This window comes from Dioscorea cayenensis, chromosome 8, assembly GCF_009730915.1.
Source record: "Dioscorea cayenensis subsp. rotundata cultivar TDr96_F1 chromosome 8, TDr96_F1_v2_PseudoChromosome.rev07_lg8_w22 25.fasta, whole genome shotgun sequence".
Taxonomy (NCBI): domain Eukaryota; kingdom Viridiplantae; phylum Streptophyta; class Magnoliopsida; order Dioscoreales; family Dioscoreaceae; genus Dioscorea; species Dioscorea cayenensis.
This window is the reverse complement of record NC_052478.1, coordinates 3,548,573-3,608,779: the sequence shown is the minus strand read 5'-3', so window position 1 is coordinate 3,608,779 and position 60,207 is coordinate 3,548,573. Positions and strand designations below refer to the sequence as shown.

General features: G+C 32.9%; 3 protein-coding genes and 1 pseudogene across 5 annotated transcripts; 3 read left to right on the top strand and 1 right to left on the bottom strand.

Annotated features, from left to right (window-relative positions):
* The first annotated feature begins 7,497 nt into the window (after positions 1-7,497).
* Positions 7,498-10,459, top strand: LOC120267569 (VAN3-binding protein-like). The gene is given in 9 exon segments (XM_039275248.1): positions 7,498-7,912; positions 7,914-7,979; positions 8,080-8,202; positions 8,866-9,280; positions 9,365-9,646; positions 9,733-9,782; positions 9,870-9,927; positions 10,005-10,045; positions 10,047-10,459. Coding segments are annotated over 9 exon segments (1,401 nt in total). The 5' UTR covers positions 7,498-7,714; the 3' UTR covers positions 10,215-10,459.
* Positions 10,460-15,025: 4,566 nt separating this feature from the next.
* LOC120266926 (dymeclin) lies at positions 15,026-27,948 on the top strand. Its single transcript, XM_039274580.1, has 18 exons — positions 15,026-15,410; positions 16,963-17,202; positions 17,663-17,726; positions 17,854-17,983; positions 18,080-18,224; positions 18,968-19,222; positions 19,297-19,381; positions 20,369-20,471; positions 20,766-20,891; positions 20,967-21,080; positions 21,447-21,565; positions 21,671-21,758; positions 21,873-21,965; positions 22,061-22,150; positions 22,252-22,371; positions 22,483-22,574; positions 26,372-26,426; positions 27,741-27,948. Exons 1-18 carry the CDS (start codon positions 15,224-15,226, stop codon positions 27,768-27,770), a joined length of 2,136 nt encoding a protein of 711 aa, XP_039130514.1. The 5' UTR covers positions 15,026-15,223; the 3' UTR covers positions 27,771-27,948.
* Positions 27,949-28,505: 557 nt separating this feature from the next.
* On the bottom strand, positions 28,506-31,104 carry LOC120267896 (annotated as a pseudogene).
* A 10,999-nt stretch (positions 31,105-42,103) lies between these two features.
* On the top strand, positions 42,104-46,657 carry LOC120267672 (putative disease resistance RPP13-like protein 1). Of its 3 annotated transcripts, XM_039275346.1 has the most exons (4): positions 42,104-42,715; positions 42,860-45,551; positions 45,758-45,803; positions 46,422-46,657. In XM_039275346.1, exons 1-2 carry the CDS (start codon positions 42,214-42,216, stop codon positions 44,614-44,616), a joined length of 2,259 nt encoding a protein of 752 aa, XP_039131280.1. In that variant the 5' UTR covers positions 42,104-42,213; the 3' UTR covers positions 44,617-45,551; positions 45,758-45,803; positions 46,422-46,657. The 3 variants fall into 3 exon arrangements, with proteins under 3 accessions (XP_039131280.1, XP_039131281.1, XP_039131282.1); XM_039275347.1 differs by lacking the exon at positions 45,758-45,803; XM_039275348.1 differs by lacking the exons at positions 45,758-45,803; positions 46,422-46,657 and having other exon boundaries at positions 42,860-43,525; positions 43,603-43,691.
* Positions 46,658-60,207: the final 13,550 nt, after the last annotated feature.

The window sequence follows — 60,207 nt, the reverse complement described above, 5'->3', positions numbered from 1 at the left end:
TTGATCGGACAAGCCTTCAAGTCCCTAAGGATCCCAATCATAATAGAGCAGATTTTTATGAATGTTTGTTTCACATTTGATGGACTTTTGTTTATTTTATATCCATAGCTTTTTCTTTACACACTGAGGTAGCGTTTGGATGGCGGAACGCAGCTAGAAATGTGAATGAAAACTTTAGAGAAGAGAATATGAATGAAAACTTTAGGGAGAGGGCTAGGAATAAAAACTTTGTTTGGTAGCTCCCTAAAGAAGGATTTAGGAATAGTCTCACTGTGGTAGCTCCCTACTAATATTTACATTTCTTCACAATTGCTTTGTTTGTATATTGTCCGAAGGACTTCAAATTGTGCTTTGCTAGCATAGCTATGTTTTCCAGACTGGTCTTCTTTGAATTTGGTGCAGCTTCAAAGGACTGATTATAACAATCTTATTCCTAAATAATATAACCACCTTCCTTAATTCTACAATAATATATCCTAAGAATCATAAAATCCTCAAGATGTTGGCTTATGCACAAATTTGGCCAAGTGAAAGGGCTGGGCTTGCCACTGTACTATATATCACATATTTTTGGGCTTTTTTATATGCCTGTATACCTTGGCTTAACCTAAAGGGTTTGTTCTGCTTAGGCTTTGTTTTTGTCTCTCCACAGACCCCCTTGTGTATATATATATTAATTAAATAATATATATATTTAATAATATTAATAAAAACCTGTTATTAATTAAATAAATGGTGCCCCTTTCTTTTAATTGTTCAATGATCAATATCAATTATATATAGAATAAAAAATGTTGAGAGCCTATATAAATCTATTAAAAAATTGATAAATTACATTAATTAACATATATATATACACACAATTTTTTTTTTTTTTTTATGTATAGACTACACTTTTTGTTTATTAATATCATGTCTATTATGTAAAATATTTGTTTCAATGATGACTCGAGATCGAATCCCAAAACTCATGCAAAATAAGTGTACATATAATATAAAATATTAACTCTCCGTATATGTATGTTACTATGTTAGTCATTATTGGTAATTTTTAAATATTAATATCCTTTGTGTAGTGGCATGCATGACCCACATCAAAATGACTCATTGCTAAGATTTTTCCATATTTGTAACAGCTATTTTTCATAAATGAATCTCAAATAAAAAGCTCTAAAGCAGTGCAGAATCAATAAGAGCTCATCTAATTTGTGAAGTTTAAATTTAATTTTTTATACGTATAAGAATGTTCATGTGCTACTACCATAAGCAACTTGGTTCTTTTTAAAAAGTCACTGTCTGAATAGAAATAAAACTGTTTTGATATGAGAGTTGCACACTGTTGAATACATGTGTATCTAGCTGTATAAACATTCAAAACAACATGACTTCAAAAGAAAATTAAATAGTATACACATGCTACAGTGAAATCACAAGTATCAATAAAGTATAGTCCCTGGAGATACAATGAAAACTGAGACAGTGGTTGTTGTGAGTTTGTGTGAACGTATGAAACCATAAAAGCTACATATTGATCACAATCATAATGATCACTGGCATCTCATTCGGGTCCTTTGCATAGCTTTTGCTTTATTGGATTTTGTGACTACTTAGACCATGCATCAGGTCTACAGTGATCAGTGCCACTGTTTTTTAGCAGTCTCTTTTTCTCTTTTTGATCTTTTCTTCTTCTTTTTTCTCTCTCTTCTCCCATTTCTGAATGACTACGTGCCATTGGTATAACCAAGTCTGTATCTATATATATATATATTATAAATCTTTTTTTTTCTTCTTTAGCTAGGGACATCATAATCTGAGGTTGCTATACTTTAATTTAAAGTGAAGAAGGTGTGTTAGAGTTCCTTTAGCTCCTTTCATGCATTTCTGAGTAAAAAAATTAATATAGCTGCAATTTGGAGACAATGCTCACATATCATTTTGCTGCATACATGTATAGAGAGAGTCAGTTTGATAAAATAAGATAAGCATATATATATAGTTAAAAAAAATGTGTATAGTTGAGAATTGAATATCCGATCATACACCATTACTGATGATGAGGGATTTAAACTGTAAATCTAAATTTATAATTAGAAAACTGTATTCACCATTGCATCTTGTGATTTTAAATTTGTTCCAAAGCTCATATATTATTTTGGTATGCACATATATATAAAAAGTTTGACAAATATAGTCAAAAACCTCCACACAGCTGAGAATTGAATATCTAATTATGCATAATCACTGATGAAAGATATACTCTTAATTTACGCTTTATAATTAGAGATTCATTACTCTGTTACGTTGGGTGTGAGTTAAATTTGAATAATAAAATTCTCATAATAACACTTCTTGCAATAGGGTCATTGTACACTCAAGTACCATCATATATATATATATATATATAAGTTGGTTTATTTGTGCGGATTGTTTTAAAATCCCAAGGTGGTGGAGTGATTGGGGAGCAAAAGCTTGAAAGGGTGAACTGCTGGTCATAGAAAAAATTTGACGAGTAGTGAAGTTAAGGGGGACAAAGGGATTTGGGTGATGTCCTTTTCCTTTATTCTCTCTTCTGTGACTCCTCTGGTTTTGTATACCACCTCTGAGCCTCTCTCTTTGCTTTCATTTGTATGCATTTGTCTGTTCTTGTTGCTTTTTAATTTTTATGTTGAAATAATTATAATTATTAATGTCTAATTAATTATTAACAAGGAATGTAAGTGCCTAAACAAATAATTAAAACTCTCAGAAAGTCAAGATAAAAAAAAGAATGGCTGGAAGAAGGATATAGAGTTCACAAGTTTATCATTATTGTTTTTTTTATTTATTTTATTCTGATGTTTGTTAAACTGCTTTTCATTTTGATAATTCTAACTTTTGCCATCACATACAGAAGCATCATCAATCAGCTTTTAATAACTGAATTACAGATGGCAAATATCCAGTAATAAATATATAGCAAAATGAATAAAAAGAAGTGTCTAGATCTAATATTATACTTGAAATTAAGGTTGTATATATTCCACATAATAATGTTCTTCAAAATAGATAATTTGATACAGTGTTTTTAAATATGAAAACAAAGCTTTTATAGATAAATTACGGTATATATATATTGAAAAAGGTTAGTTAATCTCTTTACGATAAAGTTGTGATTCATAAATTTAAAAGAGGCACAATGAAAAAAAAAAAGCTCTCATAATATTCAACTTTTTGCATGTAGTTAATTTAAAACAGAGCAAATTATCAGTTTTCATTTTTGTTTTATAACTTTTCACTTTTTTTTCAGTCCCATAAACTCTATATTTTAATCTTTTAACTCACTGTTTAAGGTCTGCATGAAAAGCTTAATTTCTAAGGTAATACTTCAAATTTATGCTTCATAAACCCATACGACTAGAATCAAAATAGTAGCTTGATTAAACAGTATTCCTGATATCATTCTTAATTCCACATTAATCACTCTTAATTACTACTTAACTTTAGCTTCTCTACAGAGTCTTCAACTAACAACGAATGATTGTATTATTAATTATAAATATGTATATGTACAAGTGACTAACTGTTTGGGAAAATGAATGACTGTTTGAAAGTGATATTTTTATTTGTTATGATGCAAATAAACACTATATATAACACCATATAATACAAATCTATGTGACCAAAATTCCTAGACAACCATAAAAATAAAAAAAAAATAAAAAAATAAAAATGGATGAAAAATTAATGGAAAGAAAACCCCACTAAGCAAACCCCAACACTCAAATAACCAATAGCATAAAGTGAAGGTGAGAACCAACTCATGATCCAACGACACCTCACTTGGTTCCACCAGCTTAAGAGTACCACCTGATTTGCAGCATTTGTGCTTTATTGGGATCTTCATTTATTCCCCCCTGTCATGCCTTCAATCCACCCAATTTTGCTGCCCAACTAACCAATATATATATATATATATATATTATGCTCATGTTATTATTATATATGGTTCATCTTTAATTTATTACCATTTATAGTAACAAGTTTACATATATATATCTACCACTGTCTTTATTACTATTGATGGGTGAACCATCACTTGGATCATGTTAGAATGGAGTAGAACTAGAATCTATGTGGACCATTCTTCATTCAATGGGGTTGGCAAGCTTTTCTAAGTACTAGTAAGTATGATCTTGATAATAAATAATTTTTCAATTAAAATTATTATTCAAATTATTTTGACTTATTATTATTATGATTATTATTATTTATTCTCTGTAGTGTCAGTGTGTGTGGGCAGCTTTTTTTAAGAGGCGGAAGAGATGATGTCTTAAGCACGCTCCCAAACATAATTTCCAACCAGGTCCACATCTAAATCGGAATATTAAGAGACCAAGGCCTGATATGCCAAAAAGAGAAACAGGAGGGGCTGATTAGAAAATATCAAATTATGAACAAATAATTTTGTTAAAATTTGGGGGCTAAGAATAAAAATAAATAAATTGTTCAAAGAGAAAGACTATGTCGGCTCAGACCGGGATTGTGGACCCCAACAGGTGACACCATCAATGCTGCCACTCTCTCATTCCACGTGGCCCATGTGGGCCCTGTGCCCGTACAATGGACCCTCGCTTCCCCATACTTCCTCTTTATTTATTTATTTATTTTATTTTTTTCTACTCTCACTTTATTATTATTATTATTATTATTTTATTTTATTTTTTAAAAATATGTTGGGATGCCAATCTGATCATTTATTATTATTATTATTATTATTTTATTTTTGAACTATTATTATTATTATATTAAATTTATATTTTCATATAAATTAATTCTATCTATATATAATAATCATAAACAATGATTTAAAAAATATATATATATCCTAAATAATATAAATTAAACAAAGCTAGAATGAATTAGAATAACCAAATTAAACATCGAGTGGTTGTGAATTCGAGTTATTGAAATCATAAGCTAGTATACATATATGATTTAAGTTTTATTGTTGTTGTCCTAGCTTTGAATGTGATGAAACTTTTTTATAAAATAAATAAATTACTAATACATAAAAAATATAATAAATAATAAATAATTCAATAGTACTACTAAGCAAAATATGAATCATAATCCGCATAAAATAAATTAATATAGAGTGGTAAGTAGGTAACATAAATCATTAAAAACAAATACAATACAATAAAAAGTGAAAAAACGCATGCCCTAAATGCAAGGAGGACTTTCTCTAAAAATAAAAAATTTTAAAAGGAGTGAAATATAAGTCACTCAAAATTTTTTTTAATAATAATATAGATAAACTACTTCATATTTCTACTAAACTTCCATCACATATTATGAAGGTATTGGACTTTTAATTTACTATATAGGAGTCAAATATTTTATATTTTTATGTTTAAGTTATTGTTGTGATGATTGAGTCACTCAAGTTAACTGGTTTACAACTTTTTTTGTTTTTAAGAAAACCAAAGATATCTCCATTAAAGAAATTATGATATAATATAGGAGTATATATTTATATATATAATATATATTATCATCTCATTGAACGAGGCAAAAAGCTTGACTTTCCACACAAATTATATCCATGAATTCCGCCTGCACATGGTAAAGGTTTATTACCTCGAGGTAAATAGCTAAAAGCAAGTTAAAAACAATAAAATAGAATATACGCTATCATTACATCATTTAATAAAGAAATAAATCCATCAGAGAAAACAATACGGACAATATACTCTATCATTTCATCATTTAGTGGGTCTTCAGTTTTGATCCACCGTAAAAAAAAATATTAATATAAAATTTCTACTGTTTAAAAGCAAAACATTAGATTAGATGCATCGGTGATAACGAATCTTTAATTATTGATATAAAATTTTAATATAAATCTTATATCGTCTAAGAATGCACCGCTGGATATTAAATTCTTGATTATACATATATTTTTTTGATTGTATATATTATTGTGGTATTTATTAAAAAAAACTATTGTATTGCATGAATGATATTTTAATTAATATTTTAATTAAAATGTGTGATTTACTTGAGTTAAGATTATAAAATTAAATTAATCATAAAGAGAAAACCAAAGAAAAGGAAAAGACAAAGAGAAGAATTCCTTTTTCACCTTTAGTCCCCACATTTAAATTTGTAAATTTGTATGGAATGTGGAAACAAAAGACTGTCACTGGATTCACAGCAAGAGAATAAACAAGAAACAGAATAAGTTAGAAAGAATCTAAAGATTGAACAATAAAAAATGGTCCCATAAATTAATAGATGTGATTCTCTCATCCTTTGCCACTTCCCAAACTGAGCACTTTGATAGCTCTTGTTTGTAGAGCAATGAGAACTCCAGCATATATTAATTGGAATATTGGTCTTGAAGAGAGATCTTTCATTCCATTCACTTAAAAACAAAATAGATGAAATATATATATAATTTATGTTTTTCTTGGGGAACCAATTTAGTTTATCAATGTAGAGACATCATCATCATGGATTTGCTGTGGGAATTGAGGTAAACATTCATGTTCAAAGTATGAGTGTGTTCTGTGGCCTATATGTTAACAAACTTTACAAATAGTTTAAAGTATAAATTTGATATGTTTGACACTAAGAGCAAAAGCTTTTATCATTTCTCATTAATTTTAAATGGTATTTTTTTATCATTGAGCTGGGATTACTTTTTAATTTCATTAGTATTTTTCCCGCCTTCGCATCCGACTTTTTAAAATTTTTTTTTAAGAGTTTTGAGACAATATCATATATAAAATAATATAATTAAACAACTATTATCATAAAAACTATTTTATACCTTGGATTTCAAAGATTTATGAACATTTATTACCTAAATAATTAAGTGTAATTAATATTTTTAATTACTAATATTATAAGTTATATAAATAAAAACTTAAATATTATTAAAAAAATTTAAAATTATTTTTTAAAATACTTTTGAAGTAGATTATACATCTACTTTAATAGTATGTATAGATTAATATAATTTTTTTGCTAATTTAAATTAAAAAAATATTTGAATAGTTTAACTAAAAAAAAAACTTTTACAACAATTAAAATGCATGAGCAAACAACCGTACCATCACCAATAATCAATGGCTAGACCCACCAACAAAACTAGCCTCCAATCCACCCAATCTTTCACCAAGCCAAAGTTCACATCTAAAAAATACAAAGTTTAACTCCATGGTCCCACCAAACCAAAACACAATGGACTAAACGCAATAGCCACGTTGGAAAACGCAACCTAATCCCAGCCACAACCCATGCACTACCAATTTACCAGCCACTTTCAATCAAATATCCCACAAAGCAAAACAAACCATCTTTCCTTATTTCTTTCTTCTTTCCTCTTCCTTCCTCTCTTTATCACTGCTTTCCCAACAACACCCTCTTACTTTCCAACTACAAAGAAGGGTATTTCAGTACTTTACTCTTCCCACTCTCTCTCAAAAAACACTATCAAATTTATTACAGAGAGAGAGAGAGAGAGAGAGACCAGGGAGACAATGTTCACAGGTTTCTCAGAGTGCAGGTCTTATCAAACACATCTTTACCACTCTCTCTCTCTCTTCACTTCTGACATTCTAAACTCTTCCTATAAAACACCTACAACAACTACACTTCTCTCCTCCCAAACCTCAGTAAACAAACACACAAAACACTCTCACTCTTCTCTGTTTTTTATTTATAATTCATGGAAGAACAAGCAGAACACTGCTCCGACGTGCTCCGGCCACCGGAGATCCCACGTGACCCAATGGAGTTCCTCTCTCGTTCATGGAGTGTCTCTGCTCTTGAGGTCTCTAAAGCTTTAAACTCTCAACTACCTTCTTCAACCATGTCCATCCCTGAGGACCCTTGTGCTGAAGTTGAAGAGTTGCAGGTTTCTGGCAACTCCTTTCACTTTTGCTTCTTCTGCCACCTCTCAACTTGTTCTTGAACGTATCATGTCCCAATCAGTAAGACCCACTCATTCATTCATTTGTACATATGTGATCTTTGTATGGTTTTTTAATGAGAGTACTTAAAAGAGAGTAATTTGTAATGATCTGTTAACAGGAAGTGTCACCATTGACATCAGGGAGGCTCTCACACAGCAGTGGACCACTCAATGGTGGCCAGAACAGTGGTTCCCTTACCGACAGTCCTCCAGTCTCACCTTCAGACATGGACGACGTTAAGGTGTTTTATTATATGTGTGTGTGTGTGTTTTTTTTTAAATATATATATTTTTAAAGATAATTTAGGTTATTTATTTATTTATTTTTGTTTATAAATTATAATAATTGTTGGAATAAAATATAGGAAAGAAATAGATGCTTTCTTTATCTTCTCCCAATAAAACACCTGACAATTTATTTCTCTCTTTCTCTCTCTCTCACACACACACAGAGACAGCGTGATAAATAAAGCTGTGTTTGTGTTTTCAGGACTTTCCGATAATACCCCTAATTGATTTTTATTACCAAAGTATCCCCGGAACTTGTGTACTGGGATGAGGCTTGATTTTGTCTCCTGTAGTTTAGCCTCAGTCAAAGTCAAAGATCTTCTGGATATAATCTAAAGGACGGGGGTATTCTGGGTACAAAATGAGAAGTAGTAGGTGTATTTCGGGAATGAGTTTTGTTTTGTATTATATTTTGTCCACTTGCTCTGTTTCTCTGTGTGTGTGTGTGTGATCTTGTCCTTTGTGGGAAATATTTAGAAGAAGAAGAAGCTTTGATTCCTCGAAAACACAGCGGTTTCTGTTGCGCTGTCACTTGATATGACTGTTTTAGCCCTGGGGGCAAAGTCGTCTTTTTAGCCTCTCTCTCTCTCACGCGTGATGCGTGTTCCGTCGTGCAGTTTTGCAGGGGGAGCATCAACGCCGGGTTGGTGCCGGCGACGAAACCGCCGTACCGCGCCGGCGGAGGGAAGACAGTTGGCCGGTGGCTCAAGGACCGGCGCGAGAAGAAGAAGGAAGAGATGAGAGCCCATAATGCGCAGCTCCACGCCGCCGTCTCGGTCGCCGGTGTGGCTGCCGCCGTGGCAGCCATCGCTGCGGCGACAGCCGCAGCCACGTCGGCGTCCGGGAAGGACGACCGTGCTGTCCGCACCGACATGGCAGTGGCGTCGGCGGCGACGCTGGTAGCAGCACAGTGCGTGGAGGCGGCTGAAGCTCTTGGCGCCGAACGCGACCACCTCGCCGCTGTCGTCGGCTCCGCCGTCAGTGTGCGAAGCCCCAGCGATGTCGTCACCTTGACCGCCGCCGCTGCAACTGGTACTGTATTGCAGCAAGTCATGCCCTTGATGTGTTTGTTGAAATGCCCGTGTGAAGTGTTTTGCTTGTGATTTTGATTGTCAGCGTTGAGAGGAGCAGCAACGCTGAAGGCAAGGGCGTTGAAGGAGGTGTGGAACGTGGCGGCAGTGATACCAGTGGAGAAAGGAGGATTGGGAATGGCAAACTATATTGGAAACAATCACAACAATGGTAATGGTGACCACCATAAGCAAAAAAAGAAGAGTTTGAGCAATGATGATGGTGAGAGCTTGAGCGGAGAACTCGCCGCTGATGAGAACTTTCTTACGCTTTGTAGTCAAGAACTCCTGGCCCGGGGAACCGAATTACTGAAACGAACCCGAAAAGGTCCGAGAATCATTGTAGTTAAAAGATGAATGAATTTCTTCTAATTTTGTTTCATATTGATACTTATAATGTTTGTGAATTTGCAGGTTCACTTCATTGGAAGATCGTTTCGGTCTACATTAATCGAATGGGGCAGGTAATTACTAGTTTTTTTTTTTTAATCCTTTCTTTTGTGCAATGTGCTGGTTGTTGTTCTTATCTCAAATTAATGTTATTATTGCAGGTTATGCTTAAAATGAAGAGCAGGCATGTTGCTGGAACAATTACTAAGAAGAAAAAGAGTGAGTTTTGAATAATTGCATTCCTTTCAGGCAGCATTTGATAGTGTTTACTGAAAGTCATTGTGTTTTTTCTGCAGATGTTGTTATAGAGGTATGCAAGGATGTCCCGGCTTGGCCAGGGACGGCATTTACTCGAGGGCGGGGAGCACCGGAGGTATTTCGGGCTGAGGACAGCCGAACGGAGAGTGATTGAATTCGAGTGCAGGAGTCAGAGGGAATACGATATGTGGACACAAGGCGTTTGCCGCCTACTCGATATCATCGGTGATAAACGGCGTATCATTTGATACTATTAAGTACAGCTCAGTATTGACAATGGTGAGCAAGCTTAGCTGTGCTAGCTGGAGAGTTAGAGGTGGATGGGATGAAGACAATGGTATGGCCCAGCTGAAAGCTAGCAAGCAAGAGGTTCTCACAAGAATGTTCATGGAATTGAGTGAATTGTGAAATTGTGTATTGATTCCAATCTCTTCCCACTGTAAAGAAGAAAGGGAAGGATGATCAAATTTAGAGTGGTGGGGTTCTTTCTTTACTTGATTTGCCTTTTTTTCATTGTGCCTGTGTTGGAGTTGCTTCTATATATCTATCAAGGTTGAATCATGTCTCTCATCTTTCACTATCTAATCCTAGGAAAGAATCTTTGACTGAGTTACTTGGGAGAATTGCAATGCTAGTGTGTTTTGTAGGGACCTCTGCTTTACCTATCTTAAGTGACAGATATTAAACTAGTTGTCTGGGTTTCAGTAAAAATAGTTTGATAATTTTAGTTACCTATGTCTGGTTGGTGGGTAGTATACAAGAAACATCATGTAAACAAAGCTATATTTCATCTTGTGAAGAAGGTTTGTATTTTTTAGCAGAAAATCCAAGATTGATCAATTATGCAGTCTGGCCAGTTTCATTCATTTAATCAGAGTCAAAATCAGGTCTAATCATGACTCACAGACATTGAATTTGATAAATTTGAATAGGTTATCAAGGCTCCACAAATTATTGCCTCATTCAAGCGTGTGATGCTTCTTGATATGGACCATTTATGCAACAAAATAATAATATTTACTTCTTCATTGAGATATTGGCAAGCAATAAGATTTCAACAAAATATCAATGAAGGGCCCTCTTGTGATTCTATCACTGTTATTAATTAAAACAAATGTGGCAACACATTGCACTCAAATTAGCCTTGTTTCTAATGATTTAGCATACCAGAAAATAGACACATGAATAGACATCCACTGCAACCAACAATTGGATTTGGACAAGCAAAGCAAAAGATTTTTTTTTTTTTTTTTTTAAGTGGTTTGATGGCAAGGAATATTGGAATTCCATTTGGTTGGACAAAGTGTGATTTCAAGCTTGCATCAGAGGCCCAAATGGCAACTTCTGGCATACTGAATGGGACTAAAAAAGCACCACTATGTTGAAACAATTCTCTGAAGACATGCTTCTTTGTTTGACTTTGAGGATTTGATCTTATCACTCAAAATCTATAATCACAACACCCACTATTTTGTGTTTTTTTCCTGTGGCTTTGCTCATTCAGACAATGGACCTCATCCTTTGCAAAAGTAGCAATATAAACAAAGTGCTCTTGCTTTGAAAGAATTGACCAAAGTTATAACTCCCAACTATTTTTGGTTTTCTCTTTTCTTAGCTCTTCTTTCTCCTCTTATGATGCACATGGAGAATTTTTCTACAAGCTCTCTCTCTCTTTATTTTTTTATTTAAAAGATTGAGATTTGTTTAAGGGATTAAAAGTGTGTGTTTCAAGTGGCATGTTCACATTGTACAAAAAAAAAATCAACTTACGTTAAATCATTGATCTTTTATGTATTTATTTTTCATTTGTTTGATCAAGGTTGTTTGTTTGAAAATATAATGGTAGCTTGAGTTAAAATATTCGAAAGTTGATAAATATATGAGTTGAACTTGAATATATTTTAGTTTGTTAAATTAAATTATTTTATCTCTTGGCGGAGTCTTTTTCTTCGCCCAAGTTTTTTGTTTGCGTTTTTTTGGTTGTTTAGTGTGTTTTTTGATTTTGTTTGTCAGTTATTGTTTCTACCTCTAGCAAAGCTTTATACACTTTATTGCTCCCCTGTTTGTGACTCTTAATGTTTGCTTGCAATAAATTTGTGATTTATTTATTAAAAAAAAATAGTGTTTTTTATTCTTGAGTCAAGCTCAAGTTTTATTTGCTTAAATTTGATTGAAAAATTTGAAACCTAAAAATGGAGTTTTTAGTTAAGATTCATACCTTGATAATTAAAACATATGAGTTCAATTTAAATGAATCTTATTTAGTATGGTGATCTAATATTTACAAAATAAATACTTTTTTTATTTTCTTTTATAATTTATTAATAGTAAATAATAAAATATTAAACAATAAATTTTATTTCAAAGGGTTTCAGTGAAATATTTTTGATAATTTATAAACAAAAATTAATTATTTATACAAGCATACATACATCCATTTATCTGTTAAGGTTAAAACAACTCAATGGTATGAAGTCAAGTTAGATTAATAAAACTTGAGCTCAACTCAACTCTAAATAAACTTGAGCTTGAGCTCAACTTGATTAACTTGACTTGGTTGGATGACATTTGCAATTACAAGAAGAACATAAAAATTTATTCAAATTCTGGCCCAGTCCATGAAATCCAACCTCATTTCAGCCCAGTACACATATAAAGGAAATTGGTTTATAGCTTTTTGGTTATGTATTCTTTCATACTATTCCAAAATTTGACCTTGTTTTTCTTGTCAAATTGCCTATATATATGTGTGTTTTTTTTGAGTCAATAGATTTGAATGTAGGATTATAAAACAAAATCTATGAGCCAACTTTTATATATATATATATAAATATATATTTAAGAATCTGGATAACCAAGTGTTAAAGATATGCATAAGAGTGGAATTAATATCTCATACATTTATATCCCTCATCTTGCATGGGTCAAACCCATGACATCAATACCTTCCATAGGTTATATAATCTTAATAAATCAATAGGTTGCTAGCTTGATTTAACAATTATTCACAAGTTGGTCTATACAAGATTAAATTCATCAATTGATTGAGTAATTAAATTTGTGATTATCATGCAAGATGCATGTATATCAGCATGCAACATTTATGACCTTAACTTCACTGAAAAAATAATCGCTTAAATTTTGATGTACCCATAAATTTCGCAATTAATATTTTGGAATGATGAATCAGATAGGAAAATGATAAAGTATTTATTTTTATTTTTTATTTTTGTTTATTATAGATGCTTCTCAAGTGTTTGGGATATAGGATAGAAATTTTTACCGAAATTTAATGTATAGCCCTTCCTAATAAGTGAAAAAGCTTGTTAACTTTAAATCAATACTAAAAAGAACCATTTATAATAATTTGAAATTCTTTTGAACTATAAAAAATTCATTTAGTTGCAAATAAAAAAAAATTCTGTAGATTTTTACCTGTAATTTTTTTGGCATAGAAATTATTTTCAGAACCTAAAATTCATATTTTTATTCCAAAATTATCATTTATCATTTTTACTCATTTAAAAATCATTCTCATTATTTAATAATAACACCACCAATATGAGAAATGAATAAACTGAAATTAGAATTAGCTAGGAAAAAAAAGAAATTTAATTTAATACACATCACCTTTTCTTTTAAATATATATATATATATATATAATACGTATGGATACAGTGATAAACATCTATTAATTTATACCAAGCGGTCTGATGTTCCTCAAGAAGACAAAAGAGCTAACGTTTTAAATCAATGCCACGCCCTCTTGACCGTTCGTACTAAAATCCAAGGTTTGGATCATCTGACACGTCATTAGAATAAAAGCATTGGACCCACTGAGAATAGGGATAAAACACAGCTGTAAATGCCGCTCCACGTCAGCATCATACCACCATCTAAGGACCAAAATGCCCCTGCGTGGATTTCAAGTCAATTGATGTTTAGCTTTAATGAGGCTATTCTAAGTCAAAGTCAGGGCTCTTGTTTAAAAAGATTTTATATATTTTCATTGTTTAATGGAAGTTTTGGATGAAAACTGTACTTAATCAATTTAGAAAATGAATTTAATTACAATTTTTTTTCTACATGGTGGAAATTAAGCCGGATAAATAGAATATACACATTAACATTAATCAAAAGAAATACTAGCTCTTATTTAGTAGATTGAATTGGGCATGGAAACCTAAACTTTATATGTACATATATATTTCTATTTTTTTAAAAAGTTACAAGATTAATCATAAGATTAATTTTCAAAATAAACACTTGTCTCTTATATATAGATATGGTGTTTGTTTGGGGAGGATCCAACTCTAAAATCCACGTAAAATAAAAATATATTTGTTCCATGCTAATACATAGAACAGATAAGTGTTCATTGTATTTTATTGAAAAAAAAAATAATTTGCATAATTCAAAGATTAAAATAATTTTTTCCACCCTATCAACTAAATCAAATATTAATTTAAACTTTAAATAATATTCAATATTATTATTTTTACAGTGAAGAGTTTAATTCTCTCCTAATATAAATATTAGTTTAAACTTTAAATAATATTTAATATTATTATAAAAAATATTTATAGTGGAGAGTTCAATTCTTTCTCAATACATAATTAAAAGATAATAATAAAATTATGTATATTTAGGTTTACTTCTCCATATTATTTTTTTCTCCTTAATTTTAATATTCAAGTCAGGAAGATGTATTTTCTCTCCCTATTATTTTACCCAAAAACATATAATTTATGCAATACTTAATAAATTGAAATAACCCTAAAACAACATCTATGATAATAATAGTAAACCACAAGATAACATAAGAAAAGGTTAAATCAAAATTAATAATCACAAGATTTTAAAAGCGCGTGTGAGAAATATACAAGTAAAGCATAAAAATCAACCCATTTGAATATATACACATATAGTACAAAATACCCTTAAAATTGAAAAAAATCAAATCAGATCTAATCTCAAGGCTATTTTCGTCTTTTGGTGCAACGGTGCACAAGCTCTGCCTCTGCGTCGGTTCGGTAGACTAATTAAATTTCCAAAACGAAAATGAAAAATCTCGTCCTGATTTCTCCTACCTTCGTTCCCAAGTCTCTCATTTCTTAAACCCTTCCCCGATCTCGTCTCTCGATGCCCCATCTCCTCAGATCCATACCTCCGTCCTCGCCGTCCTAGATCTCAGCTCCTCTCCATTGATCATCGGCGTTGAGCCTTCTCCGGCGAGTTCTTGGTGAGTTTTTGGCAATGGGAGGCGTGCCGTCGACGCCGCGCGGTGGGAACCTGCGGCAGGAGGATGCGGAGTACCTCATCGGGGAGTTTGTCGGCAATCGGGCTTACCCCGTTTCTTCTGACTTTTGGCAGAAGCTGCTTGATCTCTCCCTCACCGTCCAGTGGCCCCATGACCGTATTCTTCACGCGTGCGAGATGCTCGGTGAGTTTTTTCTGGATCTTTATCTCGTGTTTTGAATCTTGATGGGTACTATGAGGGTTCTTGCTGAATGATGTGTGGCTGTTTGTTGGAAAAGCTTGTTTAGTTGTTTGTATGAGTTCTTGGATTTGATCTTATGTGGAGCATGGATGATATAGAGATTTAAATGTCTGCCTGCATTGTTGGTATGTCTTATCATTTCTGGTGAATAGGAAGTAGTCATGATATAAAGAATTCCTAATTTGATTAGTGTTTTTCCCTCTAATTGTAAGTAGGGTTAAAGTTGTTTGAGTATGAGGTGTTCTGAGTGTATAGTAATTTTTGTAAAGAATTCAATTATTACAAGTATTCTGGATGTATACATCCAGCAACTCAAGCACTTGATGTCTTGTGGCAATACAGCTGATTGGTTATCTTCCTGCACTATTGATTTTTGTTGCAAGTATTACATCAGGTTTCCAAGTAGATGGGCATATATTTTATCTCATGCTTGTAAGTTAGGTGAATTGTGGGTGGCAATGGTGATGAATGATAAAATTTTATTGAGTGCTGCTGAAGCTCTTTTTCTGATAAGAAAATTTGAAGGCATTTGTTCTTCAATTTTTCTTAATTCATTCTCATGTTAATTGCGAACTGGCAAAATGATGATTTTGTGTACAAGATACGGTAGTGTATTTGTACATAGCAAGAAATGATGTCAGAGTGTTAATGGAGATGCTACCCAGCTGACCTTTTCACTAAATCTGCAACTACAGTTGTGGCCTACAATTAGTTCATAGGAATGCTAGGGTAGGCCTTCATTTTTAATTTGTGATGTTAGTATTGATCTGCAGAGAATATATTGATTCCTGAATTACTTCATCATTTTCCAAATATTATTTCTTCTGTCAACAATGCTAATAATCCTTTGTTGAGTCCTGCTGTACCCTCAAGGAAATAAAATATATTAACTTGGGAATATTCGAAGATAAATAAAAAGCAAAGGAGAGAGGGGAATCATCTTGTTCAGCTTTTCGCGGAAACTTGCATGCATTACTTTCCTTCATCTTTTGCTAGACATAAAACTTTGCATTTGGATTTCTAAAGCATTCTGTAATCTCAAACTTAAAACAAAGGAGAAAGGGGAATCATCTTGTTCAGCTTTGCACAGAAACTTGCATGCATTACTTTCCTTCATCTTTTGCTAGACATAAAACTTTGCAGTTGGATTTCTAAAGCATGCTGTAATCTCAAACTTAAAGAAAAGTTGCAGGCGTTCCCGCATATTCCAAGTGAAGCCTACAGTGCCCACTGATCCACAAGGTTCTGTCATGAGGTTGGTTAGGCTTTTAGATTTTAGAAAAATCATAGTGCCGACTCATCATTTTGTTGAAGTCCTACGTGAAATAGCCTACCTTCATTGTGACTTCACAAAAGTCTCTATGTTTTTGGCATCTTTATCTAACTATTTCAATTGAGATTGATACCTTAGTCATGATTATGTGCTGTGTTTGTTTGATTCAATGTCAGTTGCCTATATTCACTGACCTGTTTATTTATTAATATGCATCTGCAGCACAGAATAATCACCACACAAGGCATCTTGGGAAGGTTTTGATTCATTTGGTTCTATGTTTGCAAGACTCTATGTCAAGTTCTACTGCTTCCTCAGCTAGCTATAAGAAGGCTGTGAATGCTACCTACATATCATCTGTGTTTCTTAAGTACATCATTGAAAATTCAAAAAGTGAGAAATTTGAAGATCTATGTCTCAGTTTTGATGAAGATACGAAGATTCATGCTACCTCTCCTACGGGTAAAATTTTTATGATTTTTATAAGCTCATAAACATTACATTATATGTCATTTTTGCTCATATCTATCTCTTTATTTCCTAGCATTTAAAAGCAAGTCACACCTAATAATCAATGCTAATTGCTACTTTATGCGGTTTTCATGCTAAAAGTCTATTTGTTTTCTGACTTTATTTTTACTAAATTTTATTTGTTTCTTTATTCATTTTATTTGGTCTATTGTCTTATTTTAGCTTCACATATTCATTTTGAAAGGATTATTGAAATTTTTATTAATTTTCTATTTATAAATCGCTAAAAAATAAAGAAATAGAAAGCAGAGGATACTTTCTACACAAAAATGCCAAAATTCTATTTCTGTGTAGTTTATTATGCCTTAGTCTCTATGAGTTAATTATATATTAGGTAGGTTGCTGACGATGAACCGCACATCATTATGTTCCCTTGTTCTCTTTGTTTTAGACCAAAGCATAGAGAGTTTTTTTATGCGGGGTGTGCTAAGTTATATTGGTGCGTCAGATGTAAGGTATGTTTTGGTAATTGTCTTTGATTTTTCTTTTCATCTTCTACTTTTTTTTTTGGTTGCTGCCTTCATGTCTCCAAGTAGAGTACTTTATTGTGCATCTGATTTTTTAATATATCTTTATGGCAAGTCCTCACTCATGCCTCCTGCATCATGAACTTCTGAACTTGATGTTCGTGGCCATGTCCACTCAGCTTCGTTCTGGGCCATCCCCTGGTACGAAGGATGTGCATCCTTTCATTGACGCAGCAATGATTCAGGTGATTATGAAAGTCCTCAGATTTTAATTGCGACTCTTTTGTTCAAACCCATCTTTCATGGTTTCATCTCATCATAGCATTTTCTGAGTGATGCAGGAGAGCACTGTGGTTGCTGCTGTTGTTCGCAGATTATTGCTTAATTTTATCATGAGGCCACGTGTTCCATTTAATGGTTCAAATTATCCTGTTTTCCCTGAAGGAAGCCAGCCTGGTGTATTACAAAGAGTTAGTTCTGCTGCTGGTACGGTTATCTCACCCTTTAGTGTGTATTTCCAAATTCTTTTGATGCTTTTGCCTTCATCACAAACCACATTATCTTAGAAAAACTCCATTGCTTCATTCACATGCCATTCTTGTGACTAAAACATTATATCCCTAACTAAATTTTATTTCCTTGTCATTTTGGCACCTACATTCCTGATAAGCTGCAGAAATCAGCTAACAATTAATCAGATTTGTTTCACAAGCCTCTCTTGGCAGCTAGCACTCAAATTACTATTGATCCAACTCCTTGATATTCAGCATCAGTTTTGTGTACATCTGTTGATTTGTGGTTTTTGGCTGTTCTCATTCAGTGTTTCATTTATTTAGCCCTCTATATCAACCAAGAAATTACTGAATTTGCTTTTAGTTGTGTCTTATTAGTTAACTTCTTTCTGTTAAGGATATGGAGTCAATCCTCACAGGCTTGAATATGTGTAGTTCATACTTGACTTGTCTTGGCTTATAGCTCCTTCCTTATTAGCAGGGATGATTAGATCATGACTCTGGTGATAAGAAAGCCTTTTTAATCCACATGTAATCAAGCCTATGTGTTTAAAAGTGGGAAAAATACTTAACAACCTTTTACATGTGACCTATGAATTCAAGGAGTGAGCGGTTGACCTCTCTCTATTGCCCAAAGGAATTTAACTGATTTAGTTGTTATTTCTGCTTTATTTTGCAAAATATGCTTATCCCATTTATTTAATTTTTGTATTGCAGCCAATTTTGTTCTACTGCCCTATTACACATTCAATTACCTTGTTAGTTCAAGCGGTGAAGGTTTGAGAAGTCCCTTGGCTGATAAAAGTTTACTTCTTTTGCTCATCCTCGTTCATTATCGTAAGTGCGTTATTGAGGATGCGTCCATCACAAAAACTAATGTGGAGGCTATTGGCGGTAACTCGTATATGAAAGAGACATACTTCTGTGAAAATCCTTACTGCAAGGCATTGAATAGCGTGAGGGATGTTGAATGTAAGGCCGTAGCTGTTCTGTCTATTTAACCTCTTATCTGCTTGAATCCTGAATTTGACTTATTTTTCTTGCAGTTGATCGTGTTGATATTGAGGGGAATGCACAAAGCGGGCCAGTTGTGAGATTGCCATTTGCCTCCTTATTTGACACTCTTGGACTGTAAGCATAACTTTTATTTGGCTTGCGTTGTGCATTTATATGCTCTGCTCTGGTTATGAAATATATAAATTGTGCTTACCATTCTTTCTTTTGACAATTGTGAGTATTATATCAATATATCTATTTATGTTTTTTAATGATTAGATTTCTAAAATAATTTGGATGGGTTTGAGAAGTAGAGGCTTCCTCCTCTGTCTCTAATATGTTTTTAAGAAGTTCTTGCTATGTTATTTGAAAACTTATCAGTTCAATTGTGCCATAACAACTCATCTCACCTTATTCTCCTGCCGCTCACACTTTTTCCATATTCATTGTCCAAGGGGCCCAACCTTGTCTAAGCCATTGAAAACTTTTCAAGAAATGGTTAACTAGTGGACTTTTCAATCAGGTTTGGCAGCCAATCTAAATGTGGGATTTTAATTTCTTGCCTTTTTAATTGTTAATTAAATTTAAACATTCAAAATTCAAAGCACTTGAGTTCGTAACTGTTTTGCTTCTCAGCAGTTCCATTAGACATTTTGCTGAGTCATGAAAGATGTCTGCTGACAATAATGAAGAGATTTATTGTTGGTTAACCTAATATGAACTTCTCACTATGCTACAAAATATCATATTGGAAATCATCCATTTTTTTTGTCTTGAGTCTCTCTTCGCACTTCATGCCACCAACAATTTTTTATTTTCTCATTGTTTGGTTTAAAGTGTGACATATGCTTCTTGCTTCTTAATTGGTGGATTTTTTGGTTTGTTATTTGTTAGAATGTGTGCAAGAAGAAGAAATGTTTCAGAAGTTAGATACAGCTAACCAAAATTTCCAGAAAGGCTATCACTACTATTTGTCTTCCTGTCGTCCATTAAATCGTTATGACTCTTTTTCTGTGGTCAATCTCCTCTTGTATGATGGAGCACTAATCTTGTACTAAGGAACAATCTTATGTTTGCGTGTATTAATTTACGTGAAGATGTCCTAATTGGTTTTGCTTGCAGGTGCTTGGATGGTGAAAGCTCTGTCCTCTTGTTATATTCTTTGGTCCATGGAAATTCTGATTTTCTGGAATATGTCTTGGTGCGCACTGACTTGGATACATTGGTAAGCATGTATTTTCCTGATCAATGTGGTTTATAAATTTGACCTCATAACTTTTGACCTTTGAGGATTGAGTTAAATTCAACTTGGAGCATCGTTCCTGTTTCAGACTGAAGCAAGAACAGTGCCGCATAGTCTATCCTTATGTTTTCTTTATTAAAGATGATTTGGTTCCACTCCGTTTGTGCATAATTATGACTTTTGAGACAATCATTTTTTAAGTTGTCATATATGAGCAACAACACTGAAGCCTGCAATAATGTACTCAATGATCCCTTTTGTCAATGTTGTCAACAGTTAATGCCAATTCTGGAAACACTTTATAACGCTTCAAAAAGGACACCCAATCAAATCTATATGTTATTAATTGTCCTTCTCATATTGAGTCAAGATTCATCCTTCAATGCAAGCATTCATAAATTGGTAAGGTTTCTTTTCATTTCTTTTCTTTCTTTCTTTCTTTCTTTTTTTCGGATGATAATAAAAATTCTGATGCAGATTCTTCAAAGTGTTCCTTGGTATCAAGAGCGACTTCTGCATAAGACCTCTCTTGGTTCTCTGATGGTTGTGATACTAATAAGGACTGTGAAGTATAACCTCTCTAAGCTGCGGGTATAATTGCAGTGCCTTTTCTTTTAATTGCTCCCTTCAAATGGGACATTAGTTGATTGTTTACTTACCCATAATAATTTTCTTAAATCCAATGAGCTAAGAACCTTTCGTCGAGAGTGCATAACTCTTAAATTTCATAGTTATACTTCAATATTTCGTAATTAGCTTAATGTCATACAATTGACTTAGTTTTACAAAATCTGCAATGTGTGGATGCATCTGGCTTCATAAGTTTTAATAAGATATTATATATGTTATGGACAGCGTCAAAGGCATTTTATATTATCCATGTGATATTTCCCAACTATGAGCTGTTATGCATCTTGCCTTTTCTTTTATTTTTCTCATATTGTGTTGATATCATAGGACGTGTACTTGCATACAAACTGCCTTGCTATTCTGGCAAACATGGCTCCTCATGTTCATAAGTTAAGTGCCTACGCATCTCAGAGGCTGGTTAGCCTTTTTGATATGCTCTCACGCAAGTATGCTTCTTTCTTTGAAACTTTAATGGCATTTTCTTTGTAAATATTGAGTAATATCATGTTATTGGAATGACGTACATGTTAATTTGTGTGTCCTCTCCTCAGGTATATCAAATTAACTGATATCATGGATGATAGTGTCCTTAAAATTGCACCTGACCAATTTGAAGGGAACGTTACAAAAGAAGACATGGTGTTCCTCTTTGATCTCCAACTATTTTACTTTAAGCCTCTTGAATCTGAGATGCTGCTGTCTCTTCTTGTAACTCTTAATGTATTCTTTTACTTACTGAATAATTTCTTGCAGTCACCAGAGCTTCACATTTATACAGATTTTCTTCGAATTGTTCTGGAAATTTTCAATGCAATTCTTACATATGCCTTGCCACGAAATCCTGAGGTAATAATTTATAACTTCAGCATCTTCTGTTCTAATGAATAATGTGATAGATGAAACCTGATTAAAATCTTAGTTCTTTCCCATTTTCTAAACAGGTTGTATATGCGATAATGCATCGCCAGGAAGTCTTTCAACCTTTCAAGAATCACCCACGATTCAATGAACTGATTGAAAACATATATACCGTATTCCTTCTATATCTTTTTTTTTTGGTTTGTTAGTATGTTCAGTTGAAAATGTATACTTGGTTTTGGCATGCTCTGTTTGTAATGTAATTATTTTGCAGGTATTAGACTTCTTCAATAGTCGTATGGATATGCAGCAAATGGAGGGTGAATGGTCTGTAGACAAAGTCCTTCAAGTCATCATTACAAATTGTCGATCATGGCGTGGTGAAGGAATGAAGGTGAGCATCTTTTTTTATTTATAGTTTTTGCAAGTCTTCGTATCAATGCTGAACCCATGAAAAGTGACATACTTGATCTGGTTTCTCTTTCTGCTGACTTTGTGTTGACAGATGTTCAATCAGTTACGCTTCACTTATGAGCAAGAAAGTCATCCTGAGGAATTCTTTATTCCATATGTCTGGCGACTAGTTGTGTTCGATAGGTACCCATCTTGGACTTGTTTTCAATACTGATCTCAACTTTAAAATATTTAGTATTATCAGATCAAAACCTGAACCAGTTCAAGCTTGAGTTTTAACTTCAACTGGTTAACTGATTTAATGTCCCCACTGTATTAGTGCCCTACATTTCCTATACATCTTCTTCGCAAATATTAATTCTGCTGCTGTACACTTTTTTGTCTCTCAATGAATACTATTAGTTTCCTCACTAATATGCAGGTCATCTTAATGTCTAAGACTGAGCATAGTATTTATGTATTTTGATTTCTGCCAAGAGTTTCGTAAGAGTTCACAAATATTTGCTTTTGATCGTTGATGTTTTCTGTTTTCTTTTTCATTTCATTTCTCCCAAAGCAATGGCTTTTTGTTGTGGTCTAAAAACTAATTTGTTGTTTTCTATTCTTTCTTAAAGCAATATTTTTGTAATAAGTTTTCACAATGATTTGGAAAGATGAGAAGAAATAACAACCGTAAATAAAAACCTCTCCTTTGATATGGACAAATAGGTTCCTACTTGTTTTTGACAAAATTCCCACAAGAAAAGAAATCCCAAACAAGATATCAAGAATGATTTGAATTGTCCTTCCCCAATAAGGGTTTTCCAGACCGATATGTTATTATGAAAGGAATACATAAATAGCATGCACAAGTTGATGCTCCAATCTATACATATATTGAGGCCCTAGTTACAATCTTTCATAATATGCAAATATAATCCTAGATAGTTTTCTTGACATATTTCTGATTGATTCCTTGACACTCCTCAAATTGATGTTGGTGAATTAACCAGCAATAATTCGCTAGTAAGAAGATGATGACGATTTATGCGTTTATGAAGATATTAACTAGTTGATCTTGAGAAAGAAGATAAGGAAGAGATATTAGTCGTCTATCAAACATATTCTGATTTTTTGTTTTATATAATGGCATTCTATTTCAATATGCTTAGCCTTCTCATGAAAAATACGGTTCTTTGTAATCTTGACAGCACTAGTGTTATCAGCATGCAAAGACATAGGTGAAGATTGTGGAAAGCCAACTTTACCAAGTAATCCACGAAACTGTCCAATCGCAGAGCAAGCAGAAGACATAAGTTTGTGCTCAGTTTCTGCTGAAGATATGGAAGCACTATCCTGTTTTTTACATTTCCATTAAATAAGTGATGTGCCCAAATACATACACCCACTGGTAGTTGATCTGTGAGTGTTTGGATAACCTCCCCAATCAGCACTAGCATATGCAGTTAAATTCAGAGAAGAGCCTTTATAAAAGAATAGTCCACAATTGGGTGTGCCTTTGAGATACCTATATAATCCAGTGAACAATAGCCAAAGGGGAATGTTATGGAGAGGCTATAAATATTAAGATCAATAGCATATGAGATATTAGCATGAATAAAGGTAGATAAGACATGTCTATATAGTGTAGGATCATTCAGCAAATTGCCTTCATTAGTTGTAAGCTTAATACTAATTTCCACTGTATATGTACAGTAGATTTGTTAGTCAGTTGGGACATAGCAATTAAATCGTGCAGATATTTATGCAGATTAAGACACTGCCTCTTGTTGATGGACTTCTTGCCTATGAAAATATTGTTGGTGACCAAGATCTATCATTTGAAATGACTGTTTGAGGGCCTTTCAAATGTTTTGAATACCTTTGAAGTCACTGTTAGTAATCATAAGTCCATTAGAAGAGGTTTGCACGCTTGGACATGCACACACACGCACACACACAAACACAATTTAAAAAAAAAAAAAGAGGATCATATTTGCTTGGTAAAAATTCCTGCAGAAAGAATAGTTTCACAAAATTTTGCGAACTATGCTCTTGTGGCTTGCTTTGAATTGGTGTAACTGACAAACTGTATTACCAGAAGGAACAACCAAACCATCAGGAGGCTTTGTATTGACTGCTTCAAGCATGTCTCCATTTAAAAAAGCATTCTTGACATCCATTTGATATATGGACCAAGAATGAGAAGCAGCAACAGCAATAATTGTACAAAATGTAGTCATTTTGGCCATAGGAGCAAATGTTTCATGATAATAAACTCCATATTTTTACTTATTTCCAAGAGCGATCAAACGTGTCTTATATTGATGTAAAGGGCCATCAGGTTTGAGCTTTATTGTGAAATCTAATTTACACCTACTAGGTTTGATCCCATGAGGACAAGGAATGTGCCATTGATTACCAAGGCATTCAACTTTTTATCCATAGTATATCTCGGAATAGTTTAAACATGTGAGTAAGAAGCAGGAACAGAGATAGAAGACAATGTGGACTACATAGAACCATAATAGTCAGGTGGTTGAGAGATTCTGGACAAGTGATGAAGAGGTGTAAGCTGATCTTTGTCAAGACTAGACTCAGTGGAATATGTGCCTTTTTTGGGAAGCAGCAATGAGAGCAATAGCTTGGCCATCCTGATGAGCTCTTCTTTGATAAACAAAACCAGGCATAAAATGACCATATGACAATGAAAAATCAGTGAACAATGGTAAAGGTAGAAACTTGTGAAGAAACATAAGGGTGATCATGGAAATTATTGTTTTCAACAAAACCAATATTTGAGATATATGAATTCGGTTGGCTGCAAGATCATAGCAATGAAAACCTTTTGGTGGACAACATATCCTAGGAACATACATTTCACAGATTGAGCAGACAACTTATGTCGCTCTTTTGAAGTGAAATGAACAAAGCAGAGACAACAAAAGGCATCTAAGAAGCTATAGTGGGAGCTTCATTTGTAAGAACAGTAGTAGTTTGTCAATTGATTAAGAAAAAAAATAGCAGTTGTTGCAACCTCATCTTAAAAAGTTAGGAACAAAAGAATGAAGAAGTGTTTTTCTGCCAAGGCGACTCATAACCTTTGCATTGTTTTTCTGCCAAGCCGTTTGAAAACTAGCATGCTAATTTTGTTTTGGGCTTTCTTCAGTCCCGTCCACATTACCCCATAGTTCTTGGTCCATAATAAAACACTACAAGGTAAACTCCCATGGAACATAATTTTTACCATTGAACAAAATAGGAATGATGGCAGATTTTGGTTGGCAATCCCAAAATAAAATAAAATAAAATTAAATTAAAAAGAAAGACAAGTGCTCCTGAAATGATATGACTGGAATAGGAGCTGTAAACATCAAAGAAAAACTTACCTTAGAGATGATCAACACCAAGACAAAGTTGTAGCTGGTCCACAAAAGCAAGATGATCTCAAATTGGAAGAGATCTGCAATCTGATGACCAATAGATCAAGCAGACAAACCATACTTCGATAGTTGAGGTAATAACTAGAGCACAGCAGCAGATACAGCCAATAAAGAAACCTTAGATGAGTTTTAAAGACAAATCTCATATACCATTGACAAGAATCCCACAGGAAAAAAAATGCAAAGCAAGAGGTCAAGAATGAGTTGAATTGTCCTTCCCCAATGGGTTTTCCAGACCTATATATTGATATGAGAGGAATACATAACTAGTATGCTCAATTTGAGGCTCCTATCTATATATACTGAGCCCCAAGTTACGATCTTTCTTAATATGGAAATATAATCCTGGACTGATTCTTTGACATGTTTCTGATTGATTCCTTGACAGTTTTTCAGTTGTTTTAATTCACTTGTCTTTATATACTGCCGTAAATAAGAATCTCTCCTTGAATTTGGACAAATTAGTTCCTATTTGCTTTTTAGTTTCTTTAATTCACTTATCATTATATATGTTTAATATTCTCTTTTCTCTGACTAAAATGTTTTCATGTGATTCAGTTTCTCCTTCAATCTTGATGCCATAACTTTGTTCCCAATTGATCAACCTGTATATGTAAGTACTGTTGAGAGAATGCTTGTTTTACTTTCTACTAGTTAATTTATATTTTGTGTAGTTCATGGTGATACTTTGATTGAACAGATTGCTGAAATATGTAGTTAAACTTCGCAGTTACTGTCTATATGTATCTTCATATGCATGTTATGTGTTTGTTGGTATGCTGAACATGTTTGTGTTGATACATTTATGCGTGTGCTCTTTTAGGGGTGGAACCACAAGATGAATAGATATCATTTTCTTGAAGTACTATGTAAACTTGGAATTGATTATTAATTAATGCCATTTACAAGCATATATTACTTGTCCGGTCAGACTCTTATAGTTGAACCATAGGAAGATTTAGACAAGCATTACTCTTATTAGCTTTCATTGGTTAATTGTTAAAATTTTGGGCATCCTATTAAATGAATAGATTGAGATGGAGATTTTTAAGGGCCTCTTGTATGAAAGCACACCTTTTTTTTTTATAATATTTATGTGATTTACATTTCTTTTGGCCGGCCTTCGTTTCTACTTAAATCTAAATCCTTGATCTTTTGGGTTGTGTATGGTTGTTTGGTTAGAGGTATTTATGAATATTAATATTTTTACAAAAAACAACTAGGAGATATGTCTTTAAATAAGTAAATTTTGTAAAAAAAAAAATTGTATATGGGATAATTTCAGGGTGTTAGGTTGGAGAATGTGCTTTATAAGTCTGACTTAAGTCTTTTCTTTTCCTCTATAAATTTCAACAGCAAAACAAGTACTTGTTTATTGCTTTCTAGAGATAGGGCAAGATGTTGAATAGCCAAAGTTACTTCAGCTTAATATAGGCACAAATGTGGTAATACAAATGATGAAGTGATGACATGATTGGTGGATATAGTTCATCATACTTACGCAACTGGTGTGACTTGTGTTAGAATTGCAACTGTTAGATTATCCCACTACTGTTGTATGGCAAATGTATGCAAATGCCTAGTTCCGCAAGTCTATATCTGATAATGTGGATTGACTATATATAGGTCATCTGTTTGTATTTCATGTCCATTAGGATAATATATCAGTCACCTCAGCCAAACCTTTGTTTGAACCATTTGTTTTCAGTATTGTTTGTATGTAAAAGGGATATAGGAAATTTATAACTAAAATAGTATTTATCCGTTGATGTCCATCTTGCCATCTTGGCCATGCTATCTCTCTCTCTATTGGATAATGTTTTTATTTTTGTTTATTTTTTTTGAGGAGATGTCTTTGGAGTGAAGATTTTTTAGTTTTAGTTTTATCTTTATTTTATTATTATCAACATGAACGTCTTCTCTGCAGGAAACTCAGTCTGGTGAATTAGATGTGTAAAGCGAATATCACCTGCCTTTTATTCAAACAAGCTTTTCATACTGAGCATCCGGATGATCGATCAGGAGCACCAGTGTACATAATACCAGGAAATATTCATCTCATTCTTTGTGTTCATATCAGTGCGACTCATCAGTGTAACCCCAGAATGTAGAGGTCTCATATTGAATAGCAAGATAATTTTGAGTAAATTTTCTTTCAAGGTTTAATTAATCATTGTAGTTAATTGGTCAAATCTGATGCTTTGTTTTGCATTTATTTGACAACAGTAATAAAACAAAGCTGTAAGTCTTTCATCAGTAGTTATGGTGCGAAAGGGAGGAATTGACCAAGACCCGCCATAGTATTTTATTTTACTTTATTTTTGCAATTCAACCACTCATAAGAAAAACTCTGAATTTCATTTGTTTTAATCTTCTTTTCTTATGTTTTTCATCAGTCTCAAGTATTGATGAAATTGCTCTGAAAAGCTGGGTAAAGAAGTGTGCCATTGTATTGAAAGAAAGCATTCCATTTCTTTTGACACAGGAAGGGCTTGCAATCTATATAGCCAACATAGTCTTTTTTCTTTTTAGAGGATTCTTCCAGTGTTTTTATCCACCCCCCCACCCCAACACACACAAAAGAAAAAAAGTTCCTACCTGCTTACAAAACGCATCCTCTTTTAAAAGATAAAATGATTCGACCTTCACAATTACTGAACCTTCTCATCCAAACCATAATTTAAACAACAAATAAATACAGAAAAGCCACAGATCTTTTATTATTGAGAGTTGCAGTAGTACAGCTGCATTTAAATCATAGTATTATTACACGCAAACCCACACAACAGGGCATTTGACTATCTTTTACACTGATGCTTTATTATCTTTTGGTGGAGTAGATGCAAATTGCCAAGAGAGTGGTGCAAATTGTTCCACAAGTCTATCACCAGCCACCTCATTCACATGGAATGCATCAGAAATTTCCTTCACGTAATCTTCAGTAAGGTTGACATCCAATGATCCAATGTTTTCATCAAGATTCTTAATTTTTGTAGTCCCTAGAGCATTTCCAAGCAACAAAATATAATATTATGCGGAAGCATGATATGATGTTATATATGTCCAAACATAACAACAATGAATTGAAGAGAAACTTGGAATTCATATGTGAATCTAGAAACTCAAAATTAAGTCTCCAAGAAGAAAAGTCATTTAAACTAGTAATTAACATCATCATTCATACTTGTCTAAGTAACAAATATGAAACTATAGGGCATTTAAATAAGTTCAATAATTTAAGGGAGGGTACCTCTAGATCAAAAGAACATACTTTCGATGTGTAATTGGTAATTCGATGATCTTTAATAAAGGTCATAAATGAAAATGCTTCGATGATGCAATTAAGGTGAATATACTGAAAACTAACAAGAATACCTGGAATTGGAACCACATCGCTCCCTTGATGTTGAAGCCAAGCTAAAGCTAACTGACCGGGAGTGCACTGATGCTTTCGCAGCCAATTTAGCTAAATGGGCATATAAAACTTTGTTTCTGTTCAGATTATCTCCAGAGAACTTGGGAAAATAAAGTGTCTGATAAAAAGATGAAATTTATTTGACAAAATAAGCTCACTTGCATCCTATATGAATGTTCTTAAAATTGGTTGAGTATCATGTTATTAGAAAGGGTATGTTGAAATAAATTTCATACCAATGGACTTCCTTCAGGTAGAGCTTTTACACTTGCTCGGCCAGCGAAAAAGCCTGAACCAAGAGGACTATATGGAACAATACCTATTCCGAGTTCTCTGCATATAAAAATGAATTGCATGTGTAATTTGTGCCCAATTTCATCGATGTGGCAAAAACTCATTGAACATCCAAAATGATAACCAGATAACACCCTCCAGTTCTATCCACTAATAAGGAAAGGTCTTATACTGCAATAAGCTAAAATGCCCATATACAAACAGTACAGGTTTGTGTTCTGGTTCAAGAAATATTAATGATTAAGCAAGGCAATGAAAATATTTTTCTCTTAAAATTAGCTAATCAGTCTAGTTTCTTCATTCAGTGAAACACAGGAGGGCAATTTTAATTCTTTTCCTTGCAAATCATCACCCGAGTAGTAAAGCCACAAAATGCACAACAATGCAATTGCAATAAGAAATCAAACAAAATGTGAAAAATCAAGCAGAATAAGTATAGAAAAAAAACAGGATTTTGAATAATGAACTCAAAAGCTAACATACTTGCAGAGAGGAACAATCTCTGGTTCGATATCCCGAGTCCAAAGAGACCACTCCATTTGCACAGCAGTGATAGGATGCACTGCATGAGCACGACGAATGGTGTCGGGGCTCGCCTCAGACAACCCGATATACTTCACCTTCCCCTCCTCCACCAACTTCTTCAGCTCCCCAATCTAACAAAAAACACACACAAAGAAATCCAACAATCAAACAACAAGCAATCCAAACAAACAAACAAGCTAACCAAAAAGACACAAAAATCACTCACAGTATCCTCAATTGGCACAGACTTATCAACACGATGCTGATAATAAAGATCAATATAATCCACATCAAGACGCCGGAGACTTGCCTCACAGCTCTCCCTGACATACTCCGGAGAGCCATTAATCACCACAGAATCAAGATCATACTTCACAATACCAAATTTGGTTGCTAACTGGATCTTGTCCCTGGGCAACTCCTTCAGAGCCTAGCACAGCAAAAACCCCAACAACACTTCAACAAAAAAGGCACAAAGTTTCATCTTTTGCTTTGCAAGTGAAAGACAACAGAGAGTGATTGAAGATAACAAAATGAAACCTTTCCGATGAGAATCTCATTGGTATAAGGGCCATACATATCAGAAGTGTCAAAAAAGGTGACACCTTTGCTGAAGGCGTGCTTGATAACCCGGATACCTTCTTCTTCCGGGAGTGGAGCATTCCATATTCCACTAAGACCTGCGCAGCCAAAGCCCATCTTGGATACCTGACAGTGCCATCATCAATACCAACAATAAAATCAAATGTAATACCAGCAGTAGTAATAGTAGTATGAGTGGAAATTGGATAAGAGAATGGAAGGATGAAGAAAGAGGTAGATCAGAGTGAGTGTTTGGTATACCTCTAGTCCTTGGCTTCCCAACTTTACTCTCCGAGCTTGGCCTTCGCTCTGATCTGCCATTGTTGGACCACTGCTTGATTGTTTTTGAGAACAATCAGGCTGGTATAGAATTGGAATAAAAGGGATGGAGCTGCTGGTATAGAATTTTCAGTATAAATATAATACAAAAACAAGATAAAAATAAACTAGAGAGGAGCTGGTATAGAGCTGATAAATAAAATAATTATTTGGTTGGGTTGAAGTATGGAGTGATGAGGATAATGTTTACACCTCGTCAAACCCACACTAAAATTGATTTTTTGTGTAGTTTATGGAGTGATAAATTGAAAAAATTAACTCATAAATAATGTTACAATCAATTCACACACTATAAGGATATATTTTTGGCTTTTTTTTTTTAATAATGTTTATATTTTTTATAAAAAAATAGTTATTCGTGTATTTTTATTAAAAATTATTTTGGTCTGTGTCAGTAATATTACTAATAATAATCTTCATGATTAAACATTTAACTGATTTTGTCCTTTTTCTTCTTCTATAAAAAAAATATCAATGTGGTAACATGAAGTCTACAATTAAGGCGCATTTATGACTGATACTTAATACTCACAAAATTTCAAAAGACGTCTCAATAAAATATATATATATATATATATATATATAAGAAAAGAAAAGAAAAGATGCAATGGCCCATCAAGCCCAAGAAGTGTGCCCTTTAAGATAGTTGTAGAGATGGTTAACCACTGCACCTTCTTTCTATTATAATGTCCATACAACACAACAAGTTTTCAGAGGCACACTGCATGATTATACCACCATTGCTATGAAGAAACAGAGGGTTTTGCTGTGAAGGTAACAAAAGAATTAATTGTTTATGAGTAAGTGCCAAAGGGATCACTGAACTCTCATTAATTTGTTCATTGATTCTATTAATGTTGTAGACTGGAAAACCAGACACAATATCATTATTGGCTTTTCAAGAGGACTAGCTTACCTGCATGAGAAATGCGGAGAGTGTATAATTCACTGTGATATATATCAAATTAAAGCCTGAGAATTACCATACTTTTAGACAACAAACTATGAGCTAAAGTTGCGGACTTGGGCATGGCAAAGCTAGTTGGCAGGGAAATCAGGGGGGCTCTGACCACAATGAGAGGAACCATGAGAGAATATTTAGCATCAGAGTGGATTTCAGGCGTTCCAATCACTCCCACACTTAGGGTTTCATTGGGGAAAATCACTCGCTTTATTTGAATGTTTGTTTTCTTTTTGTTAAATTTTTTTGAAGTGTTTGAATAATAGCTATTATATTTCTTCATGCAAAATGAATACATCACTCAAGAGTGATGAACGGTTAGGTCACTATGAAAGGTAAGGACTGTACAAATCTCGCCGAAGCAAGTGAAGTAAGACCCGCACACACATGGGCAGTGGGATCACCTGCATATAATCACTATTTATATATGCTCCCAGAAATATGCCCTCACTTATAATTCGAACTCTCACTTTTCACACCTGACTACCAATAGACCACTAGGTCATTAGTCACTTTGGCCACATATTTTAGAGGACTCACTCCATACTTTAGAAATTAACAAAAAATATGGAGTCTTGGAGATATTACCTTAAGGGGCCGTTTGGTTCATGGTAATGTAGAAAGATTACCACGTGTTACGTGGTAATCTGAAAATATTACCACGTTTGACATTACACAAGTGGTAATCTAGATGGTAATATCACATTACCAACTTATAAATATTACCAAGAAAGTGGTAATCCCATTACCACCAAATTTGGTGTCTATCTTAGATTACCGTGGTAATTTTATAACTTTGTATATTTTAACAAATAGATTACCATGACAACCAAACACGGTAATGAACTATTCCCGGTAATAAGAGTTTCCAACCAAACATGGTTATATTAAATTACCACAATATTCCCAACCATATAACATTCCCACTCATATTACTATGGTAATCTCGTTACGTGGTAATATGTCATTAGCACGAACCAAACGGCCCCTAAGGCTCAACTCAAGAATGTGGGATCTTTTGTCATCGGCCATTATTTGAAATATTTGGCTTGAATAGAATGATCATATTTTTAATTCTAAATTATTCCCTTAATTTTGGGTGTTATTATAATTTTTCGTATATTTCTTCTTTAAGTTTCTACAGTCTCAAATATGAAAAGAATCAAACTCGAGGACTTAGGACGTGTTTGGTTCACCGAAATGACGGAAGTGGGAGCTGATGTGACACTTTCACTTCTTTGGTTCACTGAAATGGAGACCCAAGTGCGGAAGTGACCACTTCCAAAACTTTTCACTTCGTTCTTTGACTTGGTGAAAATTTTGGCCGAAGTCCACTTTGGCATCCCACTTCAACCACATGGTTTCATATGGGGTGATTAAAATAACCCTTATTTATTTATTTATTTTATGTTTTGTTATTTCTTTTATTTTTTATATTTTTTATCTTTTATTGTTTTTTATCTTTTTATCAGTTATTTTTTTATATCTTTTTATCAGTTATTTTTTTATATCTTTTATAGGTTATTTTTTAATTATTTAATTATTTATCTTTTTTCTATTATTTATAAAAAATATTTTTTAAAAATATTTTTTAAAATAATTATAAGATCAACCCAACAATTACAAAGTGGTAACCTTACCCTATTATGAAGTGGTGAATAGAATTGCATTTCCATTATTTTCTAAATTTTTATTTTCACTAACAAAACCAAAAAGTGATTAATGACTTGACAATTCTCTATTGAACCAAACACATGAAACTGAACACTTCAATCGAAGTGACATTACAAGACTTCCACCACTTCAGTAGACTACTTTTGAACCAAACACACCATTAATTAGGGATGACGACTAATTCTCATAACCAATTGATTTTTTATTAGTATCTTATTTTTCATGATGTTTTTATAATTTATGGAAGAAATTATTATAACATTATTTTTTATATTTGTTTTATAATGTTTAATTTTTTTTAATTTAATTGTGATTCTTAATATTAATATCTAAAAAATATTATGCTATATCAAATATAAATATAAAAATTAAATAAAATTCAAAATAATATATTAATAGAAAATTCTAAAGAATTATTTTTAAATTAATCACAATGAAAATGTATTTTGGGTAAATTGTGGGTAATGTTTAGCATATATATATATATATATATATATATATGAGGTTAAGGGTATAGGGTACAGGTTGTATCTTCAACAGGTAAAGGTACGGATAGGGTAGAGTAGGGGCATACTCTTACCTGAACCAGTAGCCGCTCAAAAAATATTGGGTAATACCTTTACCCGTACTCGTACCGGGTCAAAGAGGGTAATACCCTCTTTGACCGGGTATGCGTACGGGTATACCCATAGGGTAGGATATAAATTGCTATCTCTACCCTTAATCTAAACCGTCAAGTGAAGCCTTGAGTTACTGTAACCAAATATCTAATTTTAGCACCGGCTAAACTTTTCTAAAGATCATGGCTTACGCCACTCTGGATGGATAAGTCTATTTGTCAAATATGTTGTAGTAGTAGTAGTAGTAGTTGTTGTTGTTGTTGTAATCAATTTGTATTCAATGGTAATGGATTGCTCTCTTGCTGTTTTTGCTTTTTGTACTTATCTCTTTCTTAATAGAATAGGTGATCAATTCATTTATATTAATATTTTTTTTTTCATAATTAGCATATTAGACTTTCAATTTATTTTTTTCAAAAAAATAAAATAATAAAGAGGTAAATACTCAAATAACATTTTATATTTATTTCCTAGACATAATATTATTTGAGAGAGCTCCTAATTCCTCCCACGTAGCAGGATCTTCTGCCTTGCCTGCTAACTAGACCCCTAGCATTTCTAAATGAAAGTGTTATCTTAGAATGTTAGAGGTTTGGGGAGGCCCTCCAAATGTCACTTAATTAAAGATTTCATTCCTTCCACTGGCACAACTAGGGGGCTAGTTATGGTTTGGGATAAAGACCAAGTCATTGGATCACTAATTCATTTTGGGGCTTTCACTCTCACTTTAGAGTTCACCAGTAGAGTTGACAACTCTGTCTGGTTATGTTCAATGGTATATGGATCAAATGCCAGATCTCTCAAGACCGATTTCTAGAATGAATTACGCTTTGTAAGAAATTTGAGATCTTCTCATTGGATGATTTGTGGGGATTTCAATGTCACCTTCTCTCTGGATGACAACAATAAAAGAACCCCAAACTTAGGGGACTTACTCGATGCTCAAAACTTTCTGGAGGATCTCAACCTTGTGGATCCCCCACTTCATGGTAGAGGGTTCACATGGACAAATAGGCAGGTGGACCAGATCTGAGTGCGACTAGATTATTTTCTTCTTTTACAAAATTGGTCCACTGTCTTTCCAAGGACTTGTCAATATTCCTTACCTAGATTTGGTTCGGATTACACCCCAATCTGCTTGGAGTTTGGATCACAGCCCCTGAGATCTAAGACCTTCTGTTTTGAGAAGTCTTGGTACTCTGATGAGAGTTTGAGTTCCCTTATGCATGATTGGTGGTTTGAGATTAACCCTGAGGGATGTGGCACTTTCATACTCTCAAAACGCTTGAATAATCTAAAAGCTAAGCTTCGTAAGTGGGCTTCAGATTCCTTTGGATCCATTAAGGCACATAAAAATTCCCATCTTTTAGAACTAAACTACCTTGATTTCACTAGTGAAACTAGATCCCCTTTGTTTCGAAGAATGCCATCAAAATTCTCAGCTTAGAATGAATGAATCTTTCCTCTATACTTTGACAGGAAGAATTACATTGAAAGCAAAGATCTAGGAATCAAAGGAGACTCCAACACATGGTTCTTTCACTTGTTAGCCAAGGTAGGCGTAATAAAAACTTCATCTCATGTGTCTTTCATAACGGGGCATGGATTAAAGGGAACTCAAACCTGGGAAAGGCTTTTGAAGAGCACTTTCGCCTACTTCTTGGAACTCTGATACTATTTAAATTCCTTCTGGATTGGCAAAACATGTTCTCTTTCAAAGAGCGGATTGACCTTTCCGACCTCGAACATCCATTCTCAATTTAAATTAAACAAGCAGTATTTGACTTGGGAGCAGACAACGCTCCAGAACCTGATGGGTTTCCCATGTTTTTCTTCCAAAAACACTAGACATTGGTCAAGGATGATTGTGGCAAACTCTGTAATGATTTTTTTTTCGAGGATAGGGCTAACCTAGAACGATTAAACTGGGTCAATATTGATCTCATTTCCAAATCGAATACACCAGAGTGCATTAGTGATTACCGACCTATTAGCCTTATAAACTCCTCATGTAAAATCATTTCGAAACTCCTTGCCAACAGACCAAGTCTAATAATAAATTCATTGATAGATGATTCTCAATTAATATTCATAAAAGGCAGATGCATAGCAGACAATATCATTGCTGCCCAAGAAGTGATCTTCCATCTTCAAAAAATAAGGCTTCTAGGCCACATTTTAAAAGTAGACTTTGCAAAAGCCTTTGATTCACTAGACTGGAAATTCCTTCTAGATGTCCTAATTGCCAAGGGGTTTGGGCCCCGTTGGATTTCCTGGATCCATAACATTCTAAGTTCCTCCAAGGCTAGAGTTCTAGTTAATGGGGAACCACATGGATATATTCATTGCAAGCGAGGCATTAGACAAGAAGACCCTCTATCTCCTATGCTCTTTGCCTTAGTAGCAGATGTGTTGGGTGCAATGTTCTAGCATGCGCTCCACTCAAGGGTCTTACTTGGAGTTCCAATCAAACCTTCGGGAAATATTTGTCATCTCCAATATGCAGATGATCTAATCATCTTTACAGCAGGAGGATAGGAAGACCTTCAAATTATAAAACTAATCATCTATCTCTTTGAAGGTTCTTATGGACTCATTATTAATTTCTCTAAGAGTTGCATGCACTCTTATACTAATAGCTTCCAACCAAATGTGTCCTCAGCCACAATTCTTAACTACAATAGGGATTGTCTTCCCCTTACCTACCTAGGGGTTCCGCTTTCTGGAAGACGCCGACCCTAGGAGACAGGATTGGATGATTTTAATCCTTAGGGTTCGTGCCAAGCTTACGTCCTGGAAAGCTAACTACCTTTCTCTTGGGGGCAGTCTCACGCTACTTAATTAAGTATAGACTTCGATTCCAACATACTAGATGTCAATGTTTCACTTACCACCTTGGGTAATTAAAGAGATAGGTAAGATACCAAGAGACTTTCTTTGGCAAGGACTGGAGTTAGGATTGAAGGTTTCCACCTAATCGCCTGGAAAAGGATATGTAGACCACACAATATGGGAGGCTAGGGAATACTTAATCTACATGAAGTCAATAAAGCCCTCCTAATTGGCGGTGAAAAATTTACTCTAGCCAAAAAGGTTGCTGGTTCAAGATTATTCATTGAAATTATTTATCCAAAGAACCTCAAGGATCACTAAATCATTCACCGACTAGAAATAAATATTTTTTCTGGGTAGAAATTACCACGATAGCATCTACATGAATTCAATCTCAATAATTAAAAAAAAAAATTGAGATTGAAGAATGAGCAGGATGTTTTTTCTTTTTAAATAGCTTTGAAGACATTGTTCAGTTTGGTACCTTTGGTTGGTTACTCTTTTGATGATTCTTTAATGTAGATGGCAACTGTAATTTGATGAAATATTTAAAAACTAGAGTATTGATAATTTCTTTTCAAAAAATCATTGAAGTAAAACATCATACTTTTGCTAATCAATTGTTCATAATTTGATGAATTATCTTCTATTATATTAACTTAAGCGGGGCTTATTGGACATTTGTCGGGATTTTTCTGATTTGTATGAAAGGGTGGCCAAAAGTATAATTTGGGCTTCCATTATGAGCATATTTTTGCATTTTAATTTATGCACAAATTTTACATTTTGTCGTTGGGCTAGCCAATGAATAAAGGATTCACTCCCTATGCAGGAAGTGGAATATTCAAATCACCCAATGGATGATGGACAAGAATACTATAAACGGTCTTTGTTGTGGGAGCAGTTTGCAATGCCAATCCCCTTGTTGTAGTGTGAGAACACACAGTCAAACGACTATACATCAATTTTTGATAGTGCACACGCCCCGCTTGTCAGAAAAAAATATATTAAACATCTAATAATAATCCAAATACAATATCTAGACTTCATTTTTTTAATATCGTTGACAACACAACCTTAAAAAGAAGAAAAAAAGGACTAATGGTTAATCTTTATTTTTCACATAACTATTATATTTTTTTAAACTTTTCAAATATCCATAGGTCCCTTATAATTAACATTTTTAAAGATTAACATTTTTGAAAATTAGAATTTTATTTTATCTGAAGACTTCTTTTGTTTTTTAAAAGGTGGATGTACTGCATGCATTAAGGAAGAAAGAGAGATACAACACCAGCCAAATCTAGTAGTCAAAACCAACAACATACAAGACAAACCCACTAGACATGTGCAACCATACCCAAATGGCCGAAACAGCTGGCCAGGACACCCCTGCACAAGAAAACTACCCCATGCCCTAAACAAAAGCCCCATCATGGGGAGCAGCTGCACCGGTGGAATCATCATACTGCTCCGAGAATGCCAAGCTGCGACGGATTGTTGAAGCATGCTCATCAAACCTCACCTGCTGGGAAAGCATGGGTTGTAGAAAACCACGAAATCAATACATGTGCAACCTTCGAGATAACAAAATAAAATTATCATATTATTTTTCTTCATGTTTGTTTCTTTAAAATAAAATATAATACTTGTATTAATTTTTTTATATAATTTAGTGATTTTTTTGTTATATTATTTCGGGAAAGTGTTGTTAGACTTTGGTGCGGTTTTTTTTTTATATTTATATAAATAGTTGGCCCAAAACATAAATGTGCCCATTAATATTCTGAACATATTTTTGTATTTAAAGAATAAAAATACAAAGTATATGAGAAGATTCAAAGGTAGAAACTGAGGAGAAAATGGAGGGAGAGTCCAAATTCTCCTCTTCACTGTCCAGTTAAATGCTATCCTCTGTCTCCGGAGAAAACGTGGCTTGCAAACAGGGATGGAACCAGGACTTGATGGTAGAGGGGGCTGAAACCTAAAGGCAAAACAAAAAAAAAGTAAAAAAATAATCTAACAAAATAATTATTTTAAATGAAGAATAATGTGATAATACAACCAAAATTTGAATACACATATTAAAAAAATATAAAGTATAATTTAAAATTTTGTTATTACCGATAGAAAATATATGAGATTTTCAATAATTTAACTAATAAGAATACATCTCAAGTTTGTATTTTTTTTAAAATATGGTAAAATTGATCATCCTCACTACAAACAACCAAACTATTGTTTATAAAAAAAACTTTTGTTGTTTCACTCTAGCATATATGGTACATTATAACATACATATATATATGTTAGGCCTCATGATCAATTCAAACTTTTTTTAAACTACTAAAATTTGTATATAAGATTTATTTAATTAAAATTTTGAAATAATAGTAGTTTTTAAATTTAAAAATAAAATGTGAAAAAAATGCAAAATTTGTATATAATAATAGTAATTTTTAAATTAAAAAATCAAATGTGGAAAAATGCACCAAGTGGGATTTGAACTTGGGTGGATCAAAAGATCCCAAACCTAATGGTAAACCCACTAATCACTCAAGCACACCCATACTCCACACTTTCATGTGTCAAAATATTTTATTTTACATGAAATTAAGTATAGAAAAATCGAAAACCACCAAATCTTATATTATTTAAAAAGTATTTTCTCTGGCGCCGAGGGGGGGCTTCAGCCCCTGCTAGCCCCCCCTTGGTTCAGCCCCTGCTTGCAAAATCCATCTCATTTTATCATTTGGTGGGGTCCACACGATAGACACTTTTATTTCCCTCGTCTTCTAAATACTAAGAATTAAAATATATATGCATTCTTGAAAATCTATATGATATTTGTGAAATATTAAATATTATTTTTTAATTTATATTTTATATTTAATGTAATTTTACAACTTTTATTAAATTATACTCTTTTCGGTTTTTTACTTGCCATATTTTAGAGGGTTCTTTAGTTCATTTTACTTGTCTATTTAGAAAATTTGTGAATAATTAAATATTATTTTATTTAATTTACGAAATAAATTATATTCAATCACACATTTTTAGAACATATTTAAATAAAGATAATATTGAAAAGTTAATATATTTTTTATAAATTGTTGATAACCAACTATTTTTAACCAACTTCTTAATCAATGTGATTTAGTTAAAATAAACAAATAAAAAAGACCAGAGAGAGTAATACTTTACTGTCTTCTCATCATATTTACACCAAATATTAAAATTAGCACAATTGTATCTTTTCACATTTTTCTTTTAGAAAATTTGAATGGGGAAGATTGATTAATTGGTTTTATTTTATTTTTAGTAAAAAAAGTAATGATCAATATTGGTGTAACTTAATGGTAAGATATGGGAGTCCCATGCGAGAAATCGAGAGTTTGAATACCTTTACAGTGGCTTATCTAATTAATCAAACAACAACAACAAATAATAATAATAATAATAATAATAATAATAATAATAATAATAGTGATACAATAGTTTTTTAGTGAATAAATATGGATGATAAGGAAATGAGGGTCGGTGGAGAAGAGAAAATGATCTTTGATTGATTAAATCTAATTAAAAGTGAATTAAATCTTATAATTAGTATAAGTGGTATTTATTATTTAATATCATATGACAAATGTACTTTATACAATACACATGTCCATTTAGGATCTCTAATTATAGTAAAGGGATGATCAGAAATGGCGAATTGATCAGGCTAATGTTAAGTGGAGCACAGTTATCTACCCATTTATCTAACCATAACAACGTTGAATTTCGATCTTTAACAATATTAGTCACGCAAGCTTTGAATGTCATGAAGGAGGTCGTTCTAGATAAATGATCTTCTCTTCGGAGGGAGGTGGTGAAGATTCCACAGTTGATCGTTGTGACAGTAAAGCTGAATTGAATATCTCAAGATTTGAATCCCCCAACCTCCATGTTTGCCCGATTTAAAAAGATGTCTCCAGTTAACTAGTTGCATTTTTGGATGGTTTATGTCTCCAGTTACAGAGATCTCTCCTAATTCTATCAATGGCTTTAATCACCCACGAAGGAAGCTTAAAAATTGACATCCAGTTTATTGGGATAGCAGAAAGAATAAAATTCACCAAAGTTAGCCTTCCCCCAAGGAAGAGGAATCTGGATTTCCAAGACGTCAGCTTTGTGAAGACCATACCAATTCAAAACTCAAAATCTTGCCTTTTAGGCCTCCTCCCAGAAATGGGGCTCCTAGATACAAGACTGGGAGCACCTCTCTAGCACAGTGAAGGGTTTGTGCCAGGTGTTCTTCAGGTAAAAGATTATTTTTGAAGGCATATAAACAGGTATTCTGAAAGTTGATCGACAATCCTGACATACCTTCAAGAGGTACATGAATGAGCTTTATAATTCTGATGATTAGACGAGTGAGTTAAACAAAAACTTTATTTATCTATTTTTTAAAAAAATTAAATTATAATATAGATTTTTTTAAGAAGGTTATGTTGGACTTTGTTAAGTATTTTTAATCAAAATGAAAAGTTGGGTAAAACAAAATTTTGACCTCCATAATAAATATATATTTAAATTTATGCCCAAATAATTACATCTTGTTACATATTAAACATTTAATACAAATCTAAATACAATATCTAATTAAAAAAAATCTATTTTTATACATATAAATATGTAGTATATGAGAGTTTGAAATTTTCATATGGTAGTGTCACTCATTAAAAAAAAACACAAGTATTCTCTTGAGTATTCAATCGTCCACATGCCTTGGTATAATGATCATCACACTATATATATATATATATGTATTTTTATCTTGTGTAGCCACTTTTTAAGTTGTATAACATAATTCATTCAATTACCATCACTATAATTAATAAGTTTAGTATTATTACAAACTAATACGAATTAATTGATCCACAGTGTTCTTTCCACTCAGGTTATTAATTACTTGCGTGGATAAATAAGATTCAATCACAGCCTTCAATTCCTTTTTCTTTTTTCACGTGATAGAAAGGAAAGCAAGTGCTACTAGTCAGTAGTCAGCAAAGGACACCAGAGTTGTTGGGGTAATTGATTGGAAGGAACTAAAAAACCCAGTGCTATCTTCTTCACCATTTATCAAAAAAGTCTTTCCCTGAGTTTTCCATCAGTCATGGCTTCTGCAACTTTGTCCGCCCTTGCCGGAGCTCTTCTTTCACCCTTGCGTGACGTAAGTTTGGAGAAATTGATCGATTATCTATGGGATCATCTATCATCATCACCATCACCATCACCCTCTTCTGATGAAGCAGAGAAACAACAACAACAACTGAAGGATTCATTGAAAGAGTTGGAAGATGCCAAGTTGAATGTCAAGGCGATGCAAAGCAGAATCATGAAATTGTTCGAAAAACATAAGCAAAATGAGAGGGTGGTGGGTTTGCACAATAAACTCAAAGACGTTGGTTATGACATACAAGACTTGGAATCAGAGATGGAGTACATGGAGCTGGAGAGAAAGGTGGAGGAGATCAACAATGCTGATCAAGAAGCTGACACTACTACTAGCCGATTCAGTGGAAAGCGCTCGTTTCCATTTCGTCTGCCAACTGGCTTCTTATCTAAGAAAAAACGTCGCCTTCCTGCATCATCACAATCCTCAAGTCTGTCAACAGGTCTGTGCGTTTTTTTTCCCATTCTTTTTGAGTTGATTTTTTTGTGCATCATCTATGTTAGTTAATTTGTTTTTGGATGATGGATATTTATAAAATAGGGTGATTTTTGTTTATTGAAGCTTGAGAAATTTGATTATGCTGCAGATGATGACATTGTGAGACAGGTTACTAGTATTATAAAACAAATAAATAGCATTGAATCAAAGTTGAAGGATGAAATCAAGTTGGAAGAATGGTTTGACCAGATCAAGCTGAATGGAGTTTATGATCCACGGGAACAACATCACTTCACCAAAAACAAACGTGTCACCACATCATCAACAAATGAAAGGAAGATATATGGTCGAAATGATGAAATACAACGGTTGATTAGGTTTCTCCGAAGGTCAAATGCCAATGGTAATCCTTCTGTTGTACCAATAGTTGGGTTGGGTGGTATGGGCAAAACTGCTTTGGCCCAGACTGTCTTCAACACTATACAAATAGAAAACCATTTCGACAAAAAAGCATGGATATACGTGTCAGATAACTTTGATAGAGTCAGAATCACAAAAGAAATGGTAGATATTATTAGCCCAACTGATCAACGTTGTAGCACCACCAGTTTGGATCTTCTTGAAAGAGAACTCAAACGGCATTTAGCTGGGAGGAAATTGTTATTGGTGCTAGATGATGTTTGGTCCGATGAATGGCAACAACTCCTTGCTCCTCTCCAATCAGCACAAGCACAAGCTATAAAAATCATTGTGACTTGTAGAGATCCTAAGATATTAGGAAGCGTGGACAAAGGAGATAAAATTATTTTGGAAGGTTTGTCTGATCGAGACTATTGGTCACTTTTTGTGAATTGTGCTTTTGCCAAAAACAACCCTGACAGTTATTCACAGGAACTACGTGATATAGGAAAGTGCATAGTGAGAAAATTGAAAGGATCACCATTAGCAGCGAAGACAGTGGGAAAACTTTTGGGGCGTAGTCTAACTGAGAAGCATTGGAAGGATGTATTGGAGAGTGATTTGTGGAAATTAGAAACTGATGCTTATGATATCATGCCTGCACTTGCATTGAGTTACTATCATCTACCTCAGCATCTTCAGTTATGCTTTGTCTTTTGTTCGATGCTTCCTAAAAATTATCGGTATCATATGGATGAGTTGATTTGCTTGTGGATAGCCAATGGGTACATACATGAAAGCGGAAGTAGTTCTCAGACAATGAATGATATAGGAGAAGAGTATTATCATGAACTACAAGAAATGTGCTTATTTGATGGGAGCTATTATGATTTCCTTATGCATGACTTAATGCGTGATCTAGCCCAAATAGTTTCTCATGGGGAAATATGCATTTATGAGAGTGGGAAAAACAAAAAAATCTCAAAAAATGTCCGCCATTTGTATGTGAAAGATTTGATTGATCTTGAGTTGGTATGTGAAACTAATAACTTACGCACACTTGTGTTAGAGAGAGTTAATGACATGTCTGTCTTCCTCAACCTTGAAGCATTCAAAAGAATTCGAGTGCTAGTCATCAATGATGCTAATATGCAAGAATTCCCAAATGCTATTTGTCATTTACAACACTTGCAATACTTGGATTTGTGGGAAACTTGCATCCAATCAATACCAGAATCACTATGTGAGCTTTATCAGTTGAGAGTACTGAAATTGCCACCTCCACAAATTCTACCAAGTTTGTTTCACAACCTTATAAACCTTCAATATTGGCACATGCATCGTGGCAATCGTAAGATATTCTATGAAGGGACGCTAATATATAATGTGGAAAGAGAAAGAGGCTATATGATTTCACAAGTGAGGAATATGAATAAGCTAAGAGGAGCACTTTCAATTATGCAGCTTGGAGAACATCAACAATATGGAAGAAGCGATGAAATCTAAACTGAAGGAAAAATGTCATATCAAAAAGTTGTGTTTACATTGGAATGATAGGGTGGATGGTTGCCAGCATCATATCCAAGAAGAAGTAGTTGAAGGTCTTCAACCTCATCCTAACTTAAAAGAACTACAGATTGATGGGTACATGGGTTCCAAAATGCCAAAGTGGCTTATGACATTACAGAAAGTAAAAAAAATAGAGTTGGTTCATTGCAGAAACTGGGCATGCCTGCCTGCAACACTTGGATTGTTACCCTCCCTTCAGTGGCTAGACTTATATAACATTAAGAACATAACAGTTGAGTGTGATGATTCTGTGACTGAGATGTTTTCATCCCTGCAGCGGCTTGAATTGAGCAGAACAACAGTATCATTTAAGGGCATGTCATCGTCATCATCATCATCTCTAACAACGTCAAGGGGGTCGCAAGTGTTTTCCTTATCTTCAGTACCTCAATGTGAATTTTTGTGATGAAGTGAATGGATCACATTGGCTAATGTCTTCAGCACTGAAGCAGCTATGCATAAGAAATAGTCCAGGCCTGGATGACCAATTGCCAGGATGCCTCTATGGCCTCTCTTCGCTTACTTCATTGGAATTGTTTGGGGCGAAGATCAAAACCTTGCCTGCGGATTTGATGACTACACTGCATGGACTTTATTATTTACGACTTGCAGATTGTAATGAGCTTTTATCAGTGGAGGGTTTACAAGCCCTTGCCTCCCTAAAATGTTTACGTATTAGTGATTGTCCTAAATTCAGATCTTGGTGTATGGAGGACATGACAGAGGGTGGCCTCCCTTCCTCACTTGAAACATTGGAAATCACAGGATGTGATCCAGGCTTAATGGAACGGTGTCAACAAGAGGGGTCTCGAGAATGGCTATTGATTCAGCACATCCCTACAAAAAGATTTACTTCTAAAAAAATTTGAGTGGTATGTATGGATCCACGCATGTGCTTCTCACTCTGTTTTCTCATTCCAATTATTTACAATATTATCTTCAATTTCACTAATTGATTAATCAAAAGTTATATAAGGAAAACAATCAAGCTTTATTTTATCTTATATCACCATCTCCTCAATCTGTCCTTGCCGGAATCCCTTCTAATTAATTGTAACTTGTGAATCTGTGATAACAGGACATGAAGAAACCTCTCACAAATTTCACTATGACTGATACTATAAGTAAGTTAAGTCCAAATTGTGTTTTTTATTATATTTATAATATGATGTTATGTCTTGAATTTTCTTCTTAAAATTGTTAAGATAACATGATATTTGATTATAATGGTCTTCTCAGTTCTTTTACTAACATTGTGGCTTAGTCGGTTCTTTTTTCAAAGTTTTGTATTTATAAAAAATAATATTGGTATTGAGCTAGAGTATAATTTGTCATCTTGTCATCTTCCTTCATTTTACCTCTCATTATGAGTTTAAATTGACTCCCACACTATCACATGCATAACTTGTGTTACTCCCTCAAAGCACTTCAGTTGAATGAAGCTGATGAATGATCAGTTATTTCTCTTGTTTTCTGTTTTATATTAATAATGAGTAAATCTACTACGTAATTTCTTTGATTTAATGCAGACTTCAATTTGAGAATAATCATATTTATCACTAGTTTTTATCATTATTAATTTGCATTTATGTTCATCGGGTCTTAGTTCGTGGCATTGCTGTGTTATTTTTTCATTCATTTTTAATGTCATTTTTTGTTCATTAATTTATATAACATATCATTAGTTTTATTAACAATTAGCACAATCTAATATTTTCTTGATATGTTCCATCTATTTGTAGGAAGACACAATGTAGATGGCTTCTATGTTCGTACGATGACAAATTTGCCAACTTTGTTTTCTATGGTCGATGAATGTTGTATGTCTTTTGAATGTTTCTAAGATTGTCAAAAACCATTTTTGCAAGTTATCTTTGTATTTTATTAGTACTATGTTGTAACCACTCTCACTATTTTGTGAAATTTGGTTGTTTATGTGTTGCACTAAAATCTATGTTGTCTTTTATTTGGTAATAAATCTTTGTCTTCAATTTTGTATGTTATTATAATTGATGACCCAATATCATGGGTGACATTGTTTGTGTCATTATTGATGATGCGACATTGTAGGTGCCATTATTCAAGCATTTTCTGGGGATGATAATATTTTCTGGAGATGGCATTTTATGTTTGTGTGTGTATGTTTTAATTTCATTGATTAATTTGATGCTTAGGAATGTATCATACTATTTGGGTATTTTTTAATTGATTACAAGGTTAGGATTTTTCTGATTTTTTTGAAGAATTTCAATAAATAATTGTTGTGAAGCAGGGTCTCATGTTTTGAACATTTCTATTTATGTTTGTAGGCTATGATTTTATTGAAGAAGGTTATATTGAGAAGCTATCAATTAAAGAATATGTATATATTTTTAAAGCTTTTGTCTTCAAAGACTCCATCAACGCCATGATTTCACTATTATAGTTCAAATACCATTATTCAAGTCTAATTCAAAAATTTTAAAATTAATTAACCTTCATAATTATCCTAATTTAAATTTGAGATAATTTATTAATCGAGTCTTGTAATCTCTATATTTTAAACAATGAATTAAGCAAAATTTAGAATAGGCATGACGTAGATTAGATATTATTGTTATTATTATTTTGGGATTTTGAATAATAATATCAATATTGGTTAATGTAGATTTTGTTAAATTATAATAATTATTTGAAATATTTAATTATGTTAAATTAAAATTAATAATTAAATATAATGTAAATATTAAATAAGAAATCATGTTAATTATTTATTATTAAATATAAACTATTGTTTTATAAAATGGCGTCTTATTTATATATAAAGGGCATAAATGTAATTTTACTATATTTTTCATATTCCTATCTCTCATTCCCTCCAACCAAAAACCTTCATCATTATCTTCCTCTTTCCCCTCTTCTCATTTTCATTTCTTTTTTCTCATTCTCCCTTCTCATTCCTATTCCGCAATCCAAATGACCCTTTAGATTGTTTATGGACTTTCTTTTTTTTTAAAATAATTTATGGACTTTCTTGCTATAATATTTTAGTAAAATATCTTGTTTTGTTTTCTTAAAGACCATTTCTAACAAATTTCTTGAAACAATTACACACAACCTAACAAGTTCAACAAGTACAAGATAATAGCATTCTTCCAAATACAAAACTATAGGAGAGGGACATTTTTCCTTTGGAAAAATATAGAGGATAATATTTGTCTAACTTTGTGTATTAATTATTTTTTTAAATAAAATAACATCTTTTCTTGATAGGAGTATTTGCATCCTACCAGTCGAATGATTCATCAATCCGAAAGTTTCTACGACCTGCAACATCTTCCACGCTCACTGCTTCAGAAATTTCATTTATGTTTTAAGTTCCAAAGAGCCAATGTTATTATCCGTTATCCGGGTTCAATAATTTTAGTTCTGATACATAATTTATATACTAAAATTATGTTGGGTTAAAAAATTCATACCAACAAAGAATTACTAAGCAAGCACTAAAAATTTATAGCCTCAATGTTTTTATTATGTGAAAAGTGTTGGTATAGAAAGTTCAAATCATGAGTACAAGTCCCAGTGACAATGGATTGCTAGTTATGGGTAGGGACGGAATCAAGACTTGATGATAGAGGGGGCTGAAGCCTAAAGGCAAAACAAAGAAATAAAAAGTAAAAAAATAATTTAACAAAATAATTATTTTAAATGAAGAATAATGTGTTAATATAACCAAAATTTGAATACACATATTTAAAAAAAATATAAAGTATTATTTAAAATTTTGTTATTACCGATAGAAAATATATGAGATTTTCAATAATTCAACTAATAAGAATACATCTCAAGTTTGTATTTTTTTTTTAAATATGGTAAAATTGATTCTCCTCACTACAAACAACCAAACTATTGTTTATAAAAAAACTTTTGTTGTTTCACTCTAGAATATATGTATATATGTTAGGTCTCATGATCAATTCAGACTTTTTTTAAATTAATGAAATTTGTATATAAGATTTATTTTATTAAAATTTTGAAATAATAGTAATTTTTAAATTTAAAAAATAAAATGTGGAAAAAAATGCACCAAATGGGATTTGAACTTGGGTGGATCAAAAGATCCCAAACCTTATAAGTAAACCAACTGGACACTTTTATGTGTCCAAATATTGTATTTTACATTCAATTAAGCATAGAAAAATCGAAAACCACCAAATCTTATATTGTTTAAAAAGTATTTTCTCCGGCGCCGAGGGGGGCTTCAGCCGCTGCTAGCCCCCCCTTGATTCCGCCCTTGGTTATGAGTGCACATACCTAATGATCAATCAATTTTTGGTCTGTGCTTACATTCCTAACCATCTAAGAGCACGTTACCGGCCAAAATCTTGTCAGTGAGAGGGCCATAAAAATTAGCTGTGTCAAAGAAGGTGATGCCTTTGTAGAATGAGTCCTTGATAATTAATGGTTAGCTATTCAGCTTCATCAGATATGTGCACCTGAAGTTTTTATGGAGCCCAACACACCCAAACCCCAACCTGGATACCTATTGTCATGAACCCAATTAAATAAAAAAGTAAACACACAAAATATCCATTAATGGAGTTAATTAATTAGAGTAAGATTGATCATGAACTCAAAACCCAACTTAACTCTTAGAACCTTTCTCCATCTCTAAAAAGAATGAGGAAAATAGAGATGTAACTTTGGTTTTAATTAACTTCCATGTGTGGAAAATAGAGATATAACGGCTATATGGCATGATCTATCTCAAGTTTTGACTTGAAATTTTTTTTTTTTTTTTTTAGTTGTGACATTTGATTTGACCAGGTGCATTGAATTCAATGTTAGAAAGAAGAAAGGAAATAATGGCTTCTTACATTTACTTTCTTGTTTTAATTTCTTTAGTTGTCATAATCTTTCAATTTCCTACGTGACATTAATATTACATGAATGCATGTATTTTACTTCCTCTTATCAAATTAGTGAAAAAATTAGAAAGATTATATATATATTTTGAGAAATTTGAGTGCTATTTGTCAATAGTGTTCTTGAGATGATGATTCATTCGATATGATTAATGCCAAACTCTCCAAATCTTTGTAAAACTCAATGCATACTTGATGACATTTGTTTAACTCCATGTTTTGCGTTTGTTTGGTTTCAATTTCCTCTTTTTCATGTTCCAAAAACCTGCAAGCAATCATTTTTTTAGGTTTTTATTCTGCATATATGTACTACAACAAATTAAATATATATGCTTCTTTCTAATTTCTTCAATGTTTAACTCCATAGATAATTAACATCAAGAAGGTTGAAACATTCAATGCATGATATACATATATATATATAAACACTACATCAAATATTATTGTCTTGTTATTGTAGACAAGGTTCATCACTTGAGATGAACAGCTAGCTACAACAGTCACTTGAGACTCTCAATTATGGTGTTCTTGATGTTTGAAACGTAAACTTGTCCACTTCTCCTTATCCTTTAGACTTGTCCACATCCCTAAATTTTCTGATATTCCTCAAAATCTTATAATTAAGTTGAAACTCCTAGTCTAATTTACCAGACTGATCATCATCAGCAGCAGTAGTTTAATGGAACCTTGTTGAGTTTATCTTTTGCATGATCATGCCAGTCTAAAACACTTGTGTTTTTCCAAAGTCCCACATGCTCATGTGCTGCAGCTGGTCCCTTTTGAATCCTTTTGGAAGAGTTTGCTAGCTGATGCATGCACTATGAAGAGTTAGAGATTTATTAAAAGAGACAAGCTCTACATATATAGCACACTAATGTGGGTGATGATACATTGGATATTTAATGTGGCCTCTTGCAGGCTGCACTACAGGCTGTTTTATGTGAAGGTGGGGGGGTATTATTGATAGTGGAGGAAGGTCAGGACCACAATCTTTAAGCACTGGGCGACAGAAATATGGAGAGAAGAAGGCCATGCATGGACCACAAAGCAATGGTTTCTGATTCTAGGGTTTCCAAGGGATACCAGGGAATGCTGCATGCTTGTCTGCAAGCCCCATTTGCATGGGACTTGTGAAAACTGGCATTGCTTTGGAATTGACTCACAACTGATTAATTTGGCACATATATATAATATATATATATACATACATAAAAGTTTTTCAAATGTTATTTTGTATTCATGCAAATATATATATATATATATATAACCTTAAAACAATGTATATGACCTCATGCATAACAGTGACCACACAGTTCATACTTCTTGTGTATGAAAAAGCTGGTGAAATCACAACATCTTTGTTTTCTTTTTCTTTTTTACAAAAATGAGTGAGTAGATTGCACGGAAGAAAAACCACCAACTGGCAATGAATGTGTTTTTGTACTGCCAAAGATTTGTATTTTGGAAAAAAAATGGAAAGAAATCACTTCTTGTTTCAGCTAATTTGAATTTCAGGAATTCAAAAGCTTCTTTCATGTGGAAAGAACAAAGAAGAAGATGCACACATGCCACATATATCAAGATAGAGTACAAAAGCGAATGCAATATATATGGGTAGAAAAGAGGAAGGCTTGTTAATACTTATTAGTACTATATTTGATAAAAACAAAGTTAATTAACACTTTGCACTAGTTGATGAAGAATGGTATATATTGAGTAGGACAATATTTACATACTCAAAGCATCACAAGATAGTTAATAAACTATTTTGTTCTTTATTTTTATTAACTTAATCTGTGTGTATGGGTTAATAAATATAATTTAGGACATAGCTCAGGAATCTCATGACATCATTAAATTCTGCTACTCAGGTTAAACTACTCCAATATAATCTAGATTTGGTAACAGTGAAATCCTCACCATCAGATTATTATTATTATTTTTTTATTGAATGGGATAGTGCAACTTGTACTAATGATAGAACAACATTAATAAAAATATAATAATTCAGATTTTAAAGTACTCAAGCACGTTAAAACTTTTAATATATATATTTTTTAAATTATTTAAAAAATAAGCCATGCTATTTTGGCTCCTGTATTACCAATTATATATATTTTTTTATATATATTAAACAATAATGACGTGCGCAGATGTGAAGGACATTATTTGTATCAATTTTGGATCTTCCTAAAATAAAAATCTTACGTGAAAAAATTTGGTACTAATAAATCAAGGAGCCGTTGGTCTATACTACTAAATTTTTAAAACACAAGCCTCACAGTTCTTTTTTTTTTAAATATTTTTTTCAAATATAACATTAATAGATAAAAAATTTACACATCAAATGCTTAATTACCAATAAACAAAAACGTCAAAAATTCAGATCCAAACCACACACATATCTAAACACTTAGATTTTCTTTTTCCCTACTATTTGTTTCCCTTACACATGATCATAAACCTAATAATAACTAGGTGTTACAGACATGTATAAAACTTACAATTTTTCAAACAAAAAAAAAAAGTTATAATTACACGTACATATATATTCAGTAAAAATAAAGAAGTCACAAGATCAATCAACCATCCATGGAAGGGGAAAAAAATAATAAATACAAAAAATAATCACAAAATTAAGTGAGAGGATGATCCATTTGTCTTAGCAAATCCTTTTGCTTGTGCATCTATACATATGATATGATTTCTCAATATATATGATCATAAGAAAAAAGAAAAAGAAAAAAAAAATCTCAACAAAAGTAACAAATGGAAAATTCAAAGAAGCATGGCCTGACTAATAAAGATTCGGTCAAACAATAATGAGATGAGAGATGCATGGCATGGCAGGGTGGGAAGGCTTTCCGGACCCTCTCCAGCAGCCACGTATCACCTTTCCATGTCTTCATCCCTCTTCCCCCACTGAACTGAACTGAACACCTAACCCTAACCCTAACCCTAACCCTAACCCCTACTTTTGCCAACCATACCAATCCGTAGCGCGCGCGTGAAACATTGCCTGGTCCTTTGTTTCTCTTTTAATAAACAAATACTAGTAAAACCACCACCATATATTCAACTAGTTCTATAACTTAAGCCTTTCAAACCTTCTCGCTATCTGCGTCCGCATGGGGGTACGGCCCCTATGTCTTGCTCCCATCCTTTGCTTCTGTTCCTATCTGCATCCCTATTCCTCCTCTTCTGTAACCCTAACCCTAAACCCTAAACCTAAAACCTTCACTCTCACCCTCCTTCCTACTGTACCTCTTTAATTCATACTTAATTTATGGCTTTGCCAACCTTCCCTTCTTCCTCTCTTTCCTCTATAAATCACTCCTTTCCCTTTGCTTCTCTTCTCTGTGAGCTTTCTGCCTTTTCTTTACTCTTGTCTTGATATCTAAGTTGGTGTTTTCTTCATTTTATATGTCTGTGTTTTGTTGTGGTTTTGAACTTGTTGTTTTAAAGAAAGAAAGAAGATGTTTTCTTGTTCATGTTCTTCTCCTTCTTGTTGTTTTCACAGTTTTGTTAGTTGTTACTTTGATAACAGTAACACGAGTTTCAACTGTTTGGAGTTTGCTATTCCTTTTACGGTTGATTGACTCTTGGATCTTTGGATTTTGAGTTTAATGTATTTTCTTGTGTTTCCACTTATCAATAGTGTCCAAGTTGGTTGAAGCCTGAAGAATAAAGTGGCAAAGGGAATGAGTGAAGCTGCCAGCATGATCTAGCTTTGAATGACAGACTAAATCATCTGTATTTGTTATAATATAACAAAAACATACAGTCAATCTTTGCTAGGTCATGCTCTGACAGCCTCACTTCTTCCCATTATGAGCCACAAGAGAAGGAGAGAATCAGCATCAATGTAAGTCTCTAGTATATTCCTCTTGTTCTTCCAAACATTGTCTTGTCATTCTCCTGAACACCCAAATTAACTTGTTTGAGGGCCTACACTAAAAAGTAAAGGAATGGAACTCAGTGTACATGTACTTATTACAAGGTTGTTTTTCTCTCATTTTATGGTAGCATCAAGTCTTGTTTTCTTTATGTCTGAGTTCACTAGTCTTGTGCTTTAATAATGTTCTTCCAGAATATAACCTGCAGGGATTTGTTTGACTTGATGGTATGGATGCCTGCTTCTCTGCGTCTTCTTTCATGTCAGCATTAATGTGTGAAATGAATACCAAGATTAAGGTCTTTCATCTACATAAATATATAGCTTAAAGAGAACCAAGGACACTGAAATAGCTACCACGTCTGGTAATCTGACAAACAACACTACCAAGTTGTACATTTAGAACATGTCAATCTTTACAAAGATAATCATGTGCACAAGCTTGAATGAGTGAGGAATGAGTAAGGGAAAAAAAATTTAATGGATGTGCGCAGACGTCCATTATTTCGTTGGAATTAAATTTCTGCACTCTTAGCTTGATGCAGCAATAATATTCTTCTTACAAGCAACATACAAAAAAGTTGCAGTTGGTTTTCAATATTCTGCACTCAATGTACTTTGATTGTAGAACATGCTCAGGAATAAGAACCCTCTGCTACAAGAATCCTCATATTGTGGAAGTGCTCAAGCTTGGCTATCTGAAACAACATTCTTATTCTCTTTGGTGCCTTTCATATGATTTTAAGCATGTGCTAATGGATTTGTTTTGTTGTTCATCATTATAAGCATTTCCTAAACCTCCATTTGTTGAGATTTGCACATTACTCTTTAGTTTGTAAATATGTGTATTATGTTCTTTGAAACGTGTATTTCTTTGTGCTCTTTCATACAAACTTGTTAGTTTTCCGGTAATGCTTTCCGGTATGCTTAAGTGCCAATATAAGAGCCAAATATGCACCTCTCAATATTTGATCGAATCCACAAGTTAATTCTCTTTATTTATAAATCTTGTCTCATTTGGATGTTCACATTTTGGCAATGAATTATTTCTCTTAAATCTTAGTGTTGATCTTGGGATAATGTTTTTCTTTTCTGCGTGACTGTTTCCTTGGATCCATCCATATAATTCTAAGATAATCCCAAATTAAAATTTCTCAGTGCAAGGAGACTATTGTGATTGATTAAAGGAGGTGCAATCTGAATAGATATCTCACCTTTTTAAACTTTTAACCCTACTGAAAGTAAAATGTGGCTTCATGTTCTATTTTTGACATATATTGATATCTTGTTAATTAAATTGCGCGAAAGTTAATATATATATTTCTTAGTTTTTTTTTCCCTGATAATTTGGCATAAGCAATTTATATTAAAGGAAATACTTGCACTTGCGTACTCCAACAACAAACTTACCATGAAAGGATAAGGTATGTTTATTAATAGTAATATATATATTCCCCTTAAATAGAGGGGATAAATCATTGTTTTGTTTTTTAATAATCAGTCTTCACTAATTTTATGGTTATTTAAATGGTCCAAAAACAAAAAGAAAGAAACGCCCCTTAAGAAATAATGGGAATCATTCATTTAAGACAGGACGGACAAAATGTGAGTTAAATGGCAGCAACTAGTTGGGAAACACATGAAATTATTAAGGTTATGGCAGATGGTGAAATTTGGCGCTTCCGAGTTTATTAATTTGCCTTGGAAAATTGTTTGTGGACAAATTATACAGGAACTTGGGGCGTGGATTTTTAGCATTATTTTCTTATACTTTAATGATTAAAATTACTAATATATTTATAGTGGCAGCAGATAACCATTAGTAGTCATTTACTGAAGTTTCTGAGTTTCTCAAAAAGATCAAGTGTTTTTTCAAACTTCATTAGCTTTACAATTTCAGACAAATTTTGATAACCTAGATCTTAATCTAGCTTTGGAGTGGTTTTCTATTATTCTTGATTTATGTAGATTTGTGTTTTATGATGGCGGCTTCCGTCTATTAAGTTAATTTTTTTTTCTCTTTTGTAATTTTTTAGTTTGTTTTACCTAATAGTTTAATTTTTGTTGATCTTATTTGTAAGCGCTTTGTTTGTTTGTGATGTTTTTTCAATAAAATCATGATTTATTTATTTTTTTTAAAAAAATTATTAAAAAGTCTTGGGCGGGAGGAGGTTGATGAGAATTTATTATTTATATGATCACATAAAATGTGAGTTGATGAGTGGTTTTAAAATATGAATATTGATTTGTAATTTTTGCACCACCAAAAGAACTCACAACTATGAAAATTCATGTTATATAAATAATTGTTTACAATTGTTTACTTGGTAAAAAAGGAAATCCTCTGCTTAATTAATGGGTCATGTCGTACAAGCGTTTAAGTCCTATGTATCTTTTCAATTTCTTGGTTATGTTCTGTAAATTTCTCTTTTCTTCCTGGCGTTTTTATTTTAATATTTATTTAAAATGTTAAAAAAGGTCTAGAGTGGAGATGTTCATGTGGTACAATCATTAACACTGATTTTATATTATGCTTTCTTGTTGATTCCATAAAGAACATTATGAGGAAAGCCTAGTTCATATCTAATTCACTTTTAAGAATTCATTGAACCATTGATTGTATAATCATTTGGAGCATGATGGTTATTCCAAGATTAATAAAAACATTTGGTTTATTATTATATAAAATATATAATTTTTTTTATGCCAAAAAGATTTTACTTTAGATTGATATGGTGGATAGGCAAAAAAAAAAAGACAAGTTTGATGTTGGGGATTTTGTTTGAAATCATTTATTTATGAAAATTTTATGGAGTACTTTATTCTCAAACCTATTTATGCTAAAACTTGATTTCGTTAAAATTTCAAATTATTTTTTGATAAAGTAAAATTTCAAATTTCCTTAACTCCGATCTAATATCCATGAACTTCTTTATTTTCCATGCATTCTCATTTTATCTTCTCTTCAATCTAATTTTTTTTTTCTTTTTTAAAGAAAAGTGTGCATCAAGATGTTAATTATGAACTTGTCTGTAAATTATGTAAGGAAATACTTAATTTTTTTAGGTGGATAATGAACCATAGGTGATCAATTTTACAATTATAAGAAATAATATAATGTATACATAATACATATATTGTGTGATGAAAGATTCTTTAGTTTAAGAAAGAGTTAGGACAAAACCACTATATAGCCTTGTGGTTTCTCACTTTGACAATGAGTGCTGTCACTCATTGTAGAGTACAGCTCACTTATTGTTCATATGTTGTTATACATCTCTTGTAATTAAAAGAAATTATATTATTCACCTCTCTAAGTTCTATAACATAGGAAATTTACTATCATTAGGTTACAATCCTTATTATATTATCTTCGCCTCATATGTTGTTATTAAAAAATAATAATAATTATGACTTACAGATACATACATTCATATATATATATATGTGTGTGTGTGTGTGTCATTTCTCATTTCTCATTATATCTTGAGAGTCATAAGAACAATTACAAGTAAATTAATGTCATACTTCTCCCTTAATTTTTTATTTTTATTTTTTAATGGTTAGGCCCATACAGTGCAAGGCCGGCCACCAAAAAGTTTGAAATAATACATTATATTTTGAAATATTTGTTTGAAAATTTGGGCAAAGGAAAATGAATTTTTCATGTCAAATCTTTGTCTTCTATTTAATAAACGTACTATAGATTCCTCAATTATTTCAACACAAATGATGAAGAAAAACGTACATGTTCCATATGCTCATGCTCTAGCTAGATTCTTCAACCATTAGCATGTCATTACATACAAAGAGATAAATGAGACCAAAGAGAAAAAAACTAATAACAAAGAGATACCGCCAATAACAACAGTCCAAAATAATTGATCAATTGATAAGATAAAACTTTTTTGAAAATATATAATATTCAATTTAATTTGTTCATGGAAGACTTGAACCCACATCTCAAGAACCTCTCAAATCATCATTTTATATAATATTTATTTAGACTAATTAAATAAATTCATTTTGTGATCCAAGTGTCACAACCCGTTATTTATTCAACAATTTTCAAAGAAAAAATTGGTCAGATCTTGCAACTTCTACCAGCTAATTAACATCATTTTTTATAAGCATTACCTAATCATTTTGTATCTTTCAACTCCTAAGTTTGATTCTAATTGACAATCAATACTAGTTTCCATAGTTTAATCCAATTAAAAATGGAGCAGGGTCTTCTCAATCATTCGTTTAAAATAGTGATTAATGCCTTGGTGTTGTTTCTTCAACCATTTAAACAAACGTGTCTTCAATAAATGTCTTCTCAATATATCATTATTTTTATTTCATTAAATAATGCATATAACCTCATGTATCATATATACTGTGACACCACACAAATATTACAAGAACTTAAGTTTTTATATCTTTTGTCTATCACAAATTAAACATTTCATGACATGAGCCGAAAAGATATTTTATTTATTATTGTTAATAATTCTTTGGTTTATTGACATCGAATCTTAATTTTATATAAAGTGTTTATGTTTTTACTAAAGAGGTAGGTTCAAACTTCTGTTCATAGAAAGTGAGGGCACAAATGTAATGAGGTATTAACTTTGTATCTGTGCACACTTTTAACATAGTTTATTTGGTTTTGCAAGAAAAAAATTATTTCCTTATTTGTTTTTAAAATTTATTAAAAGTGTTTGATATGATCTAGTATATATTCTTTTTATAAATTCAACTAAGAATTTTTTTTTTTTTTAATGTTCCCAAAGCTTTGTCATCCAAATATAAATATATATTAATTACATGGCAGAAAGGAACTAGACTATAATATTCCTAACCACTCTCAAGTTAACCTTATTAGCTTAAGAAGGTATTTCATTGTAATATTAGAATTTAGACATATATGTGTATATATATATCATTTTCAAGTTTTCTAGAAAAAGGGTGTAGATGGTGCAGGCTGATCTTGCAAAACTTACCAAAGAGAAGGTGCAGTCTTTAGCAGCTACTTATGAACAACACTGACACCAACTTCAAACAGAAACAGCATGCTTTCATGGGAATAGTGGCCAAAGACATGCAAATTGAAAAGCAATTAACTCTCTTAACAAAGCAAAGATGCCACTTTAGAAATATCAATTCAATGTCACCACACAATATATATAGAGTGAGAGTGAGTGTGTGTGTGTGAGAGAGAGAGAGAGAGAGGTTAAACAAAGACAAGAATAGAGTATATTACAAACAAAGGAATGCTGCAATGGGGGACCATAAATATATAAGAAATATGGACTCTTGTGTTGTGTCTAAGCTGGTTCACAAGGGAAAGGAAGAAGAGAGCATCTTAACCTAACAACAACATGTGATCTCTCTGTGTTTCCCTCTTTCTCTCTCTCTCTCTCTAGCTAGTAGGACATCTGGAAGAAGGGGACGTGGAGATGCATGGAAGGGCCCCTCCTAAAGCCAATAAAAGCACAATAGTAAATATAGAAACCCTAACTGCATGTTGGTGGAGTGGACATGGTATTCAAATATATTCTTTGAAATGAAATTTATTATTATTATTATTATTATTATTATTATTATTATAATTATTATTTTCTTATGAAGAGGGACCACAAGCTTTTTAATATTCATGACCACCCACCATTACAAAAGTCTAATGAAAAAGAGATAAACCACCCTCCATCTCTACTTCTCTTCCCTTTCTCTCTTCCTATATATCCACCCTCTACTCAACCTAACTCTTCTCACTATACTTGTGTTTTTCCTTTCTTCTTTTCTCTTTTCATGGCTAGCTTCTTGTTTTGTGCCTTACTAGCAGCTGAAGCTGCCAGCATGATCTGATATTTCTTTTATTTATATATGTTCTTGCACATCATCAGATCATGTTGCAGTTTCATCTGCTGATGGGAGCACATGAAAACCCTAAACTTCCCTGCTTACATCTTACTTTAACATCTCCAATTTCAAGTTTTTGTTTTTTGTTTTTTTTTAAATTTAATTTTTTCTTCATCTTTTGTTTATATATGTTTGTGGTTCTTCTTTCTTTGCATGTGAAGGAAGAGTAGTACTATTCATGGCAGACAAGGTTTATGGCTTGAGATCCATCACCATGTGAGTTTTTTTATTTATTCTGTGGAATTAGTTTAAGATAAAGATTCAATTTCTTAGCTTTACTGCATCAAAATGAACAGAATTTCTCTCAATTTTATTTATGTGTTTGTGTGTGTGAACTCTGAGTTTATGAAAGAAGAACTCAAAGAACAGACAGGAATTGTCCTGGAAACATATGTCCACTCTTTTCTGTGTACAAACTTGTACCAGATTTTCTTCTGTGACCCAACTTTTGTACCTTCCTTTTGTAACTATTTTTATGGCCTTCAAAATGTAATATACCAATTGCAGCAACCATCCATGTACCTCTCCCTATCTCTATCTCTTTTTCTGTCTCAGTGTGTGGATGAGGAAGTTACATGCATGCGAGGTAATTTGTTATGTCCTTTGACATCCAAGTTCTGTTTTGATCTTATTAGCTAGATTACATGCTCCAAAGGCAAATCAAGCTAGTTTTCCAAGTGTTCCTTTCTTTCTTTCTTTCTTTCTTTCTTTCTTTCTCTCTCTCTTATCTTTAGTTTGTGCTCACTTTGATATTTCATTCAGTCTGTCTTCATCTTTGTTGAAATTTCCACCATAGTGAGCTTAATTAGCAATACGTAACTT

What these genes read in the sequence shown, in the direction of transcription:
- LOC120266926 (XM_039274580.1), top strand. Translation starts at nt 15,224, where the DNA reads ATGGGAGGCGTGCCGTCGACGCCGCGCGGTGGGAACCTGCGGCAGGAG. An exon ending in ATGCAAGCATTCATAAATTG is followed by an intron (nt 20,892 to 20,966) that starts GTAAGGTTTCTT and finishes ATTCTGATGCAG; the next exon opens with ATTCTTCAAAGTGTTCCTTG. An exon ending in TGATTGAAAACATATATACC is followed by an intron (nt 22,151 to 22,251) that starts GTATTCCTTCTA and finishes ATTATTTTGCAG; the next exon opens with GTATTAGACTTCTTCAATAG.
- LOC120267672 (XM_039275347.1), top strand. Translation starts at nt 42,214, where the DNA reads ATGGCTTCTGCAACTTTGTCCGCCCTTGCCGGAGCTCTTCTTTCACCC. An exon ending in ATCCTCAAGTCTGTCAACAG is followed by an intron (nt 42,716 to 42,859) that starts GTCTGTGCGTTT and finishes ATTATGCTGCAG; the next exon opens with ATGATGACATTGTGAGACAG.